Genomic DNA, 64105 nt, shown 5'->3' with positions numbered 1-64105 from the left:
TCACCACCAGATGTCAGGGTAGAGCTCATCCTGACTCTGCTTACATCTCTTTTTCATATTGTTGTCAGAGAAGCCAGATGTCTGATCTGATTGCCTGCCAACATGCACCTTTTAGTCTCAGGCAGAGGTTTTCAAACTGTGAGGCATGCCCCTTAGGGAGGCATGGAGGAACGTTTGGGGAGGCAATGCCAGGCAGCTCGTGCCAGAGCCCAGGCCTGCCCCCACAGGGAGCAGGGCTGGAGCGCCACCTCTATCTCCTGACTCACCTCAGTGGGCCAGCCAGCCTGTGGGTCATTCTCAACACCCACTACTGGCTCCACCCCCAGAGTCCATGGCACACACCTTCCCCTACCTTGAAAACTCCAGGGGGAGGGGCAGAGGGGCTAGCAGTGCAGCCTGGCTGCAAGGTAGAAGCGGCCCACTGCAGAGGTCGCCTTGGCTGTGCCATTGGTCAGTATCTGTGTATCTCAAACTTCCAGGTGTAGGTAATTTAATTGTTGTGTGAAGATCTCTATTAGGTTTATGAGTAGGATATCAAGCATACGTTCGCATGTGTCTATTTTTGTCTGGGTTGGGGAGAGGTGCAACCAAAAATTGTAACTCAAAGGGGTGGAGGGCTCAGCTCAAAAAGTTTGAAAACTGCTGGTCTAAGGAAATATTTCAGTGGAATAATTCACAGTCCTCTGTTCTCTACATTCTGAATATTCTTCCTGTTTTATTCTTTAGCCCCACATCTCATATGCAAATTCACCGCTACAAACTGCATTTATTATATAAGCTGCCAATTACCAACGTAATGTTGTGTGAGGGCTTTAGCAGATGAAACAAATTCTCTCTGTGTGAACAAGATTAGAACAGTGCTTGTATGCAGTGGATTGGTGGACACATATTTTAGTTTGATTAGGAAGAGAATATCTGGAGTGCCCTATTAGTTAAACATGAATATTCAAAGTATTCAAGTGGCATGTAGTCCTGAGGCCTGAAAATACTGTCAACTTCCAAGAGTTTCCACAAAATTGTATTGGTTTCGGCAACCTCTGATTAAAAGCGTCATGTCCCTGCTCTCTTTTTCTTCCCTCCTCACTGGGAATTACTAAAATAGTTAATCATTTTCTTTTTCATAATCAGCTTTTGTAGCCCTGGTTAATTCCTGCAGAGCCAAATCTGCTGGCTGTACTCATGTGAATAGTTCCATTGGTATCATCTAGACCAGAGGTTCTCAAGCTGGGGAGCATGGAACGTATTCTGGGGTGTGTGAAAATCTTTAGAAAAAAAATGTACTGCACACATTTTACCTACAGCAATGAATAACTAGCAAAGCTGATTCCTCCAGACAGATCAGGTCCTCGATGGCGCTGTGCATTTTGACAGATTTCTGTTAAGCTTGCATAGCATTATACAAAGTCGTTCCATCTGTACATTAATCCATTTGCTACGATGCGGTGTGCACATTTAATTGTAAGCATTGACCACAATTGAGTTTTACTTTTGCTCTTCTTACAATGGATCATTGGCTCTGTTTGAATCAATGCCTTACTGTTTTTAATATTTAGTGAGAGTTGCATGTTGATTTCTTGTATTGGTATATGTACTAGTATGGCGGGAGGGGCGTGTAAACTATTATAGACATAAAAAAGAGGGGGGTGCAATCAAATAAGTTTGAGAACCACTGATCTAGACAATTTGTCTGAGTAGAGAGAGCAGAGTCAGACCCTCAGTGACACCATTGCCACTTACATGGCAGTTGAAATGTCATAAATTGTATCGTGAATAGCTGTCAAATCTGGACTGTGTGAAATGAGCTGGCTGATACCAGTGGAGCTCCCACTAACACCGAGGTAGCTTAGTAATAAGCAGTCTTTGGACAGGAAATGATTAAACTATCTTTTGTAAGAGAGTGAAGTTGGTTTGAGCTCTGTAGAAGCTTTCAAAACTGACTCTGGTGGTTCACTTGAGAATACTTCCATTACTTCTGGGGGAATTCTGTACCATTACACATGTGCAGAATTTCTATCCCCTGCCGATTTCTTTGCTTCCTTGCAGAAAAATGATTTTTTGACGGGGAAGCAAAGGGAAGCCACAAGAGCAGTCATGCAACCCTTCCCAGCAGTATGTATCAAGGGTCCAGGGCAGCTGGCAGAGAGGCAAATCACTGTGGGGTTGAGGACAGGACTGGGGAAGACCTGGCTGGTGGCTCCTACCCTGCACCGGGCTCAGCTGCTAGTCCCAGCTGGGCTGGGGAGGATGGGACTTCCTCTTCCTCTGCACAGCATCCAGGGCTGGGTCAAACCCACCCCCAGATTTCTCCCCCAGCTACAGGAAGCTCTGCAAACTCCCCCCACCCCCGCTTCCTGCACCCATCGCTCCTCAACTGCAGGGGGAGGAATCCCTGTACAGGGAGCTGATCCTCCACGCATCCAGACCCCCTCATATCCAGACACACCTGCCGAGTCTCACCCCCCGCACTCGAACCCCCCCGATAAGCCCCACTCCCCCTGCGTCTGGATCACCCAGACGAGCCACCCACAGTCGGATCCCCGCCCCACTCCCCCAGCATCTGGACCCTCCACTGAGCCCCCAACACCCAGACCCCCTGATGAGCTCTATCCCCCCCACACCCAGACCCCTCCACTTAACCCAACCACCTTCATTGGACCCCCTGCAGAGTTCCATTACCATTGCACCCAGAACCCCCCAACAAGCCCCAGTGCATCCAGATCCCCGCCACACCTGGATCCCCCACTGAGCCGCTCGCACCCAGATTGCCCCACACAGAACCCTCTCAACCCATACCTGGACCACCCCACACACTAAGCCCCTGCACACTTGGATCCTGCCTAGCTGAGCCTCCTTGCCCACACCTGGTGCACCTGGCACAGAGAGGCAGGGCCCTGGGGTGTTTCTGGGGCAGGCCCGGTCCTTGCACTGTGTCAGAGTTGTGTGCAACCTGGACAGAGGTGTCCTGGGGGGAGGGGGGCGGAGCTGCACAGTGATCTCCCACCTCTGGGTAGCCAGTGGCCTGTGCTCCCCATTTATTTGACAAATAAAATTTGCTGAATTTTTCAGAATTTTAAAATATTGGGCACAGAATTTTTAAATTTTTGGCACAGAATACCCTCAGGAGTATTCTATAAAGATTTTCAAAAGCCAGGTCAGATAGCACATTTCTGCAAACATAGTCAACAAGCATAAGGAACTGTGATGTACTTCATTAAGCTTCAAACTCAAATGTTAATGTCTAATAATAATTCTGATTAGCAACTTGCTACCTGGCTGCTGATTTAGTGGTTTATAGACTTTGTGATGGTGCTTATTAATATAGTATCTGAGCACCTGATACATTAACAGATATAGTCTCAACTCCCCTCTGAGGTAGGTGCTAGTACCTCGATTTTACAGACAGGGAAACTAAGTCACAGAGAAATTAACTGAGTTGACTGAGGTCACACATGAAGTCTGAGAGAAAGCTGGCATGAGAACCCTAGTCTCCTGATTCTACGGCCACTATCTTACCCACAAACCCGTCCCTCCTCTCTCATTTCCAATACTTAGAAGAGACAACCTAGACCAGTGCAACCAGGAGGTTGTCTTCGCAGCTGTGAGATTTGTTATCTCTGCAAGCTCCTGTGCTGTAAACACCTGCTCTTAAGCATCCCATCTGCCATGAGAAATTCCCTTGAAATCAATAAGTAACGGGAGGTATATGCTAGGTGAAGCTAACAGCATGATCAAAATTTCATTCCTATTAAGAAAAAATAATAATGTTGCCAAGTGGGTCTGCTTGTGGTAATAAGCAATACAGTTTGTAGTAAGTGTCGTAAGGATCAGGACTCAAGATTGGAACCAGCTCAAATGGTCTTGTAACCATAATCTGTGCAATAGCCTATTGAATATGCCTACTGAAGTCAATAGAAACTCTTCCTTAATTTCAACAGGAGCAGAACAGGACACGTATTAGGTCATTTTAAAGAGAGATGTATCAATGCTCTGCTGTTTACTGATATCTGAGTGAATTTCTGCTGGCTGTTCTCCCCTATGACAACAGATTTCTCTCTTAATAGACAACAAAATGTTCACTGTGGCATGACCTTCACCAGACATCAAATCTGTTTTTCTAATTCCACTGAAACAAGAGTAATAATAATCCCTGCTTATGGCTTGACCGTGGTCATTTCTATCATCGCTCCTGCGTGTGCTTCTCTTAATGATCAGTATGATGGTAAAAATGTAGCCAGCAAAGCAAACATAGCAAAGCAAACTGGCGCCTTTTCCCATGGGCTTCAGTGGGAGTTCTGCACACAGAAGCTGAAGTGCCCCCCCCCCCCCCGTTGGAACAGAGACCTGTGTCATGCTAGATTATGTGTCTAGCTCACTACCACTCTGAGGAGTCCTGAACAGCTGGTCTGTAGAGAAGGATGAGACCTATTACAATGCATTCAGTTCCCCTAGCCTGCAGTGTAAGGAGTTGCTTATAGGCTGGAATAGAACATTAGCATTACAGAAGTCTCTACGCATGTTAACTAGCGATCTGATTACATACTCAGTGACAAACAAAATCTCATCATAACTGTTTTGTCTCACTACCTACATTCAAGGAACCAATGAGTACATCCTCCCCTATTCCCCTAGGAGAGCCCAGTGTCCCAGGAGAGAGGCAAGGGAGAAGACCAGAATATACACTGTTCCCGTGTGTGCTTAGCAGTGGGCTCACTGATGTTGCAATGTCTGCTCAAAGAGTCAAAATGCCTGAGCACAATGCCTCCCAGTGCTCCTACTGGAGCAGGGCAGATCTACACTATCCCTTACTGTGTGTTCTGCCTAAGTGAACCGGTGAACACTCAGATACATTAGTTACCATGGCACAGAATTTGTGCCCGACTACCACAGTCTCTGTAGCAAGCGGTATAAGTGCCAAGTACCAAGGGCAGCAAAATCCAAGTTGTGCAGGAGAGAAATATGTCACATAATGTCAGTGAATGCAAGCAATTTCAGCTCCCTGAAATTCTATTATATACCTGAGTGACTAAGAGCAACCGAAAGCTATGCCCTGACTTTACAGTTCTGGGTAATCACAAGAGAGGCAAAGCAGATTTTCCAGATTCTTTGTGATTGAAAATTGAAAGGTAGCTTGTCACTTACTTGAAGCTGTAGCACCAACAAAAACAGAGACAGCAGAAGCATCATTCTGACCAGGCCAAAATTAGAACAACAAGCTTTCTTATCATGTGAGGGTTCGGTTACCATTGGATAGTCTCCGCTGGAGGATATTCAGCTCTAGCTGTAACAACTAGAGCCGGGCAAAGTTTTTTTAATTTAGTAAGAATATGAGACTTACAAGAATTTTATAATAAAACAGAATGATTTCCTAATACACCTGTAGGACATTATTCTTAACATCCAGGTATCTGGCAGAACACAAAGATGTATTTGATTTGTGTGATAAATACCAGGAATATCAAGTCTTGTTTTCTGATTTAGGTCTCTTGGAAGCCCCAGGAAGGAGCAGAGTTATTGTATCTTTTCATTAGAAGATATTTCTCCCAACTGCTTACTAGATGTTTCAGTTCAATAAGTGGTAATAAAACAAAAAAACACAATTTTAAAGAGCCTGACAATTTTTAAAGAGCTAAAAATAATTTCTCCACTCAGTTGATCTATTGTCTTTTCACTAGTATCTGTGATGTCATAATCCTACTCGTCCTCCAGTGGCCCATAGATTCCTGGATCATCAATGTTTATTTTCAATAAGTCTTGAAAATAAAGACTGGAAGAAAGCTAATGTTTTGCCACTATTTAACAAGAGTACCTGGGATGACCTGGGTGATTATAGGCATGTCAGCCTGACATCAATCCTGGGCAAGATAATGGAGCTGTTGATATGGGACTCAAGTAATAAAGAATGAAAAGAGGGTAACATATTTAATGACAGTTTATATGGGTTTATGGAAAATAGATCCTGCACTAACCTGATATTTTTTTATTAGATTACAGGGTTGGTTGATAAAGGTAAGAGTGTTGATATAATATAGTTAGACTTCGGTAAGGCATTTGGCTCGGTACTGCATGACATTCTGATTACAAATGATGATATGATGAATGATATCAAATTAACATGGCACACATTAAATGGATTAAAAGCTGCTAACAGTTAGGTCTCACAATTGTAATTGTAAATGGGGAATCACCATTGAATGGGTGTGTTTCTAGTGGGGTCCCCCAAGGAGTGGTTCTTGGCCCTATGTTATTAAATTTATAAATTTATTAATGACCTGGAAGAAATCACTGATAAAGTTTGCAGATGACAGAAAAATTGGGGGAGTGGTAAATAATGAAGATGACGGGTCACTGATACAGAGTGATCTTGATCTCTTGGTCAGCTGCGCACAAGTAAATATGAATTATAATCAGTGTTCCCTCTAATTTTTCCCACCCATGTGCAGCATGAATTTTGTTATGTGCACCAATATGGAGGTGATGTGTCATACATCACCTCCATATTGGTGCACATAACAAAATTCACATGGCGGGAGTGGGGCTGAGGGGTTTGGAGTGTGGGAGGGGGCTCAGGGCTGGGGAAGAGAGATGGGGTGCGGGGGGGTGAGCTCCAGTTGTGGGTGCAGGCTCTGGGGTGGGGCAGGGATGAGGGGCTCAGGGCTGGGGCAGGTGGTTGGGGTGTGGGGGGGATGAGCGCTCCGGCTGGGGGTGCGGGCTCTGGGGTCAGGCTGGGGATGAGGGGTTGGGGTGCAGGCTGCCCCAGGGCTGTGACGGGGAGAGAGAACTCCCCCCAACTCTCTCTCCCCCCAGCAGCATCTGGGCTGAGAGGGAGGGGCACCTTTCCCCGCTGCAGCAGGTCCAGGCTGGGGCTGGGTTGGGGCCATGGGAGAGGTGCCCCTCCCACGGCCATAGCAGGTCTGGGCTAGGGCTGGGTTGGGGCCACAGAAGCGGTGTCTCTTCCACAGCCACAGCAGGTCCAGGCCAGGCTGGGTTGGGGATGGGGGAGGGGCACGTCTTCCCCAGCCGCGGCAGGTCCGGGCCAGGCTGGGTTGGGGCCAAGGGAGGGGCGCATCTCCCGTGACTACAACAGATCCGTGGATGGACTGGATTGGGTCTTGGGCTGGGGGAGAGGAATCGCTCCCCACAGCAGCCCTGACTGCCTGCGTGGTGCTTAATAGGCTGCTGCGTGGCTGCGCAGCCACGCAGCTTAGAGGGAACTTAGATTTTAATAGAGCTAAATGAAAATGTGTACATCTAGGAACAAAGAATGTAGGCCATACTTACACAATAGAAGACTCTATCCTGTATGCTGCAGATTTGGTGGTTGTGGTAGATAATCAGCTCAACCTGAGTTCCCCAATGTGACTCTGTGGCTAAGAGGACTATTGCAATCCTTGGATGCATAAAAAGGGGATTCTTGAGTAGCAGCAGAGAGGTTAGTTTACCTCTGTATTTGTCACAGGTGTGACCACTGCTGGACTATTGTGTCCAGTTCTGGTGCCCACAATTCAAGAGGGATGTTGATAAATTGGCAAGGGTTCAGAGAAGAGCCACAAGAATGATTAAAGGATTAGAAAACATGCCTTATAGTGATAGACTCAAAGAGCTCAATATTTAGCTTAAAAGAGAAGGTAAAGGGGTGACTTGATCACAATCTATAAATACCTTCCCGAGGAATAAATATTAAAGAATGGTCTCTTCAGCCTGTCAAAGAAAGGTATAACACAATCTGTTGGCTGGATGTGGAAGCTAGATCAATTCAGACTGGAAATAAGATGTACATTTTTAAGAGAGAGAGTAATTAACCACTGGATCAACTTACCACGGGTGGTGGTGGATTCTCCATCACTGGCAAATTTTAAATCAAGACTAGATATTTTTTTCAAAAGTTATTCTCTAGGAATTATTTTGGAGAATTTCTATGGCCTGTGTTATACAGGAGGTCAGACTGGATGATCACAATGGTCTTTACTGGCCTGGGAAACTATGAATCTATAAATTCTCCCGGAAAAAAAATAGAGGTAAATAAGACTTAAATTTCTAATGTTAAAATAAAAAGCAGAACACCCCCCCCCCAAGCAACATTTCACCCACCTTTATACATCATTAAGAAGGGAACAAGCACAGTTTCTTCCCTTTTTGCAAGTCACCTTTAAAATAATTCTGATGGAGTCAAACTATTCAGTACCATAGCCAAGACCAAGACTTTTCGCACTTCAAATTTAAGACTGCATTGGCTTTTCTGGCCCTCTTAATCTGTTTCTAGCAATAAACTGTTGTACAGCTAAATATAATACCACTCTGCATTGATTATGTTCTTTATGTTGTTTTGTTACATAAACTGAGAAAAATCAAAGAAACTCCCTCATGTTTTGCTGCCCTGTATTTAATAACTCAGCTGACTTTTTTAAAAAAATGTTCAGTGTTGTATTGCTCATTTAAACAGTTAGTGCTTTGGCAAGGAAATGTGATAAATTAGCTTCTATATGGTATTCAGTGGCAGATCCAGGATATGATTGACTGCTCGGGTTGACCCAAGCCAGCATATCCATGGAGTGAAAATCCTTATGAACCATGAAGATGGTCTTCTCTGGAACAGAAATCTCATTCCACAGCTAATGCTGAAGTAGTTTCCTATCTCCTCTTTCAGGGTGAAGTCTGGTGCCATAGGAGAAAATGAGAGCAGCCAGCATCACTGCTTCTTGAAACTTTCAGATGGTACAATTCTCCCTAGACCCCAGCCTCATGTCAGTGAATTGTGACATTCCCGAGTGGGTCATTAGCATCAGGTATCGAACACAAGACATTTGGATATCAAAGCAGGAACCTCTCTTGCCTAAGCTAAAAGAGCCATCTCTTAACTCAAAGCCAGTAGCAGATTCAAAGCTCTAGCTGGTGCAGGCACTAGAAGGAAACAGAGAGCCACACTGTATGTGTGGGCTACACAAGCAATGGATCGGAAGAGAGCCTGTAATATGCCCTTGATCCAGTGTGGAAGCTGGGCTTGCACTTTGCTCTGTTGTCCCCTGAGACCAGTCGTGCAGCTTCACTCTGAGATGCCTGCCAGCAGCTGTTCCCAAGTAAAATAATCCAGGATTCAATTCAGAAGTTCAATTAAAGGAGATTTTTACTGGCAAATTTACAGAAGTAGTGGGTAAACCATGAAATAAAACAATATGCTATAGACAAATGCTGTATAACACACCACTGTGTTAGAACTTAAGATACACAGGAGGATTTAGGAGATACCTGAAAAATCCCACATGGCAGGGAAGAATCTTTTTTTCAGCCTAAGGGATCTCTCTGTTCCCCTTGAGTATGGTTTCCTGTCCCATGTTGTAGATTGGCGTATTGTCAATAGAGCTCCATTTTCCTTATTTGCAATCAGATTGTGAAGGTGCACCATCCATGCAGAACTTTCTCTCCATTCCATGCATGGAGCATTTACAGGGTCAGGTTTGTCATTGGCAGATGAGAGAAAGGACTTGGTTGTAGGATTATAAATAGGATTCTTTATGTAGGCCTCACACAGACCCTGTATTCCCTTCTGGCTACTTGTATCTCCCAGACTAACTGTGCTGCCTAGTTTCACAACACAGGATCTCCCTAAGTCCTTGCATGAACTAAGCTATCATGGAAGAAACTATTGACCACGATACAGGACTCATAGCAAACATCTTTTTCCTTCCCATCAGACCTTCTTCAGATCCAGCAAGACACACATCACATCACCTTCCAAAACCCATCCTCACAAGTGTATGCTCTGCTCATAGAGGAAGCGTGACTTCCCTTATTCCTCCTTATCTAGTTTAAAAGCTTTGTGTCTGACTCACAGGTGCTGAGTACTTGCTACTCCAATGCAAATCAATGGGATCTGTGGGTGCTCAGAAATTCTAGAAATAAGGCCCTTAAGAAATGCCAAACAATACCTTTGAGACAGACCTTTTGTTGTCAGGTATCAGATAGTTCCTCTGAGATCAGCCATGAAAAATTAACAGGGATTTCTCCCTCCCTCTTCCAGTAGTAAAACAGCCCTTTGAATACAAACTACACAGGTAAGAGATCTCAGGAATATTGAGGCAGGATGGGCTGGTGTGAAGGGTGCTGGCTTAGGAGTTAAGGGATCTTGTTTCTATTCCCAGCTCTGTCGTTAACCTGGTGTAGGTCCTTAGGAAAGTCAAGTCATCTCTCTGTACCGTGTTTCCTTTCCCATGCATTGTTGGTCTTGTCTATGGAGATTGTAAGTCTGTGAGATAAGGACCATCTCTCAGAGGGTGCTTGTACAGTATCTAGCACAAACCTCAAGCTGCCACATAATACAAATAATAATATTTAAAGATCATATTGGCTCACAAGTTTAGTCCAACACCAGAACCACTCCAGTAAGAGTTATCTGTCACAGCCAGTGTTGACTTTCTGTCAGACTCCTGCTGTTTAAACTCAGCAGGTGACTAAGGGTGACCTGGTGATTTCTGCTAAAATAATATCTTCCATAAATGTGTGTGATGGATCAATACTAAAAGCTCTTACAGTAAGGAAAAGAAAAAGAAAAAGCCCAAACTTTTTTCTTTTTAATGGAACAAATTTTATTATTTCCAATAATGTATTTAATTGGTAAATGTAGTTTAATAGGATAAGAGGAGTTGTTAACTTTCATTTCTCTTTCAGCATGACACTCCAGTGTAATTCCCATTGGATGATCCATTTGCATATTCGGAGGTGAATAGCCTCCTTTGGGTTAGATTATACTTGTTCAATTCATTTCTAGGCATTTCCATGATGATGATCACCACAGTATCTGAGCCCCCTCCAGTTATGTCTACACTGCAAAGAAAATCCTATGGCGCCAAGTCTCAGAGCCTCCTAGGTCAATTTACTTGGTTTCATGGGGCTCAGGCTGCAGGGATAAAAATAGCAGTGACAATGTTCCCACTGGGGCAGGAGCCCAGGCTCTGAAACCCAGCAAGTGTGCAGTAGGAGATGAAGTCCAGCTGGAAGACATGCCCATAGAGAGGAATGCAAGCAGGAGGCAACCAATTAACAATTCCCATGAGACACTGCAGTAATATTCCAGACTCAAAATATTTCTGGTTTAGGGCATTCCATTTTTTGACAAAAATATCAAAAAGCAGATACATTTTATGGAAAATTCTGTTTAGTCAAATACCTAGTTTTCCAGTGAAAAACAGTTTTGACAGAAATTTTTTGACCAGACCTACTTTTAAAAGCCCAGTTGGGGGGAAATGGGAATTGGACCAAGTTTAAAAGATTCCATATGTGGGCTGCCATAAACCATGGCACTACCATAGAAAACTAGTGGGTGTCAAAATGCTACCAAATCAGAATTCTTCCTTCACACTGGTGACATTTACATCCACTTTGAACAGTCTCTGCACAGGTGTAAGGGACTATGCAAGGTGCAAGACAATGTGGGATCAGAACCTGGGTTGTTGGAAAGATTTTGTGGGGATGCAGAAAGATGGGGAATCAAATGGGAGAAACTGAGATGTCAGACTGCCATGGAGGGCCAGATTCTAATCTTCATCCACAGTAATGGCACTGAAATCCAAGGCTTTACTTTGGATTTACACCAGTGTAAACTAAATAAGAGTCTGGCTGTCCCCTCTTGAGCACGCACTTTTTACTCAAAATCACTTTGCTTTTTATTTTTTCATCTCAAATTCCATCTATTTTTCTGATTGCGCCAATCAGATTATGGATATTGGAGCAGATTTCATTAGGACAGGATTCATAGCTGTGTTACAAAAACATAGTTCATATTGGTTTCTGAGTACTCATCGGCATCTATGTAAAACCTGTGTTAGGTTTCTGTTCCAGAAGAATACTGCTTTACTCGTACCCTGGCTAGGATATTCGGTTGATCTCCAAATACCTCTCTGCCTGTGATACATTCTTGCTAGATGCTGCCCTTCTGACACAAAGAGGATAATAAACTTTCAAACAAAAATCAGGATTTTGCTAGAATCCACATATTTACTGAGTCAACTGCCCTTTAATATTTCTCTCCTTTCTTTTAGCATTAAATACTGACACAGAGGATCCTCTGGGTAATGAGAAGTAATGTAGTGTTGAATAACCCTTTACCCCTCAAGAATGGTGATGAGGCAGTTAGGCAACTGAGTGCCTCCAATTCCTTTTTGCTTACTGAGGTGGGAAAAGCGTGTTATTTTTCTTAGCTGAAAGAAAACATCAGCAGGCATTAGCGCACTGAACAGCTGCTTTTGTTGAAACTGAACAATTCTTGCCTGCTAGAACACTTCAGTAGGCAATTCTGAGCATTCTCTTAGCCTCCTAAGGTTTTAATTAATTTACATACAAATTAAATGTATAGTCTTTGTTTGAAGTGGGCCAATAAGTGATGGCTGGAAGGGCATATCACTCATCCTAAAGTCACATTATTATTACTCTGATATTGCCTCATGGCCAGCTGAGCTCCCTATTGTGCTGAGCATTGTACAGACAGATGGGGAGACAGTCTCTTCCCTAAAGATCTCACAATCTAAATAGGCCCGGAAGTCAGGGGGAAGGGATATAGCTGAGAGGCAGGAGTGATGGCTGACAAATGTCAGTAGTGCATATGATGAAAAAAAATGGGTGGGGGTTTGTTGAGAGGAAATTAGCTAGATGGAAAGACAAAGGGAGGGGACTGGGGAAAGGGGCAACAGCACAGGGGAGAGGAGAGGGGAAAGGAAGGGGGGAGCATGGCGGAGTGAGACTGAGGTGAAGAGAATGTGAGGAAGAGAGTGGGTGGGGCTTGAGGCAAACAGCCAATTAGCACAGGGGAGAGAGAATATACAGGGTCAAAACTACAGAACGTAGCCTGATGACGTCAGTGAAAATGGTATCCCAGACATAAACATTGCTTAATATTTAGGCTGCCACTTGCTTTCATTGGGGAAAAGGGCCTATGATTTGGTCTGTTCTCAGAGATTAGGAATATAGAAACCGCCACACTGGATCAGACTAATGTTCCACCTAGTCCAGTCTCATGTCTACACAGCACACCTTGCAGTGCTGTGGTCACTCTTTATCGCCGGGAGAGAACTCTCCCGGTGACCAAACAAAATCACCCCAAACAGGAGGTGGTAGCTTTATTGCCGGGAGTGCGGCGGCTCCCAGCGATAAAGCGCTATCTACACTGGTGCTTTTCAGTGCTAAAACTTTTGTCGCTCACCAGTGTGTTTGTTACACCCCTGAGCAACAAAATTTTTAGCGCAGAAAGTGCCAGTGTAGACATAGCTGTCCAGCACCAGATGCTTCAGAGGAAGATCAAGAAACTCCTCTCCCTCCCCGTAATGGACAGGTATGGACTAATCTGCACATAGGTGAAGCTTCTTCCTTGCCTTAGTCATTAATGTAGCTTCATGCTTTGAAGCTTGACAGTTTATATCCCTGAAAAATATTTTTTACATTGTTTAAATGTAATTCCATCAAAATACCAGTACCTGGTTCTTTTTGTCACTGGGGCATGAGGAAGAGTCTAGCTTTGGATGTGCAAATATTTATGGTCATAATGCAAACTCCTTTGATCCCCCCTTGCCTTCTTAACCTCAAGCCCTGCAGAGAGGGTTAAGTTTCAAACCCGAAGTTGCTATAATAAGTGAAAGAGAGTCACCCAAAACAGTCTCTGTATAATATATGAGCTGTAAAATGAGAAAGATGAGTGTAATGATGTATATAAACTTCAGTGTTACAAACTGAACTTCACAGAAAGTTAGCTAGGTTAAGAATCGGGCCACTGTGATGCTAAAAACCCTTCTGTTTCACAATACACCCAGGAATGGATTCAGAGACATTGAATATGGGCTGCCTGAAGCCACTGTCCAAAATTAAAGCGGTGAAAGAACATTCTGGAGGTGACCAGAGGAATGCAAAGTTAATATAAGCAGAGAGAGCTAGAAATTGGTCCTGGAGTTCCCTCCACCGGTCTCTTTATAGTGGAGTAGTGTTTCTGCAGAGGCTCTTACCCCAAACGAATCAGAAAACATTCTGGAGACAACTATGTAATAAGTCAGTATCCCGGAAATATCAGAATGAAAAAGGGCATGGATAAACCATACCTTACTGTTTCACACCGGCGCATGAACAATGTGAAACTGTCAACTGTATCACCACTTACAATATTCATAGGAACAGATTAGTTTACATCTGAGTGAAAATGGGATCTCATCCTTCAAACCTTAATCAAAACTCCCACTGTTTTTTATCTGCTTCTGCAAATGAATGTTGGGGAAATTCCACAAAACCGAGTTGCTATCATCTTCCTGTTTTAGCTTTTGTTCAAATGTGTGGTCAGTTCTTCTGGCTGGAAATAAGTGCTCTACTGTAGATAGAAATTAATCCAATCTGGCCTCAGCTCTTCCACATCACACCTGTCCTGCCTACTACTATCCAGTACTGCATATCTGTCTCTCTAGGAGGCTATCCTGGATAGTCTATTGCAGAGGTTTTTGGCCTGTGCTCTGTGGACCTGTGGGGTCTGCAGACTATGTCTAAGATTTCCAAAGGGGTCCGCACTTCCATTCGAAATTTTTTAGGGGTCTGCAAATGAAATTTTTTTGAAAATCACTGGTGCATTGCCAGCTCAAAATGAATATGGCTGACACCCAGCTTCTTATTTTCCCTCTCAAATCTTCGTTGCCACCACGTTTCTCCACTTCTCTTTTCACTGCTATTATCTTTCCTATCATCAATGCTCATAATCTTGAGTCAGCTTGAACTCTTTCCTCCTCTTCCCACATATCCTGGTGGACACAAAATCTTACTGCTTCGTCCTTTAAAACATAGTGACAATCTCTTCCATCTTTGGGGTCCTGCTTGCCAACACACTTGCTCATACCCTAGTCATGCCATTGGTTAGTTGATGTAACCTCCTCTTCTTTAGCCTCTCTAATTCTCACATTCCTTCCTTACAGAATATTGTTACCAAAATAATCTTCCTTGGCGGACCACACCACTTGCCTGTTCGAACCCCACCACTAACTCCCCTTTGGCCTTAAGTTTTTTGTCCTCACTTCTATGGGCCTACTAATCTCCACCTTGTCCTAGATCTCCAAACTTGTTCTTGCTACATCCTAACTTCCCATCCTGTTTGTTTCTTTTTCCCACTCCAATTGCCAAGACCTTTTCGTTAGTGCCCCTGGTCCTAATGGGTCAGGCCCACATCCTCACCTCATTCAAATCACTTTTAAAGATACTTCTTCTACCATGCCCACAAACACTAACCCACACCAATTAATTGCCCTCTCAATCCAGAGTTCAAGATGTAGGGGTTCCTTTTAAACAATATAACACATAACCAGCTCAAGCTCCCACCCAGTAACCTGGGAAAATTACACACCACCCCTGGGTGCCTCTGAGAGGCAATACTTCCCCACTTGTAAGCACAGAGTCTGAGTGTAGAAAAGAAACTTTTAATAAAAGGAGAGAAGTAACTCGGCATTAATTTGGGAAAACACTGCAAACAGGGTTCATAAACATAAACCATGAGCAAAAGACCCATCCCCAAGTAAGTTGGGCAGTTTCCTTTTCCCCTCAGGTTCTTAAGTCCAGCAACTCAAAAGTCCCTTTAGCGTGCCCGTCCCTTCTCTGCACCCCACTCACAGTTTCTGTCCTCGGTCAATGCAGACCCAGAGATCAAAGGTGAATCTGCAGAGTTCACCTCCCACCCTTGGTGGAGGTAAGAAGGCACCTTACTCGCTGCACCTTTCCGCCAGCTGCCCTGCTGGTCGCTCGCTCTGCTCACCGCCTCACCAGCCACTTGTTTGTCAGCTGACTGTCAGTCACCTTCTGCTACCACCTGCCTCTCTCTGCTGTGACCTCTGCACATCAGTCTCTTAGTGATTTTTTCAGTTCTTTATAGACTAGGCAGAAACACTGCCCCATCTCAAGTGATTTCAGCTCTCAGTGATTTTCAGCTCTGGGCAGAAATACAGTCCCACCACAACTGATTTTTAGCTCTGATTGACCATTTAAAATGACAAAGAGGCTTCTAATGAAGCCTATTTAGCTCTATTCTTTGAACAGGGGGGAGGAACAGGTCAAACCAGACTGGAGATTCCTAGGGAGAGTCCACACACCTCCTGGCACGGACATCTGTCCCCACCCATCTTACTTTCACAGGGCTCTGGCATTTGAGCCCCTGGCTTAACAAGGTCCTTTCTGCTGAAAGTGACCCCCCTCACTTGGGACAGGTTAAGCACAGTCCTGCTTCCCTGTATTCCTACAATAATTACAACATTTTGGTAACAGCATTTCACTACTTCTGCATTCAGAACTAAGGTGATTTGTACCCAACACCAGCCAAAATTGATTACTTTGACACCGCTCTAGATGCTGAATATCTAAGCAGAGCAGGAGCAAACTGTATTTACATAAACACACACAAAGTCTCTCCCCCTCCCAGCTAGCTGTCAGGGGAGCATTCATTCAGACCCTGCTTACACATATGTAATCATTTGTTTCCAATATCCGTACTCACTATCTCCAGGCTTCCATAATTAACTTACTCTTGATTTCACTATAAATATCTCAGTTCTGTGATATTAAACAAGACACTGATCTTGAGCTGAATCATACAAGCCGGTGTGTGCTATTCCTTTGGGAACAACGGACTTGGTAATTTGGTGTGTAGCCAGTGACACGGGCTGGATATCACAGAGAAATGCTTCAAAGGGATTCTGGAACTGGATGCAGCTATTATCTTGCAAGGCAAAGTAAAGGATGGCATTGCCCAGAGGAGAGTGCTTGAGTGGCAATCAGGCTGGTAAAGAGCTGACACCCAACCAAGCACAAGCAAGATTCCCTCTTGCTGGTGGCAGGGCGAATCACAGTGCTGGGTACTCTGCAAACAGTCACAGCTGGGGACAACTGAAGAAAGGAGGTGTGCCTGGTGGAAGACTGGGCGAAAGACTGTAAAGCAGCCAGACCTCAGCAAGGAAGAAGCTGTGCCCCCTCCCCAGCGAGAGACTGAGAGGAAAGAGACATTTTAAATTATTGTATTCTTATAAAGTAGCCCCAAAAGGGGTGCTATTAAATAACTCAAACATTGGTCATGTATTGCGGAGTCAGCAGAGAATGGAAACTGAGGACCGGTGCTGCAGAACTACCCGAGACCAGTAGGGCGTGCTGCATATCCACAGTTGGGTTAAACACTGAAGCTATATTTTATGTGCCCTAACATAACTTTAAACTGAGATTCAATGTCTTTCTAAAATTCACGATAACTCAGTCAGGAGTCATGGGTTTGCTGTAGGAATCACTGGGTGAAATAATACGGCATGTGTTATGCAGGAGGTCAGACTAGGTGATTCTAATAGTCCCTTCTGGCCTTAATCTGTGAAACAATGGATGTTCTTCTTATCTGTATAAACATCCAATCTATCTTTTTCATGACCTCAATGATACCTTGCGGCAATGAGTTCCACAGATCAGTTATGCATGGTGGCTCAAACCCTGCCCCTTGATGTATTACTCACTATTTCTATACAACTGCTATGGAGGATACTCTCCTAATCCCACAGAAAAATACTTTAGTTGCTGTTGGATAACTGACATATAGAAAAATCCACCAAATATGTACAAAATGAGTCATCTTGTGGTTCCTATTACAGAATATGCTATATCTGTTACTTTTCTTTGAATGCAACATGCAGGATATCCATTATGCACTGATCTTCTCTTTTATCAGTATTCTTTATGCTCACTTGCTGTTTCTCCTTTATCCTGAGCAGTGGTGCTGAGTTTTGCTATGACATTAGTCAGATTTCAACCAGTCATTTAGGGGTAATTAGTCTGTGGATAATTTGAAGGCTGATTAATTTTTGTTACCCGTGATTACAAAGAGATACTCTTAAATATTACTTTAACTCCAACTAGTTGTGTCTCGTCGAGAAAAATTTAGATACATGTTCTTGTAATTGAATGTAACCATTGACTCACATATAATCCAGTTGACAAATGGCCCTAATGTTCCATCTCTTCGTGGTAAATGGCACCAATGAACAATGGTGAAAGTGCACACTGCACTCTGTAACAAACCTTGTCAGTTCAATTAATTATGGTTTGTTGCCTAGCTGAGTATGTGCAACCAGCACACAGTGCCCTTTGACTTGTTAAATGTGTAATAATATGTCAACAAGATGCACTGGCTGCTTCAATCCTTTGGATCTTGACAGAAGACACAGTCGGGCTTCTGATTTGCTTTTGGTTCAATCTGAATGGTGACTGAGTGGAAGGTGTAAGTGTCAAAGAGAACTTGAGTAACTTCCTTCAGGATCTGGTGATTGTCCACTGTGTCTTCTGTAGATGGTGAACAAAAATTATCACATTGCAGAAATGTAATACTTCTAAGAAACATGAGTGACTGCTGAAACTATTTGCAAACATTTGGGGTGATTTACTTCTGTTTCCAAGTTACAGTTTAATAACTATATTGCAACTATCTGTTCAGTCTTGCTCAGCAAGCTTGTACCCTATGTTGTTGTAGCTGATCAAAAATTTCCAATTTTTTTAACAACAATGTTCTACAAAAATATTGGGGGGAAGTTGTTGTTGCTTTTATTTGTTTTTTAACAAAAATTACTCCATTTGTTTTAATAAGCACCAGATACAGACAAGCAGTTGTATCCCAATCAGGAGAAATTGATTTTACTAGGCTTCAGATGAATTATTATTTTTCTGTTTACAGATATTTACTGACCTGTGACAACAACGTGAGCGGATAGAATAACTTGATTCATTGTTAGAGACCAGAGATGAAGGTTGTGGATAGACTCCACATTGTTGACTGCTAGAATTCTCTCTCTCACTGCATCATAATTAAATCCCTTGGGTGTTCCTGTAGAGGAGGAAATATGCCTTTTGATTAAATAAGAACTATATTCAATTAAAGGACACACAGAGAGACCCCTGAATCTTTACTGAATTAGGTTTGGGTTTTCTTATAAAAACAACATGTGCCATAGTGTACAGCTCTATTTTTCTGTTTACTGTGAAGTTAAATTCTGGCCCCAGATACACAGTAATTCACTAGGGTGTAACTCAATGGAGCAATTAAATGCAAATAGATTTTAGAGTTAGGCTTATGAAAGTCTGCTTTTATTTACGGGAGTAGGCTGTTTATTAATATTCCATTAATCTGCTTTGACATCTTCAGGGGTATTTGTACCATAGTATCTGAGCACCTCACAAGCATTGGTGGGTTTTTATCTTCAATAACCCTGTGAGGTAGGGAGTATTATCCCCATTTTACACATAAGAAGATACAGAACAGATTAAGTGACATGCCCAAGGTCACACAGGAAATCTGAGATTAGACTTGAACCCAAATTTCCTAAATCCCACCCAAGTACCCTCTTCACTAGACCACTCTTCTTGTCTAACATGAAGGTCAAAGCTTGCTTTTGGGTCAGAGTGCAGGAGTGAGGACAATTCTATTGGAATTAAATGTGGGTCTGAACCTCAGAGTCCAAACCAGAACCCAAACTTCCCCAGAGCCAAGTGTTTTTGATTCCAGGGCTCTGAATTAGGGTTTATATGATTCTCCACTTGATCCTCTATCTCTGTTGTGTCTAACCTGCTCTGTAAACTGCAAAGAATTATTTTAGGTATTATGTCATAAGACTATGTCAGACCAATGGTTCATCTAGCCCAGTATCCTGTCGTCTGACAGTGGCCAGTGCTAGATGCTTCAGAGGGAATGAACAGAACAGCTCAATTATCGAGTGATCCATCCCCTGTCCTCCAGTCCTCATTTCTGGCAGTCAGAGGTTTAGGGACACCCAGAACATGGGGTTGCGTCTCTGACCATCTTGGCTAATAGCCATTGATGGACTTTATCGAACTGAATTTATCTAATTGTTTTTGGAACCCAGTTATACTTTTGGGCTTCACAACATCCTCCAGCAATGAGTTCCACAGGTTGATTGTATGTTGTATGAACAGATACTTCCTTATATTTGTTTTAAACCTGCTGTCTATTAATTTCATTGAGTGATTCCTGGTTCTTATGTTATGTGAAGGGTAAATAACACTTCCTATTCACTTTCTCCACACCATTCATGATTTTATAGACCTCTATCATATCCCCCACCCCCCTTAGTTGTTTCTTTTATAAATGGAACAGTCACAATCTTTTTAATCTCTCTTCATATGGAAGCTGCTCCATCCCCCTAATAATTTTTGTTGCCCTTCTATGTATCTTTTCCAATTCTAATTTATCTTTTTTGAGCTGGAGTGACCAGAACTACATGCAGTATTCAAGGTGTGGGTGTACCATGGATTTATATAATGGTATTATGATATTTTCTGTTTTATTATCTATCCCTTTACTAATGGCTTGTAATATTGCTAAAACTGCCACTGCACATTGAACAGATGTTTTCAGAGAACTATCCATGATGACTCCAAGACCTTTCTTGAGTGGTAACAGCTAATTTAGAACTGTTACATTAATTTAGATGGAATATATGAGCTCCAGGTGTTAGCATAAGGCAGTCACTGTCCAACATTAAACAGTGTTAAACAAAGTCCGGGACTTGGTTTACAGAGGCCTCTGCCTGCTTAGCACCATGGCAAACACACCATTAAAAATCCATTTTATTAAAATACAGAAAAGAAGAAAAAAGAGTTAATACTTTACATTTCAGATGCTTTAAATAAGACTTTCATTTTAAGAACTTCCCTTGTTCTCTTTCCCTTTAGCTGGAGAGAGTTTTAAAAAGAAAAACTGCTGTTGTTTGACCGTCTCTTGGATGGTATCAAAGACAGTAATAACTGTCCTTTTGGGGAAAAGAGAAAAAGTTAGTTGAGATGGGCTGGAGATGTCACTGCTGCTGTTTGTTGTTAAAATCAAGTCCTAGAAGGAAAAGCCCCCTTGTTTGACAGTCTCTTAGATCAGCGGTTCTCAAACTTTAGCAACCCGAGGACCTCAATTTTGATTTTAAAAATTTTGGTGGACCCCCAAGCCACCCTGCTCAGCCCCAGGCCATGCCCCCACTCCACCCCTTCCCCAAGGCCCCACCCTGATCCCACCTCTTCCCACCCCTGCTCATCCTCTTCCTCGCCTCTTTCCACCCCCATCCCCGAGCACGCCCTGTGCCCACTCCTCCCCTTCCCTCCCAGCACCTCCTGCATGCCAAGGAACAGCTATTCTGCAGTGTGCAGGAGGCACTGTGAGGGAGGGGGAGGAGTTGATCAGTGGGGCCTGTGGACCCCTGGAATACCCTCATGAACCCCCAGGGGTCTGCAGACCCCAGTTTGAGAAATGCTGTCTTAGATGGCATCAAAGATGATAAAAACTGTCATTTCAGGTGGTGTTTGGGATTCAGCTGGAGCCAGTAGGGGTGGCAATATCATCTGTCTCTGTTCCATTCTGGTCAGGACACCTCACTGGATAAAGGCCCAGTATCCCAGGAAACAGTGATGGTGGCAGCCATGATGATGAAGCTCACTCCAGTAGTCTATCTGTTCTGAGTGTTTGATTTCTGTTGTTGTTGTTGTTCTTTTCAACTTTCCACACAGAAATCTCTTTCTTATAAGGGCTCAAAAAGGGAGTGAGAGGTGGACTAGCCCATTCGCTCATTATTTTGTCCACCAATTAGGCCTAATATCTGATATACCAAATTTTGGCTCATTAACTTCCAGCTCCACCTCTCTTGTTTTTAACAAGCATAATTTCAACACAGTCCTTGAATAATAACAACTTGGTCTTTTTGTTTAGACTAATCCAATTATCTGTCTCCCTTTCATTCCTTTCCCCCATCAACATTTGTTATTATAGTTTATTTTAACACTTTGGAACATTTACATACATTTTACAGTTGAGCTCACAATTCAGGCAAATTTGTAGGCTCCATTGTCAAAAAAGAGCCCATCATTTTGTATGTAAAGTTGGGATTATTTTTCCAATGTGCATTACTTTGCACTTAACACTGAATTTCATCTGTCATTTTGTTGCCCAGTCACCCAGTGAGATCCTTTTGTAACTCTTCACTATTGGATTTGGACTTAACTCTCTTGAGTAATTTTTTTACTGCTTTCCATTGAGAAAACTGATAATTTATTCCTACTCTGTTTCCTATCTTTTGAACAGTTACTGGTCCATGACAGGACCTTCCCTCTTTTCCCAGGACTGCCTGCTTTACTTAAGAATCTTTGGTGAGGAACATTGTCAAAGGCTTTCTGAAAGTCAAGTACACTATATCAATTATACCACCCTTGTCCACAGGCTTGCTGACACCCTCAAAGAATTCCCTTTATAAAAGCTGTGTCATCATGTATAATAATGATATGGCCAATTCAACTCAGTTGTGCCTTTCTTACAATAGCTCTAATGCCAGTTATTTGTGATTACACAAGAACCTGAGTGTCTTGTGTTTTGTTCTGTCAGTTTATCACAAGAATTCTACGCTGTAGGGAGCACAGACTCAGCACAGTATGGTGCTGACAGGAAAGGTCTTCATGAGAGCTAATCACAAACTCTCTGAAGGAATTGTTTCCTGTGGGGAGAATGCAGATTTGTTGGAATAGTAACGTTCCACAGAGACTGTTCAATTTCAATGAAGGTCCAATGGAATGCAGGCAGTGGTCTGATGGAACCCTATCTGCCAGCTGGCCAACCCAGTTCCTCGGCAGCCTGCCTGGCAGGCTGATGGGGAGCCAAGAACCCAGAAACCCTGGGGTGACAATCCCAGGGCTTCCAGGCTCCTGGCTCCCCTTCAGGCCACCAGGCTGAGCAGAACTATTATCCTCAGGGGTTCACCTAATATAGTCGAAGAGTAACTCAGAACAGTACGCAGCAAAGTATCATCAGTCTAAATGGTCTGGGGAAAAAGCAGTCCATCGGCTGGCACATCTGTATTGCGTTGATCAGGATGTGAGTAAGAACAATGGGCCAAATTTATTCCCAGTGGAACCCACTGACTTGAGTGGAATTAACCACCGAAGAATTTAGCCCGAAGTTCTTAGCAGAAATACATGAGATGGAATAGGCTAAACAGAGGTTAAGACTTGCCTAATGTCACATACTGCGAGCACAGCAGAGCCAGAAATGAAACCCAAAGTTCTAACTCCCAGGCCTTTCTGATAACCAACAGACCAGGCGTCCTCCACTTTCATTACCTAATGTAAGAGAGATGACCTGCCAGGTGCAGTATTCTGGCTAGACACATTTGACAATTTAGGCACCTAAATCCCCAAATCTGGCCCCACTCAGTTGCTGCTGAAGCCTGTAGGCACCTAAACTCTGAGTTGGCACCTACGTTTTCGCAGTATCATTTCCTTAGGCGCCTATGTTTCTGCCTATGTGCATGTGCACTGCAGCCTCACTCTAGGTGTTCGGACGCCTAAGCCTTAGAGCGTTGCAGGAACCAGAGAAAGATAGGTGTTCCTCTACCTAACTCACCTGTGGGGCCCAATCTCGTATGTGTGCTCAGAGCTCGCCTGCCATATCACGCCTCTCTAGGTGAGCTCACACAAAATGGAGGAGGAGCTCCCCCTTCATAATATAACCTTTAGTACAGTGGTTGGGGTACTCACCTGGAATGTGGGAGATCCTTTGCCTGAGAGGGAGATGGGATTTGAACAGGGCTTTGCCATCTCTCAGGTGAGTGCACTAACTGCTGGGTTGTGGGATATTCTGATGTGGGCCTCCCTCACGCACTCCTGTAGAAGCTGTTCCACTATGGGTTGATAATTTTAAGAAGCACTGGGGCAGGGGGACTGAATAATGGGTCTCCCATGCAGGGCCAGCTCCAGCGTTTTTGCCGCCCCAAGCGGCAGGGGAAAAAAAAAAAAGCCGTGATCGGCGGCACTTCGGCGGCAGCTCTACCGCCGCCGATTCATTCTTCGGCGGCAATTCGGCGGCAGGTCCTTCCCTCCCAGAGGGACTGAGAGACCCGCCGCCGAATTTCCGCCGAAGAGCCGGACGTGCTGCCCCTTTCCATTGGCCGCCCCAAGCACCTGCTTGCTGCGCTGGTGCCTGGAGCTGGCCCTGCTCCCGTGCAAATATCCTAACCATCTAGGGTGACCAGACAGCAAATGTGAAAAATCGGGAGGAGTGTGGGGGGGTAATAGGAGCCTATATAAGAAAAAGACCCAAAAATCGGGACTGTCCCTATAAAATCGGGACATCTGGTCACCCTGAAACCACCAGGCTACAGAGTCAGTTTCTTGTCCACGGTCTCTGGCCCATTGATTCTTTCATTATTTATTCACCTTAACCCCTGGGCTAACCGGTGTGAGGGAGGTCCTTTTCTTTCCCCTTGCAAAAAATGGCATGGGTGCCTAACCCCACGAGAAGGTTTGCAGCTAAGTATCCCAGAGGGAGGCGCCTTCCTCCAGCCTGGATTTAGGCACCAAATTCACTGAGAGAGTGGGGATTAAGACATACCCTTGCTTTGGCATCTCCCATTGGCTAGTTTAGGCAGGGAGCTGCCTAGCGTGGTGGCTTCTGTGAATTCCATTCTAAGGCACCTATCTCCTTCCATTCATTATATAGGGAGCCTAGGCACTGAACTCAGGCTTTGTGAAACCCACTGATTTTCTAGGAGCCTAAAATTTAGGCTTTGCAATTGCCATGCTTACATTTTTGTGACTCTCACTCTAGATTTCTGCCCCATGACAGGTGAACACAGAGGCAACCTCTGGGAAAGTTTTATAGTATGACTATACTGATAAATTTTTTTACTGAAACAAAAACGTATACAAAAAGGAAGAGCCAAGACATATGAAGCAATAGACTATGCAGAGAGTCAGGTTGGTTAAACCACAGCAAGCCAAAAAGCTACATAACAACAGTTCCTCATCCCTTTAAGGCCTATATCTTCTGTAGTTGAGGCAATAGCTGCGTCATATCGCTTAGCCCCAAGAAAGCAAAAACTTGTACACCTTTACCCCATATAACGCTGTCCTCGGGAGCCAAAAAAGCTTACCCCATTATAGCTGAAACCGCGTTATATCGAACTTGCTTTGATCCGCCGGAGTGCGCAGCCCTACCCCCCCGTAGCGCTGCTTTACCGCATTATATCCGAATTCGTGTTATATCGGGTCGCGTTATATCGGGGTAGAGGTGTATCTGTGACTGCTACTTTGACTTTCAGCCTTGGCAAATCAAACATCAGGCCCTCAGCTGACACATCTAGGCAGTCTCATTACCTTAATGAAAAGGTGCTCAGAACTGTCCATTTTACCTTGAACTCTAATCTGACTTTGAAAACTGCTTGGGTTTGCTCTTTCAGATCAATGTAACCAAAACCTTAGCAGTGTTTTATACCTCTGCTGCTTGATAAAATGTCAAACCTGCAGCACAATTTTTATGATTTATTTTTGGCACAAGCTTGGTTGTGCTCATGATTCATAATGGAAATACACAATGTACAAAACAAAGAATTCACAAATGCCAGAGGGGTTATGGGAAGCAATGGCATGCATGTGAAAAACAGAGTTGTAGGAATTCATCATGGTTTCACTAACAAAACAGCAACACACAGATTCTTGGAGAAGATTCAATGGAAATCTGGAATATACATAACTCTGTCATTATATTATCTAAAATGGTTCTAATTAGAATTATGATTAGCATATGCTTAGAATTATGAAAATGCTGAAAATGACATCAGTGCACTGCTATGTTTCGACAAGCTACTGTTTGTTATTTAGCTTGCTGTGGGTATTATGCTGCTGTGTTAATAAAGGGGAAGGTCCAGCTATGATGGTATGCTTTAAGGAGGCAGAGTGCAAGGGATTTTGGATCTCAAAAGAACTAGAAGCACGCTAAGGGAGTTATGCAAGATCAGATGAAGTGTTCAAGCATTTCTATGTTCCTGACTGCAGCTGCTGATGGTAGCCCACGTCTGATTATATATGTTACCCTAAGAGAATTATACTAGCATCAAAATATTCTAGTCTTGAAAGCTAGAGGCCAAATTATGTTCTCCAATATGTTCACATAACTCCCACTGCAGAATTGTATGTAAATATCTGAGAAATTGAAATTGAAGAGGGTCACATGAAGAACAGAATTTGGCAAATTATTTTCTAGGTATTTTCACAGACATGCTTTTTCCTTTGCTGGAGTATAATATACCATCTAGTATCCATTTGAAGTGCTCTAAGTGTTTATTTTAAAATACTTTGAGTTCAATTAAGATTTTCTTGTACAACATCTAATACACTAAGGGTCTGATTTTTTTCAAAAAAGTCAGATGTCCATTTGCACTTCTAATTTGCGTGCACAGTTGCCATGAATGCATGTACTGATTGGCTATTTGAGCACCCAGATGGCCAGTTAATGTGTAAATGGCTATTTTGAACATGTGTATACCCAATTTCTGCACACAACTGTAGTAACTTCCTGCAAGATTATAATTTAGAGATTGATTTTCAAAGAGTCAGGCATACAATTTCAACAATTAACATTTTTGAGATTTCTACACAATGTACATGTAGAACGAATGTATTTCTTTCATGAAGAGTGGTGAAGATTTTCTTAAATAATAAATGCCTATAGTTAGTCTCCTAAATTCGTATTTAGGCACCTGGCTGAAATCAATGGGAGACATTCTCTGTCCAACACTTCTGAAGATCAGGGCAGGTACTTAGGCTCTTAAATCTGTGTTTTGTCCCCTAACTTGAGGCACCCATTTTTAACCCCCTGGCCAGTGTTGGTAAGTATTCTATAGAGAAACAGAGAGAACAGAATAATATTGATTCCAGAAATAGCTACTGTACATACAGAAGTTCTTACCTTCCATCAACACAAGTAAAATGTCCCTTAAAATGGTGATGGTTGTTGCCAGCACAAAGATAGAGAACACAAATGTGCAGACTGGGTCAGCTATTTTGTATTCTGGCTAAAAAAATATAAGCACATCACTTGATTAAATCCATCACTTTCCGTTTCTGGCTGACATTTTTAACGAGCTAATCAAAAACCAATATAATCCATTTATCTAACACAGTAACCATTGCTGATATTCTTGACCAGTACAGTCCCAGTACAGCCAGGTTAACAGACAATTTTCTGATTGCATTATTCTTTAAGACTTCAAGCCACTAAAGATAAAGGAGAGAGAGACACATAACAAAAGATTCCTTCTGGCTTAAACCCCCAGGAAAAAATTGTTGTGCTCTCAACAGCCATTTTATTCCCAGAAATGAACATAACTGTCCTTGACTAAATTACAATTGTATATCATTAAGACAGAGAAAATATGTACATAGCATCTAATGATGGTGTTATGAAAATAACTGCACCATTAATTGCTATGAAGGTGAGTAAACCCAGTAAAACTGACCTTAAAGAATATTATAAGTGCACTAATTAGCACACTAATGCTCTGAAATAGATCTCCAATGGCATGTACAAAAGCTGCCCTCACACTGGCATTGGCCAAAGCTGGCTTCTGTTGAAGAGCTGATATATGTTCATTGGCTTGTCCTCTGTGACTATGTCCAGGCCCAGTCTGGTGCAGAGTCAGACTTAATCTGAAAGAGATACAATGCTGCAAATATCAGTGAGATCATACTGTCTAAGAGAACAACAACAAACACCTCAGTATCGCACTCCTTAAAGCAAAAGGTAAGCAATAGCAAGCGTATGTGTAAATATATGTAGATATTGTCCTCTCCAGGAAATCTCAAAATGATTAAGTATTTTATATACAAAAAAGACAACTTACATGACATTGGCTATCACTGCACAACCAGAAGTAATGAGCATCACTGTAGCTTCAATCTCATAATTTGGTTGCAGCAGTCTCATGCTCGCCAAATATGTCAACACGCCAGTCACCACCCAAATGATTAGCAGCGACATCAAAGCACCCAGAATTTCTAGGGGTTAAAACAATTGAATTTTAGGGGCATTTTAAATAAAATGCAAGGAATTGGCTAATGGATTAGCACTAACACTTTCCCCATTAGAAAGCAGTTCTTATGTGTTTGCAGATCCTAATATTCAAATCATGTTGGGATCAAATAAATCTGGTTTCCCCAGGGTTGACACTTGTTGCAGACTTATGGGCATGGTTTGGGAATGATGGATTCATACATGTCACATGGGCTGGCAGAGTGTCTGCTGGTTCACGAAACAGGAAGGTGACATGCACCTTGGGATTTGTGCCCAATTGCCCCAGAAAACACCATGTGAAACTGAAATGCACTGTAGAATTGAAGCCTCAAGATGTCTGCAGATATCCAAATGGAGCACACAATTGCACAAACGTTTAGTAGACTGTACATGAATGCAAGTCCTGTTTCTGTACAATGGTGAGTGCCCATGTCGGGGCAGGGCGAAACAGTGGGGAAGGAAGAGGGATGGGATAGGGCAGGGGGAAGAGATGGGGATGACTGTGAGTGCCAGCTCCTTACTTCTGGGCATCCATGCCAGAGGTGTCCAGAGAAATGGGGGGGCATGTGTCCCCCCTCTAGCTACAGCTACATGTCGCCTCTGAGGAGGATAAGCATGCTCCAGGCTGCAGCGTGCCCGGAACTGCCTGCAGCCCACATAACACAGAGAGCTGCATATACCAACAATGGTAAATAGGTTGAGAACCACCGGTCTAATAACTTTGGCTGTAACATTCTTCAGTATTATATTCTTTTCTTCTTTGAGGTTCCATGACTTGCTGTTTTCCAGTTTCTGATGTATCCTGGGAGCTTTGAGAACATTAATAGATTAGCCTCACAAACCCACAGACCTGTGCCTGATCTCAGAATACTTTCCCGAGTACGTGCTATGATGAATTGCCTTTTCTATTTCACATGGTCATATGACAGTACATTTGGTACCTGCTCTGTGCCATCCAAAAGTTAACCTTTTAGTGGAAGGTTTAGTTGATAACCACAGTGAGCAAAGGCTAATCAGGAAACTTGTCAAGTCAACCAAGATGTGTGCTGCATCAGTTATCACAGCAAGACTTCCTGAAATTTGTCCACCTGTGTAAAACAAATACATGCATATAATAGGACATGTATCCAAGACCTTATTTGATTTGTTATAAAACTAAAGAAAACTTCATTTACAATGATAATGTATGGCATAACTTTAAACTCTTTACAGACTAGAAGTTTTTATCCCATTCATGCATTCAAATATTCCTAGTTCTGAAAAAAGTTGCATCTTAGTTTTACTAAAGCATCCAGTGGCTGGTAAATCTTAAACATGTTGTAACTCATTAGAAATGTGGTTAAATTGCTATTTTAAAGTGGGAGAACAATTGCAGTCTCAAACATCCTGAATTACAATCCCATTATGCCCCTAATATGCCCCCTCACAAATCACTGACATTTTTGTCAACACAATATGACCCCAATCAAACTAAGCAACACTTATGACTCAAAAATGGGTAAAGATGGCTTTGTTTGTTTCCTGACCCCGGGATGGGTGGTTCTCTGGCATAATTTAGAGCAAGGATGGGCAAACTTTTTGGCCCGAGGGCCACATCTGGGTGAGGAAATTGTATACAGGACCATGAACGTAGGGCTGGGGCAGGGGGTTGGGGTGCAGGAGGGAATGCGGGGTGTGGGAGGGGGTGCGGTGTGCAGGAAGGCGCTCAGGGCAGGGGGTTGGGGTGCAGAGGGGTGCAGAGTGCAGTGGGGCTCAGGGCAGGTGTGCAGGGAGGGGTGCGGAGTGTGGGGGGGGCTTAGGGCAGGGGTACAGGGAGGGGTGCGGAGTGTGGGAGGGGGCTCAGGGCAGGCGGTTGGGGGCTTAGGACAGAGGGTTGGGGTGCAGGAGGGGTGCGGCAGGGGGCTCAGGGCAGGGGGTTGGGGGGCAGGGGGCAGGAGGGGTTCAGCGTGCGGACTCCGGCCTGGCGCCACTTACCTGGGGCGGCTCCGGGGTGGCAGCGGTGCACGGTGAGGCTGAGGCAGGTTCCCTGCCTGCCCTGGCCCCGCACCACTCCCGGAAGCAGTCGGCACCACGTCCCTGCAGCCCCTGGGGAACAAGAGGGCAGAGGGCTCCGTGCGCTGCCCTCACCTGCGGGTACCTCCCCCGAAGCTCCCATTGGCCGCGGTTCCCCGTTCCCGGGTGGCAATCCCGCAGGCCAGATCCAAAGCCCTGACAGGCTGTAGTTTGCCCACCCTTGATTTAGAGCAACCTAAATGGTCCCGCTATTGTGGGGAACTTTCCTGGCTTATGCACTACCCCGGTGAAGTGAGCTAGCGAAAGGATCTGAGTCCTCACTCCCACTTCCTTTACCAGAAGCCTGTCTGACCTCAAGGGCTCCCCTTCCACTCTCCTGTGTGGCAGAGTCCTCATAACCCCAACAAGGCTGGGCCCAGGATTCCTAGGGGGCTTGACCCCCAACCTTGTAGTTGTCACTTAGGGCAGGGGCTAGGGTGACCCCACTCCAGGGTGCTCTCTCTGCACTAGATGCTTCCCTGACCCACTGATCGTTAAATACAGTTCAAAGCAAATACAATTTATTAAGCAGCAATCAATTTTAAAAAATAAGGAAAAAATGGGAAAGGTTAAAGGAAAACACATCACCCCGTTCTGTGGCACAGAGACACCACAACCAGCGTCTCTGGAATGTCAGGGACGTTCAGTCTGTTCCTCACAAGTCCAGGGCCTCCTTCTCAGGCCCTGGCTGTGCTGCAGAGATGCTGCGGGTCAGACACTTGCTCTGGCAGTGACCACACGCTCTCAGGCTCTAGGTGGCAGGACCCTTCTTCCCTGTGTCGTCTCCGCCCCGTCGGAGTTACGATCCCCCTACAAGTCTGGCCTGGAAGGCCCCTTGGCTGGGGGTGTCTCCCTGTGCTGGGCCCGCTGCCTAGGGTCCTCCTCGCTCTCCCAGCTGCTCACTGCACTCGGCTCGGACTGCGCCAGCTCCAGCGCCACTCTGTCTCCGCTCCAGCTGCTGCTCTGCCTTCAGCTCCCTGGGCTGCTTCTCTGGCCCCTCTGGCTCTGATTGCTGCAGCTCTGCTCCCAGGACAGGTCTGCTCTGTGGGCTGCTTCTGTTACTCTGCTCCCAGCTCTGACCTGCTTCCTGGGCTGCTTTTCTGGCCCCTCTGGCTGGCACAGCTCTGCTCCCCAGCTCAGCTTGGGCCCCTGCTTTCTCCTTAGCTCGGCCCCACTCTGTCTGACCCAGGTAATTCCAGCTCGGGACCCCCCTGGCCTCCTGATTCCCTGATTAGCCTGCCCACCCTGTCAATCAGGCTGACCTGGAGCATTGGCCTCTCCCCATTGTTCCTGGGGACTGTCAGTCTCAGAGTCCTGATTTCCCATCGACCCTTCCCCTTTCTTTTGGTACTGGGAGCTAGCCAACGAAAACACCCCCACTGAGTTTTAGTAAGGGGACAAGAGTCCCCTTACATAAAGACAGTGAACAACAGTAAATGGGATTTAAGGAAGAATCCAATAGAAAGATAGTATGTTCTGTGCCCTATTTACGTGATATACAGTATAGTATTTTGGGTAGGGGAAGGGAGCGTTACATTTGCCATATTAAACCTATCATTTTTTATATGTAGGACATGCTTTAAGCTAGTCACACTATAGACAATAGGCTCATCTAAATTATGCCAGAGAAACTAAAGGTTGCTCTAAATTACACCAGCTGCCAATGGTCACATGGGGCAAATATGGCAACCAGGGATCACCATTAGGTCAGCTCTGAAACTGATGTCTTAGTAGCATAGAGCTGTGTGTGTGGCATAAAACACACAGTAGGGTGGCCATAGTGCTGCTAAGACTCAGTGCCTATTACTTCAGTCACATCACACTTTTTTTTACCCTTTCTGAATCAACTGATTAATTCAGCCATGCCCGACTCACCTATTGATCTTAACCACACCCTGATATGAATACCAGTAAAAATTCTGGAAAACGTTACAAAAAGCAACATACCACTTTCAGACCTTATGAGGAAATCTGACCCCTAAGTATATCTCCTGATTGTCTGTGGATCTCTTTATACCCACAAGGTGGCAGATACCGGTTCAAATTCCTCTCCACATGGCAGGTGAATCTTGTTGATCTGAAGGCATGGCCAAATTTTCAAGCATTATGTGGCTCAACAACATAGGTACTGTTCAGAAAATAGCTTGCTCCACAGGTGGTGCTAGACTTAAGTCTCTGTTGCCATGCAGGTGTGGCTAGGTTAGACTGATACAAAGTGATACGTTTCATCTGGCAAACAGTGTTTTCTCCAACAAGATCCTTCCCAAATAATTATAATGTAAGTCATACATATAGGACACAGAACATTCTTCTATTCCTTATAAGTGCCATTTACTGCTGCCTACGGGTTACTTCCCAAAATGGAGCACCAGGGATTCATTGCAGTGAAATGAAAGAACACAACAGAACGGAGATTATCCAAAATGTGAGAGGGCTCTGCAGGGCCAAGAAGGCTAATGGCATTTTGGGCTGTATAAAGTAGGGGCATTGCCAGCAGATCGAGGGACATGGTCATTCCCCTCTATTTGACATTGGTGAGGCCTCATCTGGAATACTGTGTCCAGTTTTGGGCCCTGCACTACAAGAATGATGTGGAAAAATTGGAAAGAGTCCAGTGGAGGGCAACAAAAATGATTAGGGGGCTGGAGCACATGACTTATAAGGAGAGGCTGAGGGAACTGGGATTGTTTAGTCTGCAGAAGAGAAGAATGAGGGGGGATTTGATAGCTGCTTTCAACTACCTGAAAGGGGGTTCCAAAGAGGATGGATCTAGACTGTTCTCAGTGGTAGCAGATGACAGAACAAGGAGTAATGGTCTCAAGTTGCAGTGGGGGCGGTTTAGGTTGGATATTAGGAAAAACTTTTTCACTAGGAGGGTGGTGAAGCACTGGAATGGGTTACCTAGGGAGGTGGTGGAATCTCCTTCCTTAAAGGTTTTTAAGGTCAGGCTTGACAAAGCCCTGGCTAGGATGATTTAGTTGGGAATTGGTCCTGCTTTGAGCAGGAGATTGGACTAGATGACCTCCTGAAGTCCCTTCTAACCCTGATATTCTATGACAGCTGGTCCGCAAATGGATTTTTCCATCTGGCAAAAACACCAAAAAAGAGGGTTTTTTTTTTTTTTTTTAAAAAACAAAATCATCCTGAATAGGAACAAGAAGCCAGAATCTGAAGTTTGCCACAAAACAAAATTCCACAAAAAACAAAGCAAAAAAACCCCACATTCATTTCAGTCAATCAAAATATTTTGATTTGATAAAACCAGAATGAAATGTTTTGAATCTGACTATTTATTTTTACATAAAGTAAATTTCAAAATGAAACTTTTCCATGTCGAGATGTTTCAACATTTTCAAAATGTTTTTCCATTTTTTCCCCGAAACAACATTTTGTCAAATGGATATTACTGCACAAAAAAAATAGGTGTAATCTAAACAGCATTCTGACCAAAAACTGTTATGATGAAAATTTTTGATCAGTTTAACTCTGCAGCATTTTAAGGTATGTATAAGGCTGAAGCAAAAAGCATGTAACACACCAACTTTTCAGTTGTGATACATCACCTAAAGCTGCACTATAGATAGATATCTACCTAGAAAATATTTAACACAGGGACATGCAACATGTTGCAACCATAAGAAGCTGAAATATGAGATGTTTTTCTCTTAACCTGGCATACAGACCACAAAATGCTGCAACATCCTTTTACATTTTGGATACTTTATTTCCATTCTGTTGTGTTTTTTCATACAGAATTACAAGACGCCCACTCTGCTCAGCTTGAAATTCTGAAAGATGATGCCAAAGGACTATTAAACAAACGTATTGCCCAAGTTGATGCATGCCAAGAGGTGTCTCTCTGAAATCTCCTTGTGCTGGTCCCAGCAATGTGGGCATGGCTTCCCTTTTAAATACATGATATAGTTAGGCTTCTATCTACCTCAAGGTGCCAAAATGGAATTGAAATCTTTCAGGGATTGTTCCAAATCCACATTTTGTCATTAATTGCAAATATCCCCATTTGAGCACTCTTACCTTCATAGATTCTAAGTCCGGAAGGGACAACTGTGATCATCCATGCTGACCTCCTGTATAGCACAGGTAACTGAACTTCCCCCAAATAATTCATAGAACATAACTTTTAGAAAAACATCCAATCTTGATTTTAAAATTGTCAGTGATGGAGAATCCATCATGACCCTTGATAAATTGTTCCGATAGTTAATTACTCTCATTCTTAAAAATGTATGCCTTATTTCCATTTTAAATTTGTTTAGCTACAACTTCCAGCCATTGGATTGTGTTAATACCTTTCTCTGCTAGATTGAAGAGCCCATTTAAAATACATGTTCTACATTGTCATGAGGGTATACCTGTCTTGCACTGGACAAGTTAACCCCATATTGTGGGCTGAGGAAGCCACACCCTGTCACCACTGCTGGGCATGCTCCAGCTGAAGCCTCAGTATAAAAGCAGCCCAGCTCAGTCTGGGCTGATCACTAAGGGGAAAGGACACACATTGCAGTCTCGCTGTCAGGAGCTGGTGGATCCCCAAACCATGGAGGCCAGGTGCACTGAGACCCAGGCAGATACCTGGCTGCCCATGGAAGCCAAAGAGTGGATGGAGTCATCGGGAGCTTCACCAGCTGATGACCCCAGAAGACTGGTGGACAACTGCATGGGAAAACAGGGTAGGAAGTAGCCCAGGGGAATTAGACTTTTTCCGGTTGTAGAACCGGGGCAAAGTCAGCATGTTTTGGATGGATCCCCGCTGACCTAGTGGTGAATACAGTCACTGCTGACAGGGCCCTCCTCCTACCCTGGCTGCAGCCCACTTCCCCCTGGCCACTAGGCCACACAGCCCTTCATAGGAGGGCTGCCATATTGACTCCAGCCACTGGGCCATGCAGCTTTGCAAAGGAGGGCCACAATATTGACTTTGACTACTGGGCCATGCAGTCCTGCATAGAAGGGCCATCTTACTGACTCTAGACATTAGGCCATACTGCCCAGAGGCTAAGGGCAGTTTCTTGGATTCAGACGTGGGGCTGTAACATCCCTTCCCTCTCCCCCTGCCCCGTGACACCCATTGCTTATAGACTATTTATAGACTGCAATCAAGTCACCCCTTAACCATCTCTTTGTTAGATTCAAGGGACTCAATCTATTTAGCTTATCACTATAATGCATGTTCTCTAATCCTTTAATCATTCTTCTGGCTCTTCTCTGAACTCTCTCCAGTTTATCAACACCCTTCTTGAATTGTGGGCACCAGAACTGGACACAGTATTTTAGCAGCAGTCACTCCAGTGCCAAATGCCGAGGTAAAATAACCTCTCTATTACTACTCAAGATTCCCCTGTTTTATGCATCCCAGGATCACATTAGTGATCTTTTGGTGACAGCATCACATGGGGAGCTCCTGTTCAGCTGATTGTCCACTATAATCCCCAAACCCTTTTCAGAGCCATGGCTTCCCAGAATAGACAACCCAGTTCCAGTTTCTCTGTCCCCTCCCCCGCAGAACCCAGCCAGAGGGCCAGATGCCCATACCCCTGGGTCCAGCAACCCCTAGTGGCGGCCAGCAGCTTTGCAGCCCATTACTGTGGGGGAAAAGAAAATTCTGCACAGAACATTAATTTCTGTGCAAACTCTGCATTGTGCAGTGGTGCAGAATTCCCTCAGGAGTAATCCTCATTTCAGCTGCTTATCTCAGCTTTGCCTACAGGAGTATTTTGCCCTTTAAAAGGGGATGGGAGGATAAAATGTTCTTTACTTTCAAGAGTAAGGCTTGTATTATAGCTATAAGGTTTATTTCTTTGTAGCAATATTCCCAACAAATGGCTCTGTGACTGATTATTACTCACAGTAGTTGTTTATTGCTTTGTATACTACAAAGCAATAGAAATTGTCAGTCACTCAATGGTCAATCATCTAGCACATGCTGTCTAGCCTAATGATTAAAAAAATTAAATATATGGTTCATAATTGCAATAATCCCCATAGACTGCTGTCTGTAACTGCAGTTAATAACTGGTTTGTCAGAGTTTAATGGTCTGAAACAAAATGGTTTTCAAGCCTGTTACTTAGCTGTCACTGCAAAAATCTGAATGATTCATTAAGCAAAAAGAAACATTTTGTTAACATATCATCTGTCCTTCCAATTATCCCCTAGCAATGCTGTATTCACCAAATTTAAGCCTGCTGATTACATAGATTTGTTAATAAAACATTACTTCTGTCACTGGAAATTACTGTATGGAGATAAATAGCATGCACCAAATTTCACCCAGTGAAATTCACCTGACCCACAAGCAATTTATGCAGGGAAATTGTGTGTGTGTGTGGGGAGGTGATGAAGTTGGGGAGGAAAATTCTCCCTGTAATGGACAACAAAGGTAGAAGACAGCAGTGCAGTCTCTCAGTGACCACAGCTCCAGCTAGTAGTGTAGTCAGAGGTAAACAGAGTTACCAATTTCTCACTTGGGGAATATGGAGTGTGGTTTCGGTTAGTTTACATACTTTTTTTTACCACTAAACCATTGGCTTCAGCCTATAGGCAAGAGGGCTAGAGAAGCAGACAAGCTCTGTACTTGCATGGGGTTTAAGGGGTACTAGGTCTACATAAGCATGGATCCCATAGTCCCTCCCTGGCTGTCCTCTACAATACTATGTGGGGCTGGTGTGGAAAAATCCCTTTCAGATGCACAGGTCTCCCTCCATGCTTCCTCACGCTACCACAAGACAAGGCTGATGTAGCATGTATGGCGTTGTGCTGACCTCACACACTACATCTCTCATGCACAACACCACATCTCCAAAATCTCTCACTGACATAGGAGATGAAGCTTTCCCAGGATTTAGAAAAAATATTTGCATCCACTGCTGTGAGGTACATATATATGGTATGGAGAAAGATATGGGATTTGTTTTACAGGGGAAAATTCAAAGCAGAATCATAAAACGATTTAAGGGCTGGAAGGACAGATTTCTGAGCAAAGATTTAAGGAAATAAATATATACAACTTCGCTAAACAAACAGCTAAATAGAAGGAGGTGAAGGAGGGATGAAAACGTAACTGCCCACAAGTATCAGTGGAGTACAAATATCAAGGAGGGAGAGGCATTGTTTAGAGTGATTCCAGGGGCTACAAGTGCTATGGGAAAGAGCAAAGGAAAAGTTAGGATGATTATCAGGAGACAGGTCCTAGGAACAAGGCCTCCTAGACTGTGGACTAATTTACTGCCAGCTGGATCCATTTTAGAGCTGGTTGGAACATTTTCGACAAAATGAAACTTTGCCAAAAAATGCTGTTTCGTCAAAACTGAAATGTTGGGTGGAGAGATACCATTTTAGACAATGTCTTCACTGAAGAGGGAGAGAGATCAACTCTCCCACTCTATAGCCTGGTGGTTAGGGCTAGTGGGAGGTGGGAGACCCAGGTTCAACTCTCTGCTTTGCCTGATTCGGAGTAATCTGGCTCTCCCACATGCCAGGCCCGTGCTCTAGCAACCAGGCAATACGCATGCCCCATCCCAAATTGAACAGCTTAGGTTGAAATGTCCATATTCAGATCGAAATCTAACTCCATTTTCATGAAAACCTTCAAATGGGTTTGTTTCATTTCCAATGCAGAACAAAAACAACATTTAAAAACCTTCAAAAGTTTTCGCAAAATGGAATTGTCCTCTGGCCACCTCCAATCCACTCCAATGATTGGGACCTAGTGTTGCAGCAGTTGCTCTTTGCCTACAGGGCTGTACCACATCCCAGTTTGCGGTTTTCACCATTTGAACTTGTGTATGGCCACGAGGTTAAGGGCCATTACAATTGGTGAAGCAGCAATGGGAGGGGTTTACGCCTTCTCCAGGAACTAACATTCTGGACTTTGTAAACAACCTACAAAACACCCTCCGAAACTCTTTAGCCCTTGCTAAAGAAAACCTAAAAGATGCTCAGGAAGAGCAAAAGGTCTGGTATGATAAACATGCCAGAGAGCATTCCTTCGAAGTAGGGGACCAGGTCATGGTCTTGAAGGCGCTCCAGGCCCATAAGATGGAAGCGTCGTGGGACGGGACATTTACGGTCCAAGAGCGTCTGGGAGCTGTTAACTATCTCATAGCATCCCCCACCTCAAACATAAAGCACTCCAATTCTCCAAAGACAAACCAACAGTCAAATCTGAAGCTTTTAAATCCACCCTGATGTAACTCCATTGACTTCAATGGAAAGACACAGATGATGAATATGACCCTGGAATTTACTCAAAATGCTTTAAGACTGTTGTATTACACTCATTTTATATCAGATCCTACTGATGGGTGACCCTCAAATGTTTGCAGACCTGCCAGACTTGGATAAACATATCAAATCTCTGAATCTTATCCAAAATTGATAAGGTTTGGAAATAGGAAAGGAGGCTGTCTCAGAAGAATTCCAGAGCTTCCTAATTTGAACCAGGCTTAAGTTGTCAGGCCAGTCTATTATATGGATTATTCCCTCCATTCTGGATCCAGCCTTAATCCTTAAATGACAGTCACACACAAGTTTTGAGAAATTCACTAAAAAAGTTTACAGATTTTTTTTTTATTGGGATTAGTTATTTTATCCCAGCTGGTTCGCCCCTCTATAATGAAGATCACAATAGGTGCAGAGAGAGTGACAGCAAAAGGATTCAAACTTTACTGACCTTGAGAATAATATGAAATTTCCTTGATGGCAAAACACAGAGCTGTACTCACCTATAATTTCAGCAATCATGAAGATGAGACAAATTATTGATGCTGCATAGAGCTTCCGCTTGGCTTGACATTGTTCTATTTTTCTGCTCTCATAGGCCATTGAGTGGCTATGGCAGTGGTAAAGTGGATTATCTTCAGCATCCTCTGATTCCTCCTGGCATTCTTCTTTGTTTAAATTATTCTGCTGCAGTCCCATCCTAGGAGATTGAAAGAACCAGAAGATTTCAAAGCTATTTCTATTCGGGGTACACTCCTGAAATCCCACACCTCTGTGCTTAATCACTGAAGTCAAAAGCCCCATTGAACCTCAGTTGGACTACTCACATGAGAGGTTTACTCACATGAGTAAGGGTATTCAGGGTGAGGTTCGAAGAAATCGTGGATCTTCAGTTTGTTCTACATGGGATTTCCATTATTATGCCCCACTTCAGTGCTCTTTTCATTACACACCTAAGTTAGTCATGCACAGTGCAGCCTTCCTAAGATGTGCACATTATGAGCTGAGCAAAAACAAAACAAAAAGCTCCATGCAAATGTACAGCATGACTTGCAGAAAGTCAGAACTCAGGCAAATCCAAATCAAATTCAATGGAACATTTAAAGGCACTTCTCGACAAGGGCTAGTTCCATAGAAAATTTCAATGTTCTACTCCCAGCAATTTTGATAGGAGGACTATTATTTTAGAAGGGGCCACAATTCCTTTTTTTTATAATTGAAAAACTTCACTTATCCCACTCTCCTCATACTCAAAAATGGCTGAACTGTTTCTCAAACCTTCCATGTGTGCACACCCAAAAAAATCCAGCTTCAGGCAGAGACTAAGCATGGAAATTGCCAGCCCAAAAGATGAAAAAGCATGAGTCACTATAAGCAGGGGACGCATGGTAGCCTGGTCCCCATCTATGCTACTCAAGTGGCATAAAAGGAGCAAACATTGAGCAGAACTTGCTGCTAGAGAATCCCCCCAACATACGGCGGCTTCCTAGTAAATTTAGAGCTGCCAGAACACCTCAATCCTGTCCCCTCTCAAAGTCTCCAACATAGGGGATACCAGGGGATGGAAGGAAAGGGGTATGGTTAGGGTCCACTGTACTGCAGCTGTCCTCAGCTGCTGAATGGCCCCTGTGGCCCTTGTGCCAAGCATATTCTAGAGCAATCCTGAGACTGCTCTAATTTATGGTAGGGGCCAGGTGGCTCCAAGATGGTTTTGTAAGTGCCTTTGTTCTCTACTCCTTTATTCCTGCACTGAGCAAAGCTTGGATGGAATAGACACTGGCCCAAGGGGGTTAGAATAGAATCCACTATGTAACTTCAACTACAGTATTTACTGCTGCAGCAGCTGCTTCTAGTGTAATAAATCCAACAATAAAACTCCCCTGCCATACTTCCTGAATTGCTATTGTAGGAGTGCAGTATGATAACCAACTATTTCTTCCCAATGCTACATATATAAAGTTTATAAAATCATTCGCTCTACCCATCTACAGTCTATGAATGTTGATGTGCCACATTACCGTCTTGGAATGTAATGTAATGAAAGTCTTGAAATGCAATGAACTGCCCTATTGTTTTGAGTCTGAAATTAGCTCAGAGATGTGATGCAGACCTGGGTTTAACGGCACTCTGGTAATAACAGACTGTTTTCACATTCCCTGCAGGATTTGTTGCTGGGATTAATATGTGTCTTGTAGATTGAGTTAAAGGGCCCCTAACTTCAGGAGGTACATAGATCTTACTGACTTTATACAGCTTTTCCTGTGCTGTTTGTGAAACAGTAAGCCTGCTGTTCAGGACAAAAACCCTGAAACTAATTGTACTCATCATATGGATTATTTGATCAAATAACTTTTCCAGTAACAAGTGATCAAGGCAGAGGGACAGATTCTTTGCCCTGTTTCTTCCCACTTTGTGTTGGCTGATGGTGCAGAGGGGCTGGAAACTGGCCATACCTACCCAAGAGAGAAGTTCTCAGTGGGAGGAAATCAACTGGTGTAAACCGAGTGGAACCTATGCTCACTGCCTGCCTAGCATAGTGGGCAGGTCAGGATGTGAAGTGAAACGGGAAGGCAGTGCATAGTACAGCACAGCTCTTTCAATTCACAGCTGGCATCTGGTCCCCTAGGGAACAAACTAGCTGTAAGTTACTGCAGCCCCTAGGCTGCCCTATCTTACATCAGGGCTGGGATACCTTGAAAGTTAAGGAGCTGTAACAGACAACTTCCCCCTCCCCTGCCTTCACCAAGTGGATTTAGGCAAAGAAGGGGAGACTCTGGTGTAGAATATCTGTCAGCCCATTTACCAGGAAAGTGGCAGGAATTTTCCTTGCTCTCTAAGTCCAGTAATTATCAGCATGGGTTTGATTTTCTAAATATTCTATGCTCCCCAAAGTCAGGTTTTTTTCCTAGCAGGGCTTTCTGAGGTGGGCACATACCAGGTCCATCAGTCTCTTTGCTTGCCTAGCCTAGACAACCTATTCCCTGTACATGTTTCCACAGAGATTATTTGGCAGAGCAAATGGTCAGATTTATTGCCCACTGAGTGGAGATGCTTTTTCCTTGTTTTCTTCTCCTCTTCTCTATTTCCCCAGAACAGCAAATAAATTGCGGGTGAGCCATCTGGGAACAGGACTCACATCTGGTGACGTGTTGCCCTGCCAGCCAGCACCCTGAGGGCCAGCCCTCTACAAGAATCTGCCATTATTTTGTGTTTATATTCATCTGCTTTCTCATGTTCAACTGTGTCACTCGAAACAGTGTTTTGCTGATGAATTAGACCCAGAAGGTACCACAAATTGATTAATTCCAGATGGCTGAGTTAAACAGTTTACTCACTTTCCCCTAGAGCTCACAGCATGCAAGTTTCTCTCTCTCTCTGGAATTAAATCCCAGCACTCTTCTGTATTTTGTGTGGAAAAAAATTAATTTCCCCTTAACCTGATTTTCATTGGCTGGCAGTGAAAGTTAAAAATATCTTGAGGACTTGAGTCGCAATTTGCTTGGGAGTCTGCTAGAATGGAGGTGCCAAAATTACCTCTGCACGTTTCTCAGCCACCAAACCCTTCTTATGCTGTCAGGAACTGGGTCACTCTTTGTGCCTTTTTTTTTTTCTTTTAAATCTTCAAAGCACCTTACAAAACATCAGCTAACACAACCTCGGACAATCACTATGAGGTTGGTAGGCACTGTGTTGTAGACCTCGTTGAACAGATCAGTAAACTGAGAGTAAAGCCAAACATTGTCACATTTATGTGTCTTCAATTAGTCCCCTAAATTAATGGCCTGGTTTTGAGAGGCACTGAGCATCCACCATTCCCACTGAAGTCAGCCAGAGTAAGAGAGAACATAATCTGGCCAAATGTATTAGGAAGACCCCTGCCAACTGCAGCAAGTAACAGATTCCTCAGTAGCAGCTCCCCGCTAATTAAAATAATCTAACAGACAAATTTTTAGATGTAGAGAACAAGAGCTAACAGTGCACAGATCAGTGCAGGCAAACCATAAACCTCCTATATGTGCTAGAGTGAGACACAACCTTCGAGCTTTAGCTCCCTGCACTGACACATTGCAAACAGAGTCCTAAATTAAAACAATCTTTTTTCCATTTCAAATTCTTTTTTCTTTGTAGGAAAGGCAGTAAGGGTACATGTCATGGAGGGGCACCTACTGAGCTACACCAGGAAAGAGTAAATAAGAATACATTAATACATGGCGCAGAACCACTACAAATCATTAACAAGTGTGATTATGGCTTCCTTGTCTTTGTTTTCATGTGATGTGTGCAGTGACTTGCTCTACAAGCTGACGGGTACAGCTGCCTTCCTCACCGGGCTGTATTAGAACTCCAGTGAGGGGAATGAAACCAGAACCAGCAAACTTCCCAGAGAAGGAACACCTCCCCCACAAAAGAAAATCAAGCTTTATCTGTGTCTGAAATAATAATGAAACTACCTTTAGAAATAATACATCAAAACTATATTCATCTCCTTTATGTAGGTACCATGCTGATCTTAACTGATGTCATTCTAAACTTGGATGGTTTTAAAGAGATGAGGTGGGTGAGGTAACATCTTGTCTCTCTAATATCCTGGGCCCAACATGGCTACAACTACACTGCATACAACCTTGGATGTTTTTAAGTCATTTGGGGTCATATTTTCAGCCTGCCTATCCACAGGTCTCTTCTTGCTTCCTCAGTCGTGTAGATGCAAAACAAAGCAGGTAAATATTTGCAAGCTAGATATAAACCAGCTGGCTAACATCTGTACTAGACATCTAATTGACAGTCATTATGCCTGCAATTATTTTGTTTAGTTAGGTTTTGTGGGCTGGCCACATATGAAACTTAACTCAGATCATAAAATCCACCTAGTCATGGACCAGGATCCTATTGTGCTAGGCGCTGTACAAAGACAGAACAAAAAGACTATTCCTGCCCCCCACAACCTTACAATCTAAGTGTAAACCAAGAGACAACAGGTGGATACAGACAGACAGATGAACTTGTGTTCGCCCTTTCTGGTTGCTGTAGCCCCCTGTTGTCTCTTGTTGGGTACTTGGATAGTAAATTCTTTGGAACAGAGGCTGTCTTTTCATTATATGTCTGCACGGTGCATATGCACAATGGGGCCATGATCCCTAATTGGGGCCTCTAGGTGGTACCACAATACAAATAATAATAATAATAATTAATAATTAATGATAATAAATTAACTGCCAAGATTATAATCATAGACTTTATACCCACTAATAAAAAGATTAACTCCTCAAACTTTCCCCTCCCCAAAGCCAAGGGCTCTGAAGTAGTCCCTGATATCTGATTTTGGCCCAAAGAGGGAACGAGTTCCATGTTCAAGGGCTCCTGTAGAAGATGCACAATCACCAACAGTGCTGCCTACTGGTTAGGCGGGTCTTTGGCAGGGTGTCTCCCTTTTGAAAAGCAGAGCCTGGTCCTTCACTGCCTCCATCCCAAAGGTCTCCAGTTCTCCCCTTTGGTGCAGAGATTTTACCGGGGGCTGAGCACTCAAACTGTCAAGGCCTTTTCCAGCTGGTCTTCCACCTCGGTGAACACTCTAGGTGTTGTAATGTCCTCTCCGAGTGGGTACAGGAACCCTGGCCCACTCTCTCCACCAGGCTCCAGTCCAAGGCCCAGTGGTGGGAAGCTACACCGGACACCTTGTGGTGATGAGACTGGCCCACTTCCTACCACAGCTCCCTTTAGCTTCCCAGAGTAAATCACTCCAATCCAGTTTCTGACTTGCATACTAAGTCACCTGCTTCTCCCTTGTGAGTTTGCATCGGTGTTGTCAGGTCTCAGGCAATGAGCTTCGGGGCAGCCCTCTGCTCCTTTCCTCTGCCCCCTTCTGAACCGCTCTGCTTCCATTTCTAAAGCTCTGCCTTCAGCTGGTGCAGGCTTTGCAGATGTGGCTGGGCTGCCTGGGCCTAGAACTGTTCTGTAACCCCTTGCTCTCCAGTGTGGGGTTTGTATATCCCATCACAGCCCCTCACAGAGAGTGCCCTACCGGCAGTCCTCTCCTTTTAAATGAGGAGACTTGCTATGATTGCAACTGCCGCAGACACAGAATCACCTTCTTGGAGAGGAAGTCTGTAGGCATAAAAAGGGAAGTCACATTATGAACATCTCTCTCGATCTGTGTGGGTCTTATTGTAAAGTGTCAGATGCTACAGATACTAAGCATGACCTAGATAAAGGGTTTGTTGCAAGGAAAGTGGAAGTGTTGCCAGCTCTTGCCATTTACCAAGAGTCTTATGATATTTTAGTGTTTTTCTTAAAGCCCCAGCTCCTGGAGTCAGGGGATTACATGAGAATCACAGCTTCCATGTAACAAAAGGACACTTCTAGTCCTCATGGTTAGAAAAGAAAGCTTGAAAATGTGCAGCCTTAAGGCTCCAAAACCAAGGGACAAATCTATAGGAACCCAACATTCATTACTTTTGAAATTTCAGGCATTTTAAGGCTCTCTCATGATTCTTGGGGCCTGACATGATTTTTGCACGATTGGGGTTGGCACGCTGGTGCTGTCTTCAGGGCCACCCAAACCATCCGCAAACTTGGGTGCTCAGTAGAGATGCTCTTTACTAGGAGTTGGATACAGTAGTTTTGGAAGTCTCAGGGATAATTTTGAGAGGTAATTTAACATTAAATTAACCCACCAAATGAGTGCTAAAGCATGGTCAATGACCCCATTCCCTCCTTTTCCCACCCCCCATATCAGAACAGCTGCATGGGGTGGTGATGCCTGTGATGCCAGAATACAAGGGAATTCCTGCCCCCTTACACATAGAATGGTTATACATAGGACACTACAGAAGCAGGCTGGGAGCAAGATCAGAGAGCTGGCAATCAAATACATCCACTGGACACAAGACCCACTTAAAGGGTGTGTGGAGGCTGTGGCCACTGATCAGCAGAAAGGCCTGGCACAAATCCCTCGTTTGAAGAGAAGCCCTTGATTCCGTAAGAGCTTTCATTAAGCTTCACTTCCGCAGCAGAAAGCTAGGCTAGGAGGAACTAAACATACCCCACATCTTTGTTATTTAAAATGAGTCCATGTCTAAAAGAGTCATCTCACTAACTCTCCTCAGAGTCCTTAGGCCAGACCTTTGCACAGCGGTGCGAGCAGGGTGGGCAGGAATCAGTTACAAGCCTAAGGCCTTGTCTACATATGGTGTTATTCAGGAATAGCTATAGCACTTTAAATTCACACCCCATATTAATCCAAAACAACTTTCAACTGTCAAGAAGCCCTAAGCTTTCTTCTCAGATCACCTGTTCTTAGGGTTGTCCCTCTTGTCACTGCCTCTGGTTTCCCCTGCCTCTGAGAGCCACTTAAACCCTTTTATATTCCTTGGGTTGGCATTGATAAGATTCAGTTGTCCTGACAGCAAGATGAGGCCGCAAAAGCAACTCTGCAGCTCTATGCAAAGTTCTAGCACCTGATATCAGGGCAACTCAGCAGAAGAATTCTGCATTTCCACAGAGAATCTTAAAACTTTCCGTCCATCACACACATTGAGTATTAGTCTACCCCTTAGGGGTGGATTTGCTCTTGCAACTCTAAATTTCAGACTTTCTCAGGGCAATCAAAACTTACTTTAATGGTGTCTCTTGATTTACTGTTCTTTGTATTTTAACAATAGTAAGAAACTAGATTGATGAAGCCTTGAGTCAAACTGCTAGAAAGCCATCCGAAATCCCATTGTAATCAATAGGATTTTGCACAGTGCAATAACTCTAATAAGCATATAAAATACATAATAGGAAACACATTCATCAGCACTGGATTGGGTCAACAAGTCATTGATATAACGAGAGTGTAACTGTTACACTCCCGCACAAATGACAGTATTACCAAGTAGGATATCAAATTGTTCATGCCAATATTGCATGGATCTGATGTCTGTATGTGACTCATGTGGCCAAGATTTTCAAGTGACTAGCAATTGTGAGTGCTCAACTTGAGATACTTTAAAGGAACCTGATTTTCAGAGGGTGGATGCTCAGCACTTTGTGAAAAACAGCTTCCTTTAAAGTGTCTCAAGTTGGGCAAACAAAACCTGGGATCACTAGTGTCTGTTGAAAATCTGAGCCTATAGAAGCGGTTCTCAACCTGGGGCCCGCGGGCCACATGCGGCCCAATTAGCACACAGCTGTGGCCCAGCTGTGTGCTAAAGGCCGCTGGGCTGCGTGGTGGGGTCCAGATTCCCGGATGCCTGGCCCCACGTAGCAGGGGTCTGGGCTGTCGTTCAGTCCCGCGGGGTTGGGGTCCAGGCTGCCGCCCAGCTGCCCTACCACATGACCCCACACGGCAGGGTCCAGGGTCGGGACTGCCATCCAGCCCCACATGGCAGGGTCCAGGATCCCTGATGCCCAGCCCCCCGCCCAGGGTTCTGTTCCTGGCCCCACTCTGTAGAAGGGTCTCTAGGAGGGAGGCATAGGGGTCTGTGGGAGGAGTTGGGGGGACACGCTGTGGTTCTCAACCTGTGGTCCAGGTAACACATTTTGGGCCGCATATGTGGCCCCCAATGATAAATAGGTTGAGAGCCACTGGCCTATAGCAATACGTTCTCTCCAAAACATTGTGGAGAGAGAGGTTCAGGAAGCCAGACTTCCTAGTAACACGAGTATGATGAACAGGATTTTGTCATCAGAATAATATAATAATAATGACGGGGGGGGAGGGATAGCTCAGTGGTTTGCGCATTGGCCTGCTAAACCCAGCGTTGTGAGTTTAATCCTTGAGAGGGCCATTTAGGGATCTGGGGCAAAAACCTGTCAGGGACAGTATTTGGTCCTGCTGTGAAGGTAGGGGACTAGACTCAATGACCTTTCAAGGTCCCTTCCAGTTCTATGAGATAGGTATATCTCCTTTTTTTTTAAAAAAAGGTGCTTACTAAAAAAAAAAAAAAAAAAGTGTTGTAAAGAAGTAGCCAATATGTCTGCAAAATAAATGCTTTTGAAAGCAATACAGCAGGGTTGTTTCTGCTAAACAAACACACAAAGAATTGAAAAATACAGTAATTTATCCCCAGGACTAAACTGAGATTAAGACTAACAGAAGTATTGGAGCATAAGCTTTCGTGGGTGAATGCCCACTTCATCAGATGCGGGCATTCACCCACGAAAGCTTATGCTCCAATACTTCTGTTAGTCTTAAAGGTGCCACAGGACCCTCTGTTGCTTTTTACAGATTCAGACTAACACGGCTACCCCTCTGATACTACTAATCAGTTTATTACACCTAGAAACCGTGCACACAGCCAGTCTATGCAAATATATGCTCATAATATTGTTACCCCATCCTCCCTGCACCTACATTTGTTTCTTTCCTCCACCCATTGTATGTTGTCACAGATCCCAATAGTAGACAGAGCTCAGTGTAGACAGCCCCCTGTGCCTCTGCTGAGCCCCATTGATTTCAGTACTTTACAGGATTAGGGTCAAAGATTATAAACTCTTCAGGGTATGGATTTTTTCCCCACTATAATAACAACAACAACAACAAGGTTTGTATATAGAGCTATTCAGCAGTTGATCTCAAAGGAGATTGGCATCATTATCCCCGTTTTATACACAGGGAAACTGAGGCACAGAGCAATTAAGTGACTTGTCCAGGGTCACCCAGCAGGTTAGTGACAAAGCTAGGAATAGAACCCACATCTTCTGAGTCACAGTACACTGCTATATCCAATAGGCTACACTGCCTTTCATAGCAGACCTGGGAGTCATTGTGGATAGTTCTCTGAAAACATCTGCTCAATGTGCAGCAGCAGTTAAAAAAGCTAAAAGAATGTTAGGAACCTTTAGGAAAGTGATAGATACTAAGACAGAAAATATCATAATGCCACTGTATAAATCCAAGGTATGCCCACACCTTGAATACTGTGTGCAGTTCTGGTTGCCCCATCACAAAAAAAAATATTATAATTGAAAAAGGTACCTAAAAGGATAACAAAGATTATTAGGGGCATTGAACAGCTTCCATACAAGGAGAGATTAGAAAGACTGAGACTGTTCATCTTAGAAAAGAGATGACTAAGGGGAGATCTGATAGCAGTCTATCAAATCATGAAGAGTGTGGCAAAAGTGAATAGGGGAGTGTTATTTACCCCTTCACATCACACAAGAGCTAGGGGTCACCCGACAAAATTAATAGGCAGCAGGTTTAAAACAAATATAAGGAAGTACTTCACAAAATTCACAGTCAACCTGTGGAACTCGTTGCCATGTGATGTTGTGAAGGCCAAAAGTATAACTGGGTTCAAAAAAGAATTAGATAAATTCAGGGAGAATAGGTCTATCAATGGCTATTAGCCAAGGTGGTCATGGATACCCATCCTCTGGGTATCTCTAAACCTCCAACTGCCAGAAGCTGGGACTAGATGACATGGGATGGATCACTCAAAATTGCCGTGTTCTGTTCATTCCCTCTGAAGCATCTGGTACTGGCTACCCTCAGAGTAAGGATACTGGGCTAGATGGACTGTTGGTCTGACTTGGTATGGCCGTTCTTATGGGTTAATACAGTGTCTAACACAATGGGGTCCCAAGCTGGTGGAGGTTTCTAGTTACTACTGTAATATAAATAATAAGCACTTGTCCATGAAGAATTTTACAGATTAAAAAACAGGCGCAGCACAGAACTTGCAGCCCAGGGAGGGGAGGGGCTAAAATTGCTTTAAACCACCTCTATGTTGTTCTAATGCTGGGCTGTTCTGCAACTGTAGCACAATTTAAACAGCCCTGAGGACTTACCTCAATCTCCCAAAACCATGTGCTTTAATCCCACCCCCAAAATGCCCCATCCATCCCCCAGTCCTGTCCTGGCACACCCCCAACACCAGGGCTTGTGAGCGGGTGATCAGAAGGCAGCCTTATGGCTGTCTTCAGCAGTTCCCTTGCCAGAAAACTATTCCCTCAATTAGATCCAGGGCTTTTAGAGCCCCAATGCAAAGCAGCCAGAGAGTGGGTGAAGATCTTCCCCCAAGCTGTTTTAGCTGAATTGTAAACCACCACTGAGATTCCTTGGTAACGGATAATGAGTCACATAACATGTGGGGAGTGGGATTTAATAGAAATATTATTGCTAATGTATATGTTCTTTTGGACAACATCATTTATATTTATGCAGCCAGGTAAATAATATTAAAGCAATAATCAAATATTTAAAGCAATAAGATACTGTGGTGGTGGGCACAGTGGAAAAACACAGAGCTAGATTTTCATTAGAGTGGACAGGTTTCCTACCAAGTTTCTGCCCCACACATTTTAAGAGAGCCAAGCAACAAATAACCTGAAAAGCAGTGAGATAATGAAAATGTCAAGAGGTGCTAAACTGTAGCAGTGCTGCTATTTTATTTAAAATATTTGCTGCTCCTAAGCATGAGGAAGAATGAAAATACATTTCAAGATAAAGGTATTTCCTAGGAGACATTTGTACTCATTTTTTTAAAATTCCAAACAAAAAAATATTACCATTTAATTCACACAATCAAATACATTTAAGAATAAATACCCTTCAATTCTCAACTAATATATAGCCCAGTCCTTCGTTCCTTGCCCATCAGAGCTTGGGGAAGGCAGGGAATACAGGATATGGCCCTAAATCCATTTACAAGGATTACCAAGTAAAGGCTTGCTCACATAAACCCTTACTCCCATGAGTAATCCTCAATCACATGAGTACATGCATTGCCTTCAAGTCCAGTTGGCTAGTCATGTGAGTAAGGTTTTGCAGGATCAAGCCCTTAATGCCATCACATTTCTTTAACACCTAATAGATTATTTAGACATCCAGGCATGAAGGAGCCTGGACTCAAACACAATGTCAATAGCACTATTATGATTCAGCCTAAAAGCACATTATAATCAGTGGGATTTTTGCATACTACCATAAATCTACTAAGCATATAAAATACATTGTAGGAGATATTGGCTTCAACGGTAGATTGGGTCAATCCATCACAGATGCAGATGCATTAGACTAATCTCTAGTATCTTAAACCAACATTTAATAAGAAAGTTTGGAAGGGGAAAACCCCCCACCAAACCCCAAACAATACCATAGTGCAATGTGCATCCCTATATAGAGTCTGAGACTCAGAGAAGTGAGTGCTTCAAATTCAGTAGTAATGTCTGCAGATTAACTGGCTCATTGTACTTTCAAGGGCAAAGCAATATAAAGTGAAATAGACACAGACAGCTGCATTACCTGTCTAGAGCTAAGGAGTACTTCTTGGTGCCTCTGTCAGCCACAAGACAAATTCTTTCAAGACCCTTTGTGGTGGCCATGATGAAAACTTTTTTCCTCAAATGCTCCTTCCCTTTTTGGAAGCAGGCAGGGGTAAAAATGCTCTCACAATGAAGGAGAAATCTCCGCCAAAGGTTTAAAAACAACACGTTTGAATAATCTTGTCGATAAATCCACTACAAGGGGAGCTGCTGTCTTACGGCTAGTGGTGTCACCAATTCACCCAACAGTGACTTGCTGGGTTTCTGATATTGGAGGTTTTGTGGCACTTTTTTCCCCCCTGATGATATGATGCAATCCTTGTTGCACACATGATGAGAAGCCTACCACTTTGCCCCAGATTGCTGACTCAGCCTGGAGCACGCAAACACACACGCACAGAAGAAAAGTGATTAAAACAGCCTGATTTGCCTGCAACAGTCAAAGCACTGTTTCCCACCTTGCCTGCTCAGCCTGGAAAGAAAGAAAAAAACCCTCCTTTTGCCCAGGTTGGCGCAAGCCTCCTTAATCTAAGTGATTGCTGTAAAGATCCCTTTCTCCCCTCCTTCTCCACCACTTGAATTTCTCTACAAATGTTTAAAAAAAATTAGGGGACAAGAAGAACTATTCATTTTTGCAGTTAACAACCTGAAACAGGTTACTGAGATCTATATGTGAACAGTACACAGCTGCATTCCCTTTCTCCTTAGGATTTATTATTTCTATTTCAGTAGTGCCAACAGGCCTCAACCAGGGACTGGGGCCCATTTTACTAGACACTGTACACATAAGGTATCTAAAAGACAGTCCTCTACCCCTAAAACATTGCCTCTTTCCTTAGCTGCATTATAGCTATGGAAGCTATCAATGCTGTATTTAGGTATCATCAAGAGTCAGCATATCCAGTCACAGAAGATTTTCCTTTAAAAATAGGCAAGATTTTTATAATTTAGATAGATAGATAGATGATCCCACAGCCTGTCATGAGACAAACTCAGCAATAATAAATTCCCCCTTCTGTGTCTGCAAAACAGTGCCTGGAGCAGGAGAAAATGTTCTGGAAAGCAATAAACCTTTAAGGAGGTATTTTTTCCCATTCCATTAGCATCATTGCTGTCTATTGACAGGAGATGAATATCATCATTATTTATTATTTGCATTACCATAGCTCCTAGGAGACTTAAATCAAGGACAGGACCCCCTTGTGCGAGATGCTGTACAAACACAAAACAAAAAGACAGTCCCTGCCCCAAAGAACTGAGAGTCTAAATAACAAGTATTTCAGCTTCACTATCACTCTCCCATCATTCATCGCTGTTAACAAATGTGTTTTTCCCCCCAGTACAATTAAATGGGTGAAGACGTCATGATAATAAATATTAAATCAATCAAAAAAGTACATGAAGGATGCAAAGTGAAGCACTCAGAAGCGAGAAAGGGGCAACCTTCACTCTGCCTCTCATGCATATGTATTACGTCCTACTCTTTATTTATAAAATCTCTGGTTATTATCCCCACAGGATTGGTGCATTATTCAGCATGCGGGCTGCTGACCTGAAGGGGGATCACTTATATCCTCAACCTAAAAGTGATACCTAGGACCTTACCAAATTCACGGTCCATTTTGGTCAATTTCACGGTCATAGGATTTTAAAAAATCATAAATTTCATGATTTCAGCTGTTAAAATCTGAAATTTCATGGTGTTGTAATTGTCGGGGTCCTGACTCAAAAGTGAGTTGGGCGGGGGTCGCAAAGGTTATTGTAGGGGGGGGTTGTGGTATTGCTACCCTTACTTCTGCACTGCTGCTGGCAGTGGCACTGCCTTGAGAGCTGGACATCTGGAGAGTGGTGGCTGCTGGCCAGGACCCCAGCTCTGAAGTCAGAGTCGCCGCCAGCAGCAGTGCAGAGGTAAGGATGGCACGGTATGGTATTGCCACCCTTACTACTGCCTGCAGAGCTGGGCCCTCAGTCAGCAGCCACCGCTCTCCAACCACTCAGCTCTGAAGGCAGTGCAGAAGTAAGGGTGGCAATACTGCAGCCCCCCAAAATAACCTTGTGACCCCCCTGCAACTCCCTTTTGCATCAGAACCCCCAATTTGAGAAATGCTGGTCTCCCCCATGAAAACTGTATAGGATAGGGTAAAAGCACGCAAAAGACCAGATTTCACTGTGGGAGACCAGATTTCATGGTCCGTGATGCATTTTTCATGACTGTGAATTTGGTAAGGCCCTAGTGATACCCACAGGTCAGGGCTGGTGCACATTGGTGGGGGAGAGTGGGAAAGTTTGCGCCACTGTTCTGCAGAGAAAGGAAGAAACTTTGCCTCTGGGGTTGGCAGTCTACATTTTTACCCATGCACTCAAATCCCACACAACATCTAGAGAGATAAAACAAGCGCCTGCCAGATGCTCTCTTTCAGATAAAGAGCAGCACAACTCATCATTTCCAACCTAACTGCCATGCCTCACACTGGGATTTCCCCCAGAACCTAGCACACACTCTGTGGGATGGTGGTGTCGTGCATGCTGTACACGCCTCAATTGATTTTTACAGAGCCAGAGATCCACAAATTACCTACAAACATATTGTACTGTCAGCTGTCCCAGTGTATCCCCAATAAATAAGGCAGCACTTGAGCCTGAGAACAAGGAGATCTCGTTAATAATGGCTTGGCCGTGTTTCTTTACACCTGCTGGCAAATAGAGTGAATAAGTGAACATTGCACCATGCCAGCCCTCACCTGCAAATGTACTCTTCCTCCAAGTCCCTTTCCCCAGACAAACTTTCCCTGCGTGGTCCACTCCAACACTACACACACACACAGACTTTCGATGCTGATTGACTGCTGTGGCCTCCTCATAGGGTGACCAGACGTCCCAATAAAATTGGGACTGTCCCGATATCGAGCAGTTTGTCCCGCGTACCGACTGAATTACGGTCGGGATGCCATTTGTCCCGATATTTTGTTTCGGGCATTTTAGGCGGAGGTGACAGGCAGGGGAGCGCCTTTTCAATTGTTACACTCACCTGGCACGTCCGGATCTCGGCCGCATTTCGGCGGTGGGTACTTCTTTCTTTGGTGGCAAGGTTTATTACCCACCGCTGAAGTGCTGCCGAAGACTTGGACGGGTGAGCATAACAATTGAAAAGGCACTCCCCCTGCGGCGGTCCCAATATTTTGGAATTCTCATCTGGTCACCCTACCTCCTCAAGCAGCCATCCCCAGATGTTAAGGATATGGTCTTAATCTACCCCATGTATATCACAAACCAGATGCCGTGAGTGATCAGTGTTTTCCCCTCTTTATTTGGTCCTTCAGATGATAAATCTTCTAAACTAAGAATACATCTTCTTATCTATGGGGAAATGCTCCTCTTGGAGCCTTGCACCTTTCAGTGCCCCCATTTAGCTCTTCCCTGGATCAGATCAAGCATGAAATCTAAGTGCTTGTGTAATTCACTGGTCAGTGCGTAATCACATCAAGAGAAACACACAAGTCTTTCATTCTGAACTTGGTGTGCTTCCTCCACACTAGGCCTAGCCCCTGATAACACCAAGAGCGGAGAGTCGCATTTAATTTAAATATTTTAAAATAAAATTATTAATTATTATTATTATTATTATTATTAGAAGACACTATTAGAATAATGTCCTGCGATAACTGGATCAATGCAGCTGGCTGTGTGTGACATTTTATTTCATGACCACCATGTGCAATGAGAGTTCACATGCCGTTACAGGTGGTGGGCGCCGCTAGAGGCTGCGAATCAGGCCTCTCTGCAGGAGTCCGACAAAATGAAAATGCCAAGCTTCTCACCACCGGGGAATGACAGTGAAATACCAGTTTTATCCTCATAGGTGAGCTAGGAAGGGTCTAAAGCGTATGAAAGGAAGAGTTTATTGTCTCCTAGATGGAAGGGTGACATTTGAAGGTGTCCAGCTGTTGCTATGCTATTGTCTGCTTCTCATAAGTATGTTTTCCTTTAAGTAGAAAGGACCACAGAGCAAAATACCCTCAAAAATCAGGGGTGTTGGGCGTATAAGTCTGGATCTGGACCCCACAACCATCCCTTATATCTGTAAAGGGCTGAATCAAAATGTCAGATCCAAGACCCTACAATTAAAGCAAATTTAAAATCCATTTTGCAGTGCTACAGCTCATGCCCATTTCTGTTTAAAAGCACTGGATGCCTGTAACTTTTGTTTCCATCATTTTGCAAAGGGGTCTCAGCCTCAGCTGGATGCTAGGAAAACAGCCATAGATTATTCACTCTATTTAATCTAGACCTTTGTTTTATGTCTACTGTTGTTTGTGCTGATGGTCATACCTCTTAGGAAGTGGGTTGAGAAGCATGTTATAAAGAAATCTTTTCAGATTTTTTTCACAAAGGCAGGGGTGTTCCTCTTTATACAGAATCCAAAGCTCATCAAGACACAGACAGCAGCTGCCTGTGGAATTTCTGCTTCAGAGAAATTATTCAGACCATCTCAATAAATTCATCTCCCTCTTTCAGTAATAATGCATTTTGTTTTTCTGAGTCTATATTAAAAGTGTCACAAATCCAATCATAGCAATTCTAATGACCCAAGTCAAGGACATTTCTCCAAATTTGCATCCAACAGAGATAAGTGAGACATCACATTGGCTTTCGCAAATGAAAGTCCCTTATCATTATTATCATCCAAAATCTCAGCCAGTAAAAGAAGCATATTCTTGATCCCATTTCAACTCCAATCAAGCATGCTTTAAAATACAAAACTTTCATCCTGTCATGATGGGGGGAGATATTGACAGCTTATATGTACAATGCGAAGTTCAGTGCATCTATTAACAGAAAATGCCAGGAAAGTCAATCAATTTTACTCGACATGAGACATCTTACAGATCATCTGCAAGTTTTTCTTTGCCATTCTGTATCAGCAATTCATATGGCTCTATTCAGGATTGCCTTTAATGTGGTGATCCAGGCATTTTCCAGCTTGATTACTGTGATTCTCTTCACCTACTGTAAGTATGGAACTACCTGTTAACCTATGTGGAGCTCTAGTGACTTCAGCTGTCTCTCCATGTAGGTGTCATTTAGGACTGGGGTCTTAGACAGGACAAATCAGTAGAAATAGGGGGTGACTTTTTGTGTGGCATTGACAATATAGGGGCCCAAAGTATGAGACTATCAGAGAGAATGTCTCCATCCTGACTTAGTGCCAATTTAAAAATCATTAATAGGATGCTAATGTTTAATATTTTAAAGTACTGAATTTTTAAACATTAACATTTTTCTTCTGATTTTTTTTTTTTTTTTTTTGTAGTCAGTGCTCAGAGGATGAAAACTTTTGACAGACTCTTCCACTGAGTTCCCGCATTGCCAGGGCCACCAATGACCCCTCACTTCCACAAAGGTGACTGCCATCAGCAGCAAGCTATGAAGTACCTATTTTAATTAAAACTAGAGATCAGCTTGAAGCACAAAGTTGGGACACATACCAAAGCCATGGCTGGATTTCAGGTTCTACAGATTAGTTATAGTGAGCAGCACTCTTACCCAGGGCCGGCTCCAGGGTTTTGGCCGCCCCAAGCAGCCAAAAACAAAAAAAACAAAAACAAAAAAAAAGCCTCGATCGCGATCTAAAAAAAGCCGCGATCTGCTGCGGCAATTCGGTGGGAGGTCCTTCACTCCCAGGCGGAGTGAGGGACCATCCGCCGAATTGCCGCCGAATACCTGGAACTGCCGCCCCTGTCCGGAACCGCCGCCCCAAGCACCTGCTTGAGAAGCTGGTGCCTGGAGCCGGCCCTGCTCTTACCTTTCAGATTGTGGGCTGAAAACATGGCATTCTTCTTTGTAACCACAATCTGGCACCAGGATGGTATGTTACCAAAACAAACTACGGCCACATATAGATATCATGGTAGTCAATGACCTGACACCTTAAGCAGCAAGAGCACATGCTCCTAAAGAAGCAACTTTGCTGGCAGTTTGTAAGTAGCAGGCTCTTATGCCTGATGGGGCCAGTGAATATCAGGAGATACCATCCCATACGCAGATGCTGGAGACTTGCATTTGGGAGTGACCTCAGACACCTGCTTCCAGCTCTAGTGGACATCAGCTGTGTTCTTCAGGATTGCTGAAGGGAAGTGGTTTAGCATATTGAGCTGGACACTTAGGGTCAAATTTTCAAAGCGCCTCCGAGCCAGGCATCCAGGGTCTCAACACCCACCATTGCGGCCAGATTTTCAAGAGATCAGCTTCCATTTAGGCAGCTAAATAAACACCAGAATTTCAGAAGTGCTCAACACCCAGCTGTTCTCACTGTGATGCTGACACCCAGATTAGCTTCAATATGCTCAGCTCTTTTGACAATCTGGCCAGTTCTTTTAGTGCCTAAATGGAAGCTGAGCAGTTTTGAAGATCTGGTCAGTATGCAGGGGTGTCGTCACCCCCAGCCATGCATTCCAGCCTGTTGGCTAGAAGAAAGGGACAGAGGTGTGACTGAAAAGTAAATGATAATGGTTCTTTCAAATGCTATTGCAATAGTGTGTGTCAGCATTTCTTATTAAAAATATATTTTTTTCTAAACACTTAATCAGTCAGTCTCTCTCTCCCCCCTTGCTCTCTTTCCCTCTCCCCCTTCATTTTGCATTGTTATTGCAATGGGGTTTTTTGCTTGTTTTTGTTTTTATTGTGTGTGGAGTTGATTGGGGAATTAAGCCTGTAATTGCATTGCTAACAAGTATTTCTTAGGTACATTTATTTTTCCTTGGGGAAAGGGACTGTTAGGAAAAGAATATACATGTTTTGGCTGCAAAAGAGATAATTATGACATTTGGTAGATAAGTTATTACCTGGATCTTGCTTTAATTGTTTTCTTCTTCTAATAAAATACGGAAACTTTATTGCATTATTTCTTTTATTACCACTTGCAGAATACATTTTGTTCTCATGCTACTTAAATTTGTAAGTACATTTGGGTAGTGAAGATATATTTTACACTAGATGTTGAGAGCCAGCTTGTTAAAGACACAGGGAGCTGTGCATTATTTCTCACTGGTGCAAAACTAATTGGCTTTTCCCAGCCATTGCACAAATATTTATTTTCCATTTTATCATCCTTCTAGTTGCAATTTGAATTAGGAAAGGACACGGCAACCTGGCAAAAGCCTACACAGGTGGCATTGTACTTTAAGGCTTCTCAGCAACCAGGGTTCCTCAAGCCAGTCAGGCTGCTGTTGATGTTTAAACTGTGTCCATACCATTCACACTGTCCATTTTCCAAAGCATGTTTCCATTCACATTAAACTTATTGTAAACTTCCCTTTTCAGTAACACCTAATGCCTAGGGCCCAAGACTGCTCTTGGTTAAAACCCGTGTAAGTTGAGGAGTATCTCCATTGAAATCAATGACATTTGCTATAGCATAACAGAGCAGAATTCGGCTCCTAATGCATATACTTGAATGGCCCAAGATCCACTGGGGAAGTTAGAGCCAGATTATGACTGGCCGGAAGCAATACTAAAGGAGCCAGCCTAAATTGCCCTGGGGCTCAGAGAGACTACTCCACTCTAGTTTTAGGCACTGGTGGTTTCACCCCCCTCAGGGTGGCTACCTTCACTTGCCTCTTCCTCTAATGATTTTATCAGTAAATGCTATAAAATTCCAACAAAACAGCTACAAGCTAAAGTGAGTGAGGCAGTGGTCCCATAGCAATAACAGCATAAATTTACACAATGAAAGACTATAATGCATTGCACATGTACAAGGGGGCAGAGTCGTGCCTAAAGAGGCAACTTTAACCTCGGCCTTTTCTGATTTTTGAGTGCTTTCCTTTCCAAAATTAACATGCTTTTACCAGTTTTTTCAAAGGGAATTTCTTAGGTTTTTCAAAAAGGAAACATAATAGACAAAATAAATTTCATTCTGTGGAACTATTTGCTAGACAGCACTAGAACGCTCTGCCCTACATGAAATGCACATACTGGTCCTGATCCAGCGCTCACTGACTTCCATGTGTTTCAGATTGACTCCAATGAGCTTTGGGTCAGGCTGTCATAGAGGCGGAGCCTTGCGTCACTGAGTGCACACTTTGTGCACTGAATGAGACAGGCGCCCTCTCAATATAGTCCCTTAAAGATTGCCTGTGCATGTCTTCACATATGCACCTCACTAATCTTTTGTTCCTAGTTATGTTCTGGCCCTATCCTGACGGCAGGCAGAGTAAGACTATGATGTCATTCTCATCAGTGTTATGGGAAGACAAGCTACAGCAGATGGGGGTGTTGGATTGTGCCCTGAATATGGTCAGGTTTTCTGATGATCCTCTTGATAAAGTTGGGAATTGGTCCTGCTTTGAGCAGGGGGTTGGACTAGATGACCTCCTGAGGTCCCTTCTAACCCTGATACTTTATGATTTTATGCTTGGGGGAGACCCTTAGCCATAGGCCAGCAGCCAAACAGGCTGGGTTTCCGGCTTACTATTCTAAGGAATGTCATTACCCCTGAAAGATCATCGCTTCATCGGGAAGTCTTGCTAGCAGTGGGAGAGGTGGTCTCAGGCAGGGTGGAGAGCACTGAAAAGCAAGAGCAGAATTTTAAACTTGCTCCAAGATTCAATAGGTAACCGTGCAATGATGGCAGAACTGAAATAATGTGCTTGTTCTGTACCAGATGGAATTTTGATGACTATGGATTCACCTCCAGGTGTAGTGTGTTTTAATAATCAAAGCTTGAAAGTCATGGATACAGCATTGCCAACCCCAAGCATTCAATAATCATGATATTTGTTTAAAATCAGGAAGTTTTATAAAATACATTTTTGGTTTCTTTTTGGTTTCTGGTTTCTAAACCTTTCACAGAGTGCTTGGGTCACATTCACAAGCTTTTCTCTGCAACCAGGAGGGCTAGAAATGTAGAGGAAGGGTGTTTAAATGAAAGCTGAGGTTCTCACATGTTCAGATGACTTCAGGAGCTGGGGCTTTATGAAAACCACCAAATATCATGAGAATTGACAACACATGCATGCATTGATGGAGGTCTGCATTCCATAGGATGGGCTGCAATCTCCTAGCCAGACAAAGGAACAATGGTGAATTTTGCTGCTGCTATTGGGTGTCTAGCATCAAGAAGCAGTCCAGGAGGACACCTCCATGATATGTTGCACACTACAAGCAATAGGCCTAGATCACCCTGCCTTTCCTGCTGCTGCTGTGGCTGGTTCTGGAGGCCCATGGTAGATAGTGAGATTCCTTGGTACCCTGCCAGCATGAAAGAAATGGTGCACTGTAAACTGGAGCTATCCAGTTGTGACAATAGTTAATGAATTTGGAGAGGCCACCACACACACACAGTACAAGTTCTAATTTTAATGGCGTTTTCCACATGCATATAAGTCATAGATGCCTACCATATGCCTGTTTCCTGCCTGCATTCTCTGGGCACCCTTTACATTGTGCATATACAGCATCTGGAAATTAAATGAAGAGTTAAATAATGGGTCTCTCATGGCTGGGGCATAGTAAAAATCATACAGTGAGTTTTTGTAACTTTTTAATACAATAAAGTTAAAAGAGACTGAATTCTGGTCTTACGAAACAATCTTTTAAGATTGGTCCCAAGTCAGCAACAAACAATTCATAATCCTTTATTATAGCATTGTCATGATGACTGTAATCAAGTCCCTCGGCTATCTGATGATACCATGGATAGTATGAAACTGGTAAATAACTGATATTTTTCTATTTAATTTGACATTTGAAGAGTCTATTAAAAGTCTGTTGATAAATTTGGCACCAGCTTCCTGTTTTCAATGTATTAAGGTTCTGGACTTATCGTTATAGCATTATCATTTGAGCTGATATAGTAAAATAAGAGTTAGTGTCTCTATAGCAAGGGTTTGTGGCCTCCCTCTGATATTGACAGGGAGGCACCACCGCCAGCCCCCTGGTGGGTGAAACCAGGAAGGCCAGGCCTGCCACACAGGAAGCAGAAGGGTGGGACAGGAAGTACAAAAGGAAGGCCGTGCAGCTTAGTTGGGCTGGAGCTGCCAAGGGAGACAGATGTCCCCACCCGCTGCTGGAATAGGAACCCAAAGAGGACCTCTGCTGCACCGAGGACTCACCAGACTTACGAGAGCTGCCAGACACCCCAGACACCGAGGAGCTGCTGGGACTGTCACTGGGGGTGTACCCCAGGGAGATGTACCCCAGGATCCAGGTACTCCATGAGGGGAGGGAGGAAGTAGCCCAGGGACAAATGATTCTAGTCCAGCTGCATTGCTGCCTGAATCCAGGTCATCATGTTGCGGCTGGATTCCCCGCTGACACAGTGGTGGAACCCTCTGCCCCTGTCAGGGCCCTGGGCCTTACCCTCTGCTGCCAGCCCCACCCCTGAGGTGGCAGCCTCCCCATGGTTGCCTGATTTTATGGGAGATTAATAATATTGTTTAGATAATATGGGTTATAGGCTCGCCAATTAATCTGATCAAAAGAATTTGCAGAGACCCTTGGGATGTATGACAAGGAAAATTACACTGAGAAGAAAAGGCAGCTCTAAGCCTTTTATTGAGATAAATAGAATAGTAATGGAGTAGTAATCAAATAATCAACCAATTACAAAAGCAATGATATTGTTCTAGCAGTACATGCGGTATTATATGCTATAAAAGATTCTCGATTAATATACTTGCACCCTTCCTTGATAAGCGACAAAGGACTAGCCTTGCCTCTGGCATGTCAAGTGAGTTTAATGGTCAAAGTTCTTCAAGTCTTGAGTGGGAGGTGAAGAACTTAGAAGAAGCTAGAGCTAAAAGCTATAGAAAGACTAGAAATGCTAACTTAGAATTTACTTAAAACTAACAATTAAGAACTAACAATGACGAACTAACAATAAACAAGCTGAACCTGCCCAACATGGTGGGTTGCCCTATTATAGGGTCTGAGCTCTAAGTGCCCTTCTTCCATGTCCAAACTTAACTTCCTCACTCACAAAATGTTAGGGTACACTTACTCTATAGGCTGTCATGGTCATGCATATTAATGACATATTCGTAACTATTAGAAACCATCAGCTCATCCTCACTTCTGTTATTTCTGTCCTAACCGGTTATTTCCATTTTCTTTGTGGTGTACCTGTTACGTCTGAAAAAGGCCATGAACTTGGGTGGTCTTACCTACCAACTTGCTTTAACCTGCCCACTTATCTATTGAAATTCACAAACATATATACTGTATGTTTTAGCTCATCGCGATCTATCTAAGGTAAAGGTCTCAAACAGATATATGTTAACTTGCCTTAGCTTAACATACAGGATGTTGCTTGTAGGTTCTTTGCATTATAGCTAAAATATTCTAATACAAATTGATAAACCTATTATAATAACAAACAACAAACCTATAATGTAACAAACGATTAAACTCATAAGAAAAGATCTATATGCAAGCAAGCAAGCAAACTAGCTCTATAGGCTACACCACCTAAGGCCAGGAGGCCTGTGTTGGTCTACAGTCTGCCAGTCCTAGTACATTAGACTCTTTACTGCTTGGCCCTGCCAGAGGGCCAGAGCCCCCTAGAGTGTTTGGCACCCCACCCTACCTGAGAGCCTGGGCCCCTAGACTAATTACTGCTCTGCCCTGCCTGAGGGTCAGAGCCCCCTAGATTGTTGGTGTTCCGCTGCCTGAGGGCTTGGCTCCTAAACTATTTACTGCTCTGCCCTGCCCTGCTTGAGGGCCAGAGCCCTAGACAGTCTGGGGGTTCACACTGCCTGAGGGCTTGAGCCCAAGAGCCTGATTACCGCCCAGCCCAGCTTAGAGGCCCTGGATGCCAAAGACAGCTAATTTCCCCCTTTTCAGATTGCCTTTCTAGGAACGGGACAGCAAGGGGGCATGGCCTCCATCCTAGATTGACAGGGAAGGATGGCCACACACTCCTACAGTCTCCATGATAAAAATAACTCCCCACCACACCCAGGAGTTTTCAAACCTAGATTTTAAAAAAGTCATTGCAGGCTGACATTGGGCAGAAAGGTCTCAGGGTAGCAACACATGTGCTATTACAATAGTCAGATGCACCCTGCAGCCCAGAGCCTGTGCACCACATAAATCCACTTAAACACTAGAAGTAGGGCTTTAAATGCTGCATGACCCTTAGGCTGGCCTTCCATTTAATGCTACCCAGTTGAAGTAGGTGCCAAAGTACAGATTTAAGTGCCTAGCTGGGGAAAAACTTTGGAAATTCCCTCTACCAATTAACCCCCAGCTCCTCTCACAGGCTAAAGGCAGTTGCAGGTAGGGTCCCATGAGACTACTTTTCCTCAGGGAGCCATATTCTGATTGGTATAAGGGAAGGCAGGCAGGAAGTAGCCCTCAGCTTTTTCCTCCACATCTATGTATGAAAACATGGGAGAATTTTCAGAATGCCTCCATCCAATTGCCTTCTGAAACCCTACCCTTTGCGCATTTCGGGTGGGAGGTGCATTCCATATATGACATCACAGAGTTCCCAATCCCCTCGGTGGGGTTTTCCTGCAGAGGGATTTATTTGATGCCAAAGGACATATCTGTAAAAGGTCAAAAGATTCCAATTATTTTTCATGGGAAATTAAAAATAATTAATCATGTCCTGTAATTCTTTTTTAATTTTTTTGACATTCATGAAACCCAAACCCAGGAATTGTTTTTTGTTTTCCCAAAAAGCTTTCATTTTCCAGTGTTGGTCAAAAAAATGGAAAATTATAACTAAAATGAAAATTTTCTGTGAAAAGTTTTGTTGTGGTCAAGAAGCCATTTTTCATTGGAAAATCAATGTTTTGATGAAAAAATTGCATCCTGTTCTGATTACATCATCCACCAATGAAATGTAATCACCTCTGGTGTGACAGCTTTGGAACAGCCACAGAAACATTTAGTTTAAGATGGGAACTGAAGCAGTATCAAACTCAGACAGTAGCAATTTTTGGAAAGCAAAATGTTCTTATGTCAAATACGATAGACCATGACAGTGCTTTTAACTTCCACTTTGAATTTCCTAGTCTGCATTGTTCTGCGTCACAAAGAATTTATCTTTATTTTTTGTTGTAATAATGTCAGTATGGCTAAGCAGTGCACCATTTCATCCTGTGACATTGCAAATAATAATGGTTCAAGCCTGCTATATTAAAGGGCAGCATATAGTGCATTCTACGGCTAAATCTGCAATTGGAATAGTTGTTGTCCTTTAATATGGCAGTTATATAAGGAACAGCCATAAAATATCGATTTTCCTAACACCAAATTTGCAGTAGTTTTATGTTGTTATAAACTTTTAAGTGCCGCGAGAGATAATTTATATGATCTATATGATACAGTTAGAAAATTCGGTGATAAAAATGAACTATTGATTTCAGGAAATTCTAATTTAGGTTAGCTCACTTAAAAGCGTAATGAACTAAAACACTCTGCAGAGCTCATATTTTGAATGACTTATCAGGGAGTTTAAAAAAAAACCAGCCACCTTTGCCAGCAATAACTAACTGTAGTAGTAGCCGAAGTCCCATATTTTTGCTGGGCAGGGCTTTCACAAATAATTCAGGCAAGTATTTAACAACTATTTTTATTTATTATTTGTATTGTGGTAGCACCCAGAGATACCAGATAGGATTGGACCCCATTGTAGTGTTCCTAACACAGACACATAATAGAAGAGAGTCTGAAGAGCTCAGAATCAAATT

At 43.5% G+C, this 64105-nt stretch overlaps 1 protein-coding gene across 1 annotated transcript; it reads right to left on the bottom strand.

Annotated features, from left to right (window-relative positions):
• Nucleotides 1-18169: 18169 nt before the first annotated feature.
• Nucleotides 18170-50468, bottom strand: SLC30A8 (solute carrier family 30 member 8). Its single transcript, XM_024203042.2, has 8 exons — nt 50389-50468; nt 38660-38856; nt 28807-28953; nt 27696-27849; nt 27312-27501; nt 26762-26867; nt 18716-18853; nt 18170-18315 (listed from the first exon to the last, which is right to left on the bottom strand). Exons 1-8 carry the CDS (start codon nt 50466-50468, stop codon nt 18170-18172), a joined length of 1158 nt encoding a protein of 385 aa, XP_024058810.1.
• Nucleotides 50469-64105: the final 13637 nt, after the last annotated feature.

Source organism: Terrapene carolina, unplaced genomic scaffold (assembly GCF_002925995.2).
Source record: "Terrapene carolina triunguis isolate 2854851 unplaced genomic scaffold, T_m_triunguis-2.0 Scaffold58, whole genome shotgun sequence".
Classification (NCBI taxonomy): domain Eukaryota; kingdom Metazoa; phylum Chordata; order Testudines; family Emydidae; genus Terrapene; species Terrapene triunguis.
Note: the sequence above shows the minus strand (reverse complement) of the source record. Positions and strands in the feature narration are given on the sequence as shown.

What these genes read in the sequence shown, in the direction of transcription:
- SLC30A8 (XM_024203042.2), bottom strand. Translation starts at nt 50,468, where the DNA reads ATGGCCACCACAAAGGGTCTTGAAAGAATTTGTCTTGTGGCTGACAGA. An exon ending in TTTTGGATGGCACAGAGCAG is followed by an intron (nt 27,850 to 28,806) that starts GTACCAAATGTA and finishes TTTAACCCCTAG; the next exon opens with AAATTCTGGGTGCTTTGATG. An exon ending in CACTTATAATATTCTTTAAG is followed by an intron (nt 26,868 to 27,311) that starts GTCAGTTTTACT and finishes ATATTTTTTTAG; the next exon opens with CCAGAATACAAAATAGCTGA.